At 42.0% G+C, this 72,089-nt stretch overlaps 2 protein-coding genes across 5 annotated transcripts in view; both read left to right on the top strand.

Moving 5' to 3' along the window:
* The first annotated feature begins 21,085 nt into the window (after window positions 1-21,085).
* On the top strand, window positions 21,086-66,714 carry atp2b1a (ATPase plasma membrane Ca2+ transporting 1a). Of its 4 annotated transcripts, none has more exons than XM_047803750.1 (22): window positions 21,086-21,298; window positions 33,801-34,237; window positions 43,377-43,574; window positions 43,734-43,991; window positions 44,224-44,349; window positions 45,909-46,070; window positions 51,725-51,763; window positions 53,788-53,943; window positions 54,110-54,324; window positions 54,528-54,770; window positions 54,883-55,124; window positions 55,323-55,560; window positions 55,660-55,839; window positions 55,925-56,012; window positions 56,120-56,226; window positions 56,324-56,515; window positions 58,219-58,432; window positions 58,731-58,942; window positions 59,022-59,129; window positions 59,688-59,876; window positions 60,262-60,348; window positions 64,014-66,714. In XM_047803750.1, the coding sequence occupies exons 2-22, from the start codon at window positions 34,045-34,047 to the stop codon at window positions 64,347-64,349; spliced, it is 3,783 nt and encodes a 1,260-aa protein (XP_047659706.1). In that variant the 5' UTR covers window positions 21,086-21,298; window positions 33,801-34,044; the 3' UTR covers window positions 64,350-66,714. The 4 variants fall into 4 exon arrangements, with proteins under 4 accessions (XP_047659706.1, XP_027016126.1, XP_027016125.1 ...); XM_027160325.2 differs by lacking the exon at window positions 21,086-21,298 and adding an exon at window positions 23,916-24,070; XM_027160324.2 differs by lacking the exon at window positions 21,086-21,298 and adding an exon at window positions 23,916-24,070 and having other exon boundaries at window positions 60,262-60,427.
* A 3,623-nt stretch (window positions 66,715-70,337) lies between these two features.
* mest overlaps window positions 70,338-72,089 on the top strand; it is a 9,634-nt gene continuing 7,882 nt past the window's right edge. Inside the window, exons 1-2 of the mRNA XM_047803934.1 lie at window positions 70,338-70,489; window positions 71,617-71,825. Of these exons, the coding sequence (XP_047659890.1) occupies window positions 71,669-71,825 (157 nt within the window). The 5' untranslated portion in view covers window positions 70,338-70,489; window positions 71,617-71,668. The remainder of the gene's footprint in view (window positions 70,490-71,616; window positions 71,826-72,089) is intronic.

Raw genomic sequence — 72,089 nt, 5'->3', positions numbered from 1 at the left:
AGGTGTAGGACTACTGATCAGAAGGTCACGAGTTTGAATCTCAGGTCCACCAAGCTGCTACTGCTGGGCCCCTGAGCAAGGCCCTTAACACTCAAATTTAACACACAGTTGCGTTAATTGAAATTTAACAGCATTAAACAGTATTTTTATTTCCTTGGTTGTATTTCACTTTGTGACCTTGGGGTATGCAAACTTTTGCTCTCGACTCTCAGCTAACCTGGGAGAGCGTTTTTTCTTTCAAGATACGATGTAAAAACCAGAAAGAAAGAAATCCAGGTTTGACAGTTGATTGTTCAGAGGAATCAACCTGCTTGTTAACGAATCTTCAAGAATCATTTGAATCACTGACTCGACCCTTCACGCAGTGACGAGGCGTAACTGACGTCTGAGAGAGAGAGAGAGAGAGAGAGAGAGAGAGAGAGAGAGAGGTGGTGCATTAGGCACCTCCGTCCTGCAGAGAAGATGCCACTGCTTCTTCCTCTGACCTTTCCCTTAATCCCTCCTCCATCCTTCTATCGCTCCATCGCTCTTCCTCCACCGTTAGCCACCTCTCGCCGGTCCCCCAGCCGATCTGCTGTGTCACGCTGTTTGAAGTCGGACATCAGAGGCTATGAAAGCACTGTCTCATCCTGCATTGTTCATTTATTCATCCGTTCCTGTTTCATTATGCATTTCATTGCTTGTTTCTCGAACCTGCTGTCCAAACACTTAGCTGTGAAAAACCACACACACACACACACACACACACACACACACACACACACACACACACACACACACACACACACACACACACAGATCTCCTAATTCCTTCGCAAAAGCCTCACAAGTAAATAATAAAACCCCAGTGTGGCTCTTTATTACAGAGTCGAGTCAATATTACCAGTAGTATAAATAAAATTTAGAACCAACTACAAAAACAACATTACATCATACATAATTCATAAAATGGAATCTTAGAAGCCAGTGTCATTAGCATGATCCCGGGTCGCTATTAGCCTCATGAACATTAGCACGTTTGGGTGAAGTGTCTCTTTAAAGCCACCCAGGCATCAGCACCTGTTGAAGCTCGTCCGCTGTTGAGTCCTTGCTTTATTAGCTCTTTCCTTTCCATTAAAACTTGTTCCAAATATTTTGATGCAGTAAATATTTATTTGTGATGTTTCCACCGGATAAAAATCCAGTGGAAGTGTTAGCATACGTTGTTCTCATAAACTACTACAATAGAAATATAATTTTAAAAAAGTCTTTATTTCTATTTTTGCCCTAAAGGATTCATTTTACTTACTACAACTAGAGTTTCTTTATTCAACAAAGATACAAAAAGGAGTTCTCATTTAACGATCTGTTTAGCAAGTCATGTTAATATTTTAAATTAGCTAGCTATGACTGAAGAATTAAAGGTGGGGTCTCCGATTTTTGAAAGCCAATGCTGACATTTGAAATCACCAAAACAAACACGCCCCTAACCCAAATGGGCCCCACCCCTGTATTGATAGCTCCGCCCACACATACATACGTAACCCAGGCAACTAATAGAAAGAAATGTGTCTTTATCACAGCTGAAGGGAAGAACAATATGATTGCAGATAAACAAACAAGCAAAAATGCCACACAAGCATAATCATGTAAAGGACAAAGGCATATATTAGTTCTGTGTAACAAAGCAAAACCAACGTTACTCACCTATCGAGAAGGAAAAAAGCGCCTCGGCGTCTTAAGTAAAGTCGGCCACATATTCACAGGTCGGAGTTTCCCGAGTCAATAACTCCTGAGCTAAACGCTGTTACTACACAAAACACGGTTGTAGCTGCGTCTCTACATTACTACGATAGAAAAGAGGTGTTATTTGTGTAGTAACAGCGTTTAGCTCAGGAGTTATTGACTCGGGAAACTCCAACCTGTGAATATGTGGCCAACTTCCTGCTCCTTCAGTTCTCTCCAGCGCTGGAAAGCTGATCCTATATTAACACGTCCTACTTCTTGCCTTATCGTAAGTCTTTCTTCGCTTTCTTTCTTTGTTTTTATCCTCCATGCCAATGTTAAAATCGCTTCCTGCTACTGAACACTGAACACTCCCTCCGCCCATATTGACAAGCCCCGCCCCTTTCTGCTCATTGGCTACACGTTTGTTTTGATTTTTGTTTATTATTCGGCCCGACTCAGTTTTCTGAAACATTTCTCAAAAATCGAAGACCCTGCCTTTAAGAGCGCTAGAGAATTACGCTGTTACTTGTTCCTTGAATGTTACTTAGCAAGATAGTTAACAGCTGTTCAGAAGATGCGAGTGTTTATTTCGCTAATATAAACACTCAGTCTTTTAGCATGAATGAAAGCATTCAAAACAAAAAAACAAGAAATGCTGAAAAGCTCATTTTAGGTAGCTAAATTTAACCATATATATAGACATTAGGCAAATAGCTAGCTAACTAATCATATTGAACATAATTGTTTGCCTGTACTTGTACGTGTGTAAGGATAATAAAGTTAAATTAAATCTAATCTAATTAAATCTGTCTTTGCAAATTAAACCAGCTTGCTATATATCTAGCATTAATGTAGCTGGCTAGCAAACTATAGGCAAGAATATTATTTGAAATGATTCTGAATACATTTTGGCTAAAAACACACAACAGCAAATAATCTATATTATTGAAAGGTTTACTTACAGGCAACAAACTGTAACTCTCATGCTCACAGTTTCATCTGGATATGCAACGTAGGCTAGTGAGACATTCATTCTCTACGGCTTATCCGAACTTCTTGGGTCACGGGGAGCCTGTGCCTATCTCAGGCGTCATCGGGCATCGAGGCAGGATACACCCTGGACGGAGTGCCAACCCATCACAGGGCACACACACACTCTCATTCACTCACACACTCACACACTACGGACAATTTTCCAGAGATGCCAATCAACCTACCATGCATGTCTTTGGACCGGAGGAAACCGGAGTACCCGGAGGAAACCCCCGAGGCACGGGGAGAACATGTAAACTCCACACACACAAGGCGGAGGAGGGAATCGAACCCCAACCCTGGAGGTGTGAGGCAAACGTGCTAACAACTAAGCCACCGTGCCCCCCCTGGCTAGTGACACAAGTAGTTAGCATTCTGAACAACGGCTAGTCGTCTATATGCGACAGAATGAAAACAGGTTTGATTTAAAGACTAAAGTTAGTTTAAAGTTTCAAGTTGTAAGTTTGCTGCTGTATCGCTGGCAACATATATACATGTTGTTAGCAAGTGTAGCTAGTTAGCATGATTTGGCGTTAGCATGTAGGTCTTAAGGACCGTCTCTTTTCACCCCATGCTCGAGTAGAGACAGTTTCCTCCTTGCTTTCCTTGCTCTTCTTCTTCCTCCTCGTCCTTTTTCGTCTCCATTCCGATATTGACATATCGATTTTCTGAGTTCGGCGAGAGCCCTGAGATAAAACGGTGACCGAACAGAGGAACGCAGATGGAAGGACAAGGAAGGAAAGTGGAGGAGAGAGGAAGAAAAAGATCAAATCTAACATGGGTATTACTTTTCTTTTCTGATATGAAGCCTATATTCGATACAGTTCAATAAATCTGAGTGTACGGATAAAGACCTTGCTGGGTAAATCAATATGTTTTCAGAAGTAACAGTTCTACTTGAGTGGAAATTTTTCGGTACTCTTTCCATCATTCGTCTGACCACATCCTCGGGTTACTCACTAGCCTCATCCATTATTCGTAGGCTTGTCCATAATGGATGAACAGGTACAATGCACACCGCTCCAGAAGCCCCCTTCAGCCCTGCCTACCGACTCGTTCTACCCAAAGAAACACACGGCAGTCCCGCTGTACAGCCCCAGCCACACGTTGCAGAGACAAGAAGTCCCCCTAGTCGTCCAATCGAATGTCTGATGTCTGGCCTCGTGTCTAACACACATGACGTTTAATTTAAAACAACATAATTATTTCCTGTTTGCTTTCTCTGAATTAGTCATAATCAAATCTCAGATTGTTTTCGATATCGTCAGCCGTGTGAGGAAACGCTGTTGTTTTTACGGTCATGCGTGACTGTCGACGATGAACACGGAGCACACGATGGCTGAGACGTTCGTGTTAAATTATACACAGTTTTGAAAAGTTTTCCTGAACTGATATAAAGCAGTCTCTAATGAATTAAAATTGAAAAAAAAAAAAAAACACACCCACTTTTATATTTGGAACCTAATCTGCTCATGGAAAAATTTTCCTGCCAAATTGCTGCTGCCTAATTGTCTGATTATCCGCGTCGTCTACACCAGCCTCCGTCTCATCACTCGAGGGAAACGTGACCATCACTTTCCATCCAGCTGTTCTGTTGGATCCATGTCTTAAAATCTGTTTATTCAGCCGTTGTTTTAAATGTGTCTGTTTTGATGATGATGATGATGATGATGATGATGATGATGGGGTCTTGTATAAACATCGGTGATAAAATAATCACAGATTCATTCTATCAGATATCATTATATCTATCCAGCTGCTCTGTTCAGATCGGTTTCTCCTCATCTTTTAAAATTGTGTGTGTTGAATTCCGTAGATAGTGTGGAAGTGCTGCCTTTTGTTTTATGGATGATGGACCTTTTTTTTTAGCTCAGGAAGATCTTTAAAATGTTGTCTGTTGTCATCTGTATGTAATGTCTAAGCACTCTCCTTTTGTTTTCGATGACAATAGAACAGAATTCTTCACATATTTCGACTTTGGAGGTTAAAGTCAGAGCACAGGGTCAGACATGATACAGCGCTCCTGGGCAGCAAAGGTTAAGGGTCTTGCTCAAGGGCCCAACAATGACAGCTTAGCAGTGGTGAAGCTTGAACCCCAAGCCTCCAATCAACAACCCAAAGCCTTAACCTCTTCAGCTACCACTGCAATGATGATAATGATGGAGGTGATGATGGTGGTGATGATGGTGGTGATGATGGTGGTGATGATGATGATAATGATGGTGATGATGATGGTAATGGTGATAGTGATGATGATGGTAATGGTGATAGTGATGATGATGATGATGATGATGATAATGGTGTTGATGATGATGGTGGTGATGATGATGGTAATGGTGATAGTGATGATGATGATGATAATGATGGTAATGATAATGGTGGTGATGATGATGGTAATGGTGATGATGATGATAATGATGGTGATGATAATGGTGGTGATGATGATGGTGATGATGATGGTAATGGTGATGATGATGATGATGATGATGATGATGATGATGATGATAATGATGGTGATGATGATGGTAATGGTGATAGTGATGATGATGATGATGATGATGATGATGATGATGATGATGATGATGATGATGATGGTAATGATAATGGTGTTGATGATGATGGTGGTGATGATGATGGTAATGGTGATAGTGATGATGATGATGATAATGATGGTGATGATGATGGTGATAATGGTGGTGATGATGATGGTAATGGTGATAGTGATGATGATGATGATGATAATGATGGTAATGATAGTGATGATGATGATAATGATGGTAATGATAATGGTGTTGATGATGATGATGGTGGTGATGATGATGGTGATGATGGTGGTGATGATGATGGTAATGGTGATAGTGATGATGATAATGATGGTGATGATGATGGTGATGATGATTCCTACTTTTTGCACATGTTGAATATAATTATCTATTCTTAAAGAAGACGTGTCATGTGTATCATTTTTGGCTGTTTTCAGACAACAATTCAGCGATGTCCAGTTCTTCATGTTTCCAGACAGTTTTCTGCTCAAATCCGACTCATACGTTCCCTATTGTTTAGGGACTGTGGGACTAAGTGTAAAAGCACAGTGTGTAACGTTATTCTGGGAAAAGTCTTTTGTTTGCTTGTTTATTTGTTTGTATGCTTTAATGGAACACTGATTAAGGAATTTTTCAACAAAAGCAAACAATATAATTCTCTGATGCTTAAACAAGCTTCCAAGCCGCGCACTCGCAGTTCCGGAACGATTCACAATTACCCGACGTGAGTGAGTGAGTGAGTGGTTGAGTGAGTGTGTTTAAAGTATTTAAAAATACACGTCTTGAGTGTTTGTTGCACCGGTTAAAAGTTAAAAGTGTAAACAAAAACCTTTACAGCTGAAAAAGTACCGTGTTGCTGCTCAAAGGTTCTCTGCTGAAGTTGATTAGAATTTTTTTTTTTTAATGAATAGTCTGCTAGTAAAATGAATGGTCCTTCATCTCCTAATATATCCACACTCATTGTTACAAGCAATTGGGAAATGAAGAAGTTTTGACTTCAATTTTTAAGCAGCTGTCTGTGAGTAAAACCAACACCAAGTGGAGAAGAGTCCCACTCTTGTGAAATGTTATCCGTCAGGAGTCCAGTGCCACAAACTAAATACATCCATGCTGTGTTTCTTTTCAGTCAAAACCTTCAGCTGATGATGATGAGCAGCTCCCAAGGCTTCCTCCTAACTCATTATTGTTCCTGTCCTTATTTAGAAAAGATTATTTTCTCAGCCAGGGCTCTGGGGAGTGTAGGTTCTGCCACCTCTTCACAACATTTGACAGATCTGAGGTCCTTGTTTGACAGCAGGAGGCAAACAGTCGTTAGATTCCAGCCTAAGTGCGTCACGGGGACAGACATCGAACCGACCAGATCATACGTTTACATTTACTGTTGCTGCATGTTTTTTCCTACGGTTTGGGACAGTGATGTAGGACGAGGTACACTGTGAAGATGAGCGATGCTAACTTGTGAGATTCGGCTACTGGGATTCATGGTCTAGCTTTTCTCTTTACGACTAATGCTAATGCCTTCACACAATCTCCCACCATCTCTGTACTATGAAGGTGCCAGGAAGCGTTCCTGTTAATGGTTGCCATGGCGATGACGTTTATGGTCGGGTGAGGCGACTACCGTTCGGTCGTTTTCCGCTAAAATAAAAGATTCTGGATGGAGGTTTGTTGCTTGGGCATAAAATATCGTATGAGATGATGTAGAAGAAATGTGTGCTCTCTGTCACAGATCGTTACGTTAAAGGTATTTGGCAGACATTCTCATCAGAGCCACTTATATTTTTATCTCATTGAGAAATTGGGGGTTAAGGGCCTTGCTCAGGGGCCCGGTATTGGCAGCTTGGTGGACCTGGGAATTCTCACAACCCTCCGTTTGGTAATCCAATACCTTAAGCACTAAGCTAGCACTGAGGCTCACATTAGTACTGCTGTCTTCACCCGCACTGGTAGTCACTGTATTATGTCGCTTTCTATTTGCATAAACTTTGTCATGTCACAGACTTAGACACACCCACATCTAGTGTCCAACGCTCACCGTCGCTCATGTAGAGCGAAGTCGCAGCTCTTGTTGAAAATAAATGATTTCTTGGTCACAGTGGCTCGCTGTATATATGTGAAGGTAGCATTATGCTGCCTTTATACACACAGCAGCTAGTGTGCAATCAGTCAGGACGATAACAAGCAGTCCGAGAGCATTTGACTGAGGTTGTCTCGGACTGCTTTGATTGCAGGAAGAAAGCAATTCTGAATCGACTCTGAATCGACTCGATTAAACGGAATGAACCCAACTAAATGAATCACTTTCTCGCTGATTCTGACTAAACAAAACAAAAACGCGATAAGATGAATAGAAAGAATTTTCCTCACATTTTCCTATTTTTTCTTTCAGGTCGTGTGAATCGTTCTGGCATGAACCCGACACCTCCTGACCTTTGTCCCGAATAAACAAAGAGTTTTGGCAATCCCTTCTTTCTTTATCTTCTCTTCCGGCTTAATCCATCACCTGCTATGGAAGAAAAAAAGAAAAACGTATGTTTGAAAAGCTGCACTGATGAAGAGACCTGAGTGTAAAAAAAAGACAACTGCTAAAAATGATCCTCACTCTATTACAGCTCAGGGTACAGGTGAGGAAGAAATCATTTCCAATGCGTACAAATTGTTTGACCTGCTTTAGCTCTCGGGGTGCGTGACGCAATTTCAGCTTTCCCTCGGCCTCGCTAAACATAGAGTCTCCTATCTTTAGGCTTTCACACTTACTGCAGATTTACTTGCTGCTGTAGCACAGTGGAGCATCCAGACAGATACTACACTCTAAATAGTGTTTTTATTAATGGATGTATCTCCAGCAACAGCAACTATGAGCTAATGTATGAGTACAAAGAGCATTTCACCTTGAACGGCATGAACGATATGTGATGGCATGAAAAATAGAAACCGTGTGCCCCTCACGTGTGAAACACGACGTGCGAAAAGGCACTTAAATACTATCACACACCCGCATGACCTGAGGTGTAGCGTCTGGCAGGCTAGCGTACACCTCTTCATAAACACAATTATTTTTGTATTATTTTCCGATTTGTCTTCTGAAGCGTCTGTGCGCTAAATTACTTCAGCAGATTATTTTTCTTCTACACTCACAAATGGTGTTAGAGATGATTTGATCTGAGGGTGCAGCATGATGCTCTGGGCACATTGATGCAGATCAAGTTCATGGCAACAGTGTTTCTTAATTGCACCATGTCTCCATTCTTTAAGACGATGCGGCCTGACACAATGCAAACATAGCTCAGGAACAGGTTGAGGAACATGACAAGGACCTCACGGTGTTGCTTTCAAATTGTCCAGATCTTAAGTCGACCGATCGTCTGTGGGACATACGAGTCTGATCCATGGAAGCTCCGCCTCGCAGCTTACAGGACTAAAAGCGTCTACTGCTAACATCTTGGTCTTGTGGAATCCATACCTTGATGAATCTGAGCTGGTTTTTTGTTGGCACACAATTCAGTATTCGGTGCTTTTAATGTTATCTGATAGCTGATCAGTTAGCTGATATATTGTATATATATATATTGATATATTGATATATCTGTAGCTGATCAGTTAAAGTCAGCAATGATACAGAAAGTTGCTCAAATGGCACCTTGGCATTACTGAGGCTTGAACCTTCAACCTTCTGACTAAAAAAAGTCTATAAAGTTTGCTTGCGGTTTGAGAATCATTTGGTGTGTGATGTGTTCAGCCGTTCGCTCAAGTATCTGACTCATTGGATCAATTTGTTCTAGAAAAATCACCAGTGATCGTGTCTTATGGATAAAATTCTGAATGAACTGTAAGTCGTGCTGGATCGAGTGCTATTCTCTAAACTACTGTAACAATGAATGCGTGCAGAAGCCATCTTGCTTAAATCAAACTAATTTAGCAAAGATCCGTGATTACAGATTCCTAAGACATCTTAATTCCAATGTTTGAAAGCAAAGACGCTTCTTCAGTCCTTATTTTCGTTTCCTCGTTTTTTTTTTTTTAGGTGTAAAGGAAAGTGCTAGTTTTTAAAAGTTGTGGTCGTTGGTCTCCTGGAGCCATTACTAAAGAACCACGTCTTTAAAAAGAAAAAGATCTGGCAACCATCTACACACATGTCGTTTTTATAGTCTGAAATTCGACATAAGCATTTGCCTCACCCGACTCTGAAGACTTTCCCAAAGTAAATGTTGATGTAACTTTTGGACCCCGAGTAAAGCCCGATGCGAATGTTTTCAGCTGTTTTTGTTCTGTTAGCTAGAGGTAGGAAAATGTTGCTCTTGACATGGTTGCGCTTGAACTTCAGTCCACGATTATTTCTCAGTTCACTTTCCATGTCGTCTCTACTTCTTGTATTTTTATGGCTTGTTATATATATGCCCACTTAGTGGTGCACTCCAAGTCATGTAACTATAAGTGCTGTGGTCAGATAAACCCAGACATGTCACATTATGGTCATGAAGATTGGCAGTAAGTCCTGGGTAACAGGCACATCGGTAGATAGATCTGTCTGTTGTGTATGTTAAAGAGTTTCTACTTTAATAGAATTGTCAGTCGGAGGATCGGGGTTAAAGCCCCAGCACTGCCAAACAACAACTATAGGGCCCTTGAGCAAGGCTCTTAACCCTCACTGCTCCAAGGGGTGCTGTATCATGGCTGACTGTATGCTCTGACCCCAACCTCCAAAGTTCATATCTGAAGAAAGACCTTCACTCTGTTGTAATGTACTGTATATGTGACAAAAGTAAAGGCTTCTATTCTACATATTTAACCCCTAGGACATCATTTACCTGTTGATGTTCCGTTGAAATATACCAATCTTAGAGGTTAGCACATTTGCCTCACACCTCCAGGGTTGGGGGTTCGATTCCCGCCTCCGCCTTGTGTGTGTGGAGTTTGCATGTTCTCCCCGTGCCTCGGGGGTTTCCTCCGGGTACTCCGGTTTCCTCCCCTGGTCCAAAGACATGCATGGTAGGTTGATTGGCATCTCTGAAAGAAAATGTCCGTAGTGTGTGAGTGTGTGTGTGAATGAGAGTGTGTGTGTGCCCTGTGATGGGTTGACACTCCGTCCAGGGTGTATCCTGCCTCGATGCCCAATGACGCCTGAGATAGGCACAGGCTCCCCGTGACCCGAGAAGTTCGGATAAGCGGTAGAAAATGAATGAATGAATGAATGAATGTCTATCAGCTTTGTACATCTGGACCCTGATATTTTACTTGACAAAATTCCTATAGCTTCGTCAGATTGGATGAAGTGTCTTCTTGGTGAGCATTAATTTTTTACATCTTGCCAGAGAACTTGAATCAGACTGGACCTTAGTAACATGCTCAGGTATTTGGTTTTTTTTTTTGCGCCAGAGTATTTTTCTAGGATTACACTGTATATGGCTATATCACAGTCCCTGCCTGTTATAAGCAGCCTCACAGCCTGGTGCTACCATCACCATGCTTTACTGTGGGGATCCTGCACTTTGTGCCACGGCTTTTATCCTCACTGCTATTCCTTAACGTCAGGGTTTGGGTTGGCCTGGGAACAGCTTCTCCCACCTGAGATGCAGATTTGTCCATATCTATCAAAGTTATGCTTGGTCTTTTATCTCTTTGAATTAAATCCCCTCTTTCCCCAGTCACTGCCCTATGGTAGATTCCCAGTCGATTAAGAAATACATCATAAAACACAAGTAATGCTTCAGGCATCGCTAGCTTTAACAGAACACGTGAATTTTTTAAATGTGGAAAGGTAAATCTCAACGTGGGCTAATTTACATGGCATATCTCTGATGTTTTGTCTATTGTACTGTCTTCCACCATCTTGAAAATGTTTTCTCATCAGCTCCCGGTAGCCCCACCCCTATTTTGCTAAACACTACTCACACTATTCGCATATAACAGAGCATAAGTATACGATCTGAGATGCATCTTGTATGTTTTAGTGTAGGTTCATGGCATATAATCCCAATTTAGTCCATTTCAGTACTGGGTTTAAACACTACAACACGTGGAAATGTCTAGTGAGTGTTAATGCTTATCCAAGGCACTGTATATTATTTGGTTTGTTAAAAATATCTACAGCAGACTAGTTTCTACATCAGGACTGCTCCTAGTCTTCAGTAGGTTTCTTTCATTTCCACTTGGGATGTGTGCTCTTTAAAAAGTAGGCTAGCCTTTTTAGCCTAACTGTTTTTGAAGATTTTGTTACCTATTTAAAAACAGAGCCTCTGAGGTGACATGGCGGAAATTTTTTAATAAGCAGTGACCACAGATTGTTAACTTGAAACCAGAAATTTGGTATCTCAACATAACAGTTTGTGGCCATGAGATACCTCGGTCTTGGTGTGTAACATGAGCTCATTGTAATATGCTGTGGGAACGTCATATTTAATACATGGCCGCCAGAAATTCCCTAACGTGACGTGGGTTAATGGTGTACCCATGTCGCAACTTCAGTGAAAGTGTAATATTATCAATCTTCCATGCCGCAATGGCTTAACCCAGTTGCTTTCTCTGTCTCTCGGTACTTTTAAATTCAATCGTTTCCACACCCTAAGCACTTTGTAGCTGCGATATGGATTTTCTAAAACTTGGCGTCGGTGTATAAATCCATATTTATATAAGGACGAAAATATTTGAAGACATGCTTTTATTGAGGAAATAACATGGTACTGATGAAGAGGTTGAGTGATGATTGTTGTGTTACTGAGAAACATTACAAAGTAATAATATTACGATGGAAATTTTACAAAAGAAAATGTATACACTTTCCTTTGTTAAAGAACAACCCGCTTTTTTGTCCTTTCATTATTACTAATTATCAATATTGTTCAAATATATTGTTGTCACATATAAAAGGATGGGTTTATTTCCCCTTGGGGCTCTGTATTTAACGTTCCATACTACTCAGTCAGGTCGAATCCCAGCCTTGTGATCTCTTGAGCAAAACCCTTATTCCTCTCTGCCCCAGAGGGGCTGTATCATGTCTGACCCTGTGCTCTGACCCCGACTTCTTAACACTGGAAAGAATTCCAAAGCACAAAGCACTGCACATGATGTTGTCTGTCTGAGTCTGGCTCCTCTTAAGGTCTCTTCCTCCTTTAGTCTCTGGGAGTTTTTGACCACTTGACCGTGCATTAGGGACCTACAGTATATCTACATCCTGCATCTACGTTTCTGTAAAGCGGCTGTGCGACAGAGTCAATTGTTAAAAGTGCTACACAAAATTAACTGAAGCTTAGGATATGGGCAACTACTACAATGGTTCCTCTTCCTCCCTTTCCTCTGAACCCCTATGAGGCATTTGAGACATTGATAATGGAAAGAGAGAAGGCTAAAGTGCATGCTTACTGCTGTAAATTATTTATAGGGCAGGTTTTGTACAACTGCTTATTGTTGCAGAGAATGAAGCTCAGGTATTACCCTTGTCTCCTAAGGCTACTATACATTATATCATTCTATACACTTTATTACTCTATTCTATACACTATACCATTATATACAGCATATGACTATATAATATACACTGTAGAATTCTATATACTATATCACTCAGTGCTAACATTATACCTTTATTTGCACTATACTGCTCTACACTTTACATTATACCTTTGTATAGACTATACCACTCAATGGTATACCACTATACTGCTCTATACTATACATTATAGCATTCTATACACTATATTATTTAATACAATATACCATTACATACACTATACACTATTTTATACTATACAATACTATACTATACTATACTACACTATAATATACTACTTTATACTATACACTATACCATTCTATACATCATAACATTCTATACACTATAACTATATACACAATAAAAAGTTACCTCAGACTTGCTCATAGGGGAATAAATACATACACACTGTGAACAATATACAACTAATAATAATCTAGAATTTTTATTCTGTTAATTCTTATTTCTTTTATTATTCGTTAATTCCTTTATCATTAATTATGTTTATCATTAGTTATCATTAGTTATGTTTCTGCTCTGTGTTTATGTTCTGTAAAGCTGCTTTGAGACAATGTCTATTGTAAAAAGCGCTATACAAATAAACTTGAATTGAATTGAATTGAATTGAACAATACTGTATCATTCTATACTATACTATACTATACTATACTATACTATACTATACTGTACTATACACTGTACCATTCTATACACTATAACATTATATACACAATACTGTATCATTCTATACTATACTATATGCATATACATACATACTGTGCACTATATATATATCTTGAATTTTTTTTAGTATATTAATTCTCTATATTTTTCCTTATGTTTACCTTCCGTTCTATGTTTATGTTCTGTAAAGCTGCTTTGAAACAAAGCCCATTGTAAAAAGCGCTATACAAATAAACTTGAATTGAATTGAACTATACTATACTATACACTGTACCATTCTATACTCTATACTACTCTATACTATACACTATACAATTTTATACTCTATACTACTCTATACTATACACTATACCATTATGTACACTACACCACTCTATACTATACACTATACCATTCTATACATTATACCATTATATCCACTATACTATACCACTCTATACTATACACTACTCCATTCTATACTCTGTACTACTCTATGCTATACACTATACCATTATATACACTACACCACTCTATACTATACACTATACCATTCTATACTCTATACTAATCTAAACTACTACTATTATACTACACACTGAAATACTGTATACTGTATTATACTATACATTATACCATTCTACACATTATATGGCACTTTAATATAATGAACACTTCTACTCTATACATAATGCCATACTATACACCATATTGTTCTATAAACTATACTATAGTTTCGAATATTTTAGAAGCACGGAAAATAAACTTGGTGGTGAAATAAACCAGTTACTATTACCACCTTAATGTTGATCATTTGTATCTGTTTATAGTTGCACTCCACAAAGCCACAAAGCAGCTTGGGTCCTGTTATCACTTACATCCTGACAGTTATAAATAGTTGTTTTCTCACCAGAAGCTGCACTATTTACAGTAATAAAAATGTAAGCATTGTGCTGTCATAAAGGACAGAGCAGCCTTTTTTTGACTAATAATTCCAGGCATACGATGCATAATAAGATTATAATTTATAAAATAGCTAACCCTACCAGCCAAGATTCAGCCAAATATTTTCCAGATATATGCATGATTAGACATAAACACACTTGTGAATGAAAGCAGTAAATAAAGAATAAAGAATGATGCAGAGAGACGAGAGTAAAGAGTAGGAAGAAGACTTCCCAAGGAGACATTGTCATGTGACAGACAGAAATTCACTAGATAAACAGAAATTAGTGGGAGGATCAAGTAGGCTTTTTTTTTATTGTTAGTATTATTATGAAGGGATCCTTTTTATAAAAAAAATCTTTTTTCTCTTCTGTTCATTCATGTCAATGTGTGTGTGTGTGTGTGTGTGTGTGTGTGTGTGTGTGTGTGTGTGGGTGTGGGTGTGTGTGTGAAGATAAAAAAAAAATTAAATTCCTATGAAAATTTTCCAGTACAACAACGTCGCCTGCATGCACAACATGTTCCTGATTCGAACGACTATGTTGTAGTAGACATTCTTACAAGAGGACGCGTCGCATGACCGTTTCATTTTCAGTCAGTGCCTTTAAGAGCAGAGACGCTGTTTCCTAAAGTGTGTTGTACGTGAACACACACCATGTGTAATCAACTGAGATTACAGCTCATGGTGGGAAGACCTTGTGACGTGGTGTAATAGATGATTAATTATTATAGGTGATGTGTGTGTGTGTGTGTGTGTGTGTGTGTGTGTGTGTGTGTGTGTGTGTGTGTGTGTGTGTGTGTGTGTGTGTAAGGGGTGGGTTTCCATTACTGGGCCAAATGTTCTGCCTAGATGAACAACTAAACAGTGAAAAAGTGATCTGTAGTTACAACAGTTACAGCCCATTTAAAACTGTCACCTCTGCCAACCCGTGAACAGTGCATGCTTCACACACACGTTTATAAACACACACACACACACACACACACACACACACACACACACACACACACACACACACACACACACGTATGCATGTATGTATGTACCTATATCTATCTACCTATATATACAGTAGTATAAACGGATGCACCTTTATCATTACAAGCACTGCATTGTTGCATTACTGCAGGGTTAGTGTCTGTTTCTGTTGGACATTTTTGCAGCTGGTTTTTCCAAGGTCTTCTTTTCACACACTGCACGACGAGTTTTCATAAATAGCATGCAGGTACACTGACCTTCACAAAGAGGCGAGTCTACTCCGTCAACACACACTTGGTGAGTGTAAACAGTAACGTCGGGATGGAAAACATAGTGTGGAAACAGAGGATGCTGTTGGGCTGAGTGCCGCGGTCAGGGCAAGAGTCGTCCTTAAACACATATACACACCGACCCACACATGCACGCACACACACATAAGCACACTGGACACTTCAGGTGAAATATTGCTTGTGAGTGGAAACTTGGCCTGCCGAATTCAGTGCTGAGTAAGAGCATGTCTGTGTTTCTGTGTCTCAGTCCTTAAACACAGGCGGTGAAACAGTGAGTGAGCGAAGCTGCTATACTTCTTCTCCTGAGCTGGTCTTGGCGAGCCTTGGCTATAAATTCCAGGAGGAGATGGAAACACAAACATGCCCTTACACAACTCAGGCTAGTGATCTCTCTCTCTCTCTCTCTCTCTCTCTCTCTCTCTCTCTCTCTCTCTCTCTCTCTCTTTTTCTTTTCTTTCTTCTGACTCTTTCTAGCTTTCTACCCCCCCCCACCCATTTTCTCAGTTCCTGTCTCTCAGTTTCTACTGTATCACCCTTCTGTTTTATCAGTCCTAAGGTCTGCCCTGCCCAAACCACAACATAGCAGATGACATTTTGATGTGTCAGAAAAAACAATTTTCATGGTACACATGGATATGACTATACACTATACTACACTATATTGTACACTACACCATTTAATACACTATACTACTATTTAATGTACACTATACAACTTAATACACTATACTACACTATACACTATACTACACTATACTGTACACTACACCATTTAATACACTATACTACTATACACTGTACACTACACCATTCAATACACTATACTACTATACACTGTACACTACACCACTTAATACACTATACTACACTATACTGTACACTATACCATTTAATACACTATACTACTATACACTGTACACTACACCACTTAATACACTATACTACACTATACTGTACACTACACCATTTAATACACTATACTACTATACACTGTACACTACACCACTTAATACACTATACTACACTATACTATACACTACACCATTTAATACACTATACTACACTATACTGTACACTACACCATTTAATACACTATACTACACTACACTGTACACTACACCACTTAATACACTACTGTATACTACACTACACTGTACACTACACCACTTAATACACTACTGTATACTACACTACACTGTACACTACACCACTTAATACACTACTGTATACTACACTACACTGTACACTACACCATTTAATACACTATACTACTATATACTGTACACTATACTATTTATTACACTATACTACACTATACTGTACACTACACCATTTAATACACTATACTACTATATACTGTACACTACACCATTTAATACACTATACTACTATATACTGTACACTACACCACTTAATACACTATACTACTATATACTGTACACTATACTATTTATTACACTATACTGTACACTACACCATTTAATACACTATACTACTATATACTGTACACTACACCATTTAATACACTACACTACTATATACTGTACACTACACCACTTAATACACTACTGTATACTACACTACACTGTACACTACACCATTTAATACACTACTGTATACTACACTACACTGTACACTACACCATTTAATACACTACTGTATACTACACTACACTGTACACTACACCACTTAATACACTACTGTATACTACACTACACTGTACACTACACCACTTAATACACTACTGTATACTACACTACACTGTACACTACACCACTTAATACACTACTGTATACTACACTACACTGTACACTACACCACTTAATACACTACTGTATACTACACTACACTGTACACTACACCATTTAATACACTACTGTATACTACACTACACTGTACACTACACCATTTAATACACTATACTACACTATACTGAAGACACAGTAATGTAATGACTTTCTGTGAGGGATTTTATTTTCAAAAATCAGCTCAGAATATCGGTAGGTTTGCTTGAAAACCTGACAGAGTAATACTGTATAATTTTAATTAAAAAAGAATGCTCTATATAAAGTATACACCATACTCCTGTCTCTCACTTCCTCCTTGTCTCTCTTTAACCCCCACCACTTCTCTCTCTCTCTGTCTCTCTGTCTCTTGCTCTCTCTCGCTCTCTCTCTGTCTCTGTCTCTGTCTCTCTCTCTCTCTCTTTCTTTCTGTGTCTCTCTCTCTTTCTGTTTTTGACACTTACACGAATAAAGGAAGTTCTGTGCTGCTGACATGCTGAGCTAGTGGAAAACTAGCCGAGTGACCAGAGGAAGCAATAATCTAGTGCGTCCTGTCTGATATGGCCCCTTTACTCTTTTGCGTAAACTTGTGTAACTGCGTTTCGTGAGTGTTTCCTCCTCCTTGTCGCTTACTCAGTAATAATCTCATTTCATGTGATCGATACACACACACACACACACACACCTTGGCACGATTCTTAGCGAAGCTGACCAAAGAGAAGACAATGTGTCCTCTGATTGTGGGGTCACATGCTGCCGAAATGTGAAACCAGCGCTATTCTTGTCACTCCTTCAGACGTCGCCCACCCAAAATCGTTCGCTAAATAAACAGCGTTATCTTTCGATCATGCAAAGACTTCACAGAGGCCGTGGCTTACAGTAAAGACCACATCAAGAATATTTCATTTTGGTATCTGAGATGAAGTTTTTAATTCCCGGAATTATCAGATACACTGACTAGCATTCTCTGCTAATCACATTAGCACATTAAAGACATCATGATTTACTGATAATTTTTATGGAACTAATTATTTACTTTCGATCTATAGTTCAGGTAAAGCTTCTTTCGACTTGACCTTGTCAGTCAACATCACAGTATCACTGACAACAAACGAGAGAAAGCTCTTCCTTTCATCTTCTGATGATCTATGATGCTACTTCCTGTTGAAGTTCATCTTTACAATGTTTGGAATATTCCATAGAGGTGAATGCGTTATTCGGGTTACAGGGCAGAGACGAATGAACCAAAATGTACTTATTATTATTTTTTTTTTAATAGCCTAAACTGGATGACGTGTGGAAAAGGTGGAATTATTTTTAACAGTATTTTAATACTGATTTTAACGATTGGTAAAGCGGACTGGGACGGGCGACAACTCTGCCAGACATTTCTGCTAGTCTGCTATTTTCAATCACTAGAAACAAATGAATGTTGTGTCTGTGAGTCTGATCTAAAGTGAGTCAGTCGTCCGGTGTGTTTGTGTTTTTCCCCTCTGTTGATAATCTTACACTGAGTTTTAGTGTTGAAGATACATTTGAGCTGCTTTTAGATGAACGAACACTCGGAGTGTCTCGGAGAACAGAAATGGGTTCGATATCAACATTTACTCTGAAGATACAAACATTTGTGTAGAATAAAACCAAACCTGGAACATTTCTATGAATATATCACCTTTAGTATTCGAGATAAAAACAGAAATCCTTCTGAAACATGACAAACTCTCAAAAAAGTCCTGAGTGTTTACTTTTATACGAGCTTCACGTTAACACCACTGTGGCGTACGACGATCTACGCGGACACGAGAAAATCGAACAGGAGGAAACTTTATTTTTTAGCCTCTGGTAAATGATAAATGAAGTGACACATTCTCATAACGTCAGTGAGACACACATACAATCACACTCTTGGTTTTTGCTGTATGGGTGTGTGGCCATTTTCATGGTGTTATAAAGAAGTGAAAAATAAAACCCTACCATAATGCAGAAGGTTCTCTGTGAAGAAAAACAATTATTCAGCTCATTGTGACAGCAACAAAAAAAGAAGGATGTTTGAGGTGTGTAAGGGTTTAAGTCTTTTCTTATCGCAATGAGATTCGTCGTAACTACAAGACAAACCGCAGCATTATTCTTAGAATCATTGGACTGTATGTTTAAGCTCATCTTGCTAGTCAAGATACTGGTTTTATTCGAATCCTTTCTTTGTAAACATGATAAGAATCTCCATGGACTTTGCCTTTTACTTAATCTACTTCAAATGAGATTTAGGACCAAAGGCCAGCGCCGGTGTGAACCATACAGCGCTACGCCTCTAGCTTATACTGCGTCTAATCCATTTATCAATGAAGAAATGTCAGTGTGTGGTCCTGTGCATGTGTTCACTGTATAAAAGCACTCAACACCTACAGTAAGGAGTAATCCTGTCCCGTGAGACGTAGGATCATCGCATTTAGCATGCGACGTGGTCCATAAAATTGGAAACAAAAAAAAATTAAATGAAAATAAAATAAGAAGCCTGTGGTGTGAGCTGTTATATTAAAATAAGAAACGCACACGTTACAATGATTGATGTCCAGTGACACTTAATATTAAAGGTCCTTGTTAATCTATGCAATATATATATATATACACACACACACACACACACACACACACACACATATATATATATATATTTTGCATAGATTAACAAGGACCTTTAATATTAAGTGTCATATCAAGTGTGTATATATATATATATATATATATTTTTTTTTTTTTGCATAGATTAACAGTGACTCAGTGTGGGTTTTCTTTCCCTTCCAGAGGTCGAACACACCAAGCGTGGGCATAATCGAGCGTTCTCTTCTGAAGTGCTCGTGATTCCAGCTGTCATATTACGTCTGTTTCAAATCCCAGAGAGACTCGATGTTGAATCAGATTGGTTTGTGGTAAACTCTAACACCCGGGAAAATGTCAGAGAACCAGCCCTGTAATGCACTAATGCAGTAATGCAGTGATTCTGGTTTTGAGAGACAGACGACTCCGAGAGAATTCTCTGTTTATACTGTGTAAAGTGAGAAGCTTTTTATTTAGAGTGATTCAGTGTTTCCTTGCAAAAAAAAAGACAGCTCTGTACAAAAAGGTTCTTCTTTCTCTGTTTGTGTGTGTGTGTGTGTGTGTGTGTGTGTGTGTGTGTGTGTGTGTGTGTGTGTGTGTGTGTGTGTGTGTGTGTGTGTGGCTTTTGCCTCTAGGCACTAGCGTAATCTTAAGGGCTCAGTATGAACTCCTGACTAGGCAACTTCCTTATCTCATCTTATCTTACAGATGTTAAAGGCTGTCAATTGCTCTAACCCATTTGGCTTCAGTGACCTTTGAGAACACACAACTCCACCTTAACAAATACTTACTGTAACACACCATGTTTTTTCACACATTACGTGTCGGACTTTACATCCCATGTTGTGGAACGTCCGTGAGACAAGTTACTTCCTGTTCTCACTTACGTTATAGCAGCTAGAGAAGCTTACACGACAAAAACCCACAAAGATTTTCCTGTGCTGGAAAAACTCCTGACCAATCAGAATGAAGCAATTCAACAGCACTTTGGTATATGTAATTGTCTATATATATTTATTTGTGTCTGTCTGTGTGTGTGAGATCGAAGGTCTGGAATTCGGCTCCATGTGTATGAATTTCGTCATGTAGTTAATCCCAGCATACAGAAGACTGGTAGTAATGAATGTGACGAGACAGTGTACGAGACAGAAATCCCATGTGCTGCGTTAGTAACGTTACAGTGCTCCTGTGAACAGGGTTCATTTAAGTACAGGATGATGCTGAAAAGCTGAACACTGGAGATTTGGCTGTGGATCTACATAATGAACCGAGTAAGTATGTTGGTTTGGTTTGTTAATTGGGGCTGTGTGTGTGTGTGTGTGTGTGTGTGTGTGTGTGTGTGTGTGTGTGTGTGTGTGTGTGTGTGTGTGTGTGTGTGTGTGTGTGTGTGTGTGTGTGTAGGAGTGTATATAGTGCAGTTCTGTGCAGTCCTGGCTCTCTGCTTTGCAGGAACATCTGCTTGAGCTCTACAAGCTTCAAATAAAAAGCACAGAAGTGGAAAGTGGCACAAATAAAAATAGACCCTGTGTCCTCTTTGCTCCAGAGGTTGTTGGAAACCGAGTTGGCGGCTACTCGTGGCTAAGAGAGACCTACTTCAGACATTTAGTCGAGTGCGATGATAAGAAAGATGTTCAATAGCAACCGAAACGTGTGCCGATTTCCTCCTGTGTTTTGTTTCTTCTACATTTGAGGAAGATTGTTTAAATGATTAATTCCCATTTATGGAAGGAGACTCCAGTGTCAGTGCGTTCTAACAGTCAGACGTTTGAGGAGTTTACGCCTGTTTAAGGTTAAAAGTGAGTAAGATCTTGATGAGTTAGATCTGACAAGCGCATGCTAGGCTTTGTAGTCATCGACTTGAGAGTCTGTGAGCAGACGGGAAAATCCCCATTTGCATTTTCACTTTCAGCTGCGTGCCACCGCACCTACACTCTCAGTCCTATTACCAACACATGCCCTGCACACACACAATACGCTTTTAGTGCTTCCCAGACTATAGGGACTTTTCTCAAAAATATGACTTAAATATCTCATGACTTTATTTTTTAGTAATGAGTTCATTTTTGGTGTTCGTTTGATCAGATAACTGCAGACTGCAACTGTAACTGATTTGTTTCCCTGCATGACATGTCAAACAATTTGGAAAGATGTCATTCTCAGGACAAATCCCAGACCTTGAGCAAAGCCTTAACTGCTCAGTTGGGGATAAGTGCATCCACCTTGAATTATTCATTCATTCATTCATTCATTCATTTTCTACCGCTTGTCCGAACTACCTCGGGTCACGGGGAGCCTGTGCCTATCTCAGGCGTCATCAGGCATCGAGGCAGGATACACCCTGGACGGAGTGCCAACCCATCACAGGGCACACACACTCTCATTCACTCACACACTCACAAACTATAGACAATTTTTTCCAGAGATGCCAATCAACCTACCATGCATGTCTATGGACCGGGGGAGGAAACCGGAGTACCCGGAGGAAACCCCCGAGGCACGGGAAGAACATGCAAACTCCACACACACAAGGCGGAGGCGGGAATCGAACCCCCAACCCTGGAGGTGTGTGGCAAACGTGCTAACCACTAAACCACCGTGCCCCCATATGTGTGCCCCCCCACTTTGAATTAAGTGCAAATGAACAACCTACTTAAATACCCCTCTTTTGGTGCACTCTTTCCAATGATGGACCAATTATGAGTATCCCAGAGCCACCAGATGTGAATCTGGAATACACCCTGAATGGAACACCATGTATACAAATTCACATTTACAGTACACCTCAGGGCAACTGACTGTAGCCAGTTCACCCAGCAGCTGGCAGGATATGCGTATATGCATATTTTCTCTTGTTTGAATTTAACATTTGTGCTGTAACTGGTGCTTTTAAAAGGATTCAAAACTCAAATCATTTCAACTTCATGTTGGTTCTTCCCCAGATTGTTATTATCTAGAATGTCCTTGCATGTTATGACTGTAAAATTTCCTTTATGAAACCCTGTTCCAGACATGACAATGCTCCTGTGCACAAAGTACACTACTCCATGAAGACATGGTGTGGAGGTTAGGGTTGGACTGGAAGGTCTCGTGTGTCCTGTACTGAGCCCTGACTCTGACTCTGAGTTTATTATAATGGTGAAGCTGGAATAACTATGGAATGAGATGTTTATGAAGCATAATGAAGTTATAAATGATTTCTGTGCATAAGTTTAGTGTGTTTAAAATGAATGACATTTTTTAAATATGACACATTTTGAATACATTTTGCACAAAATATTTAATGTAGTTGAAAAAACAGTTGCACTGTAAAGTGTACAAATGTGTGTGTGTGTGAGTGTGTGTGTGAGTGTGTGTGTGTGTGTGTGTGTGTGTGTGTGTGTGTGTGTGTGTGTGTGTGTGTGTGTGTGTGTGTGTGAATGCGTGTATGGTGTGTGTGTTAAGGTCCTGCGTGCTGCTGTACAGCGCCATCGAATCAAGATAGAAAATCTCTACGTCATGGAAAGAGTGACGTCGGCTTTAATTAGCCGCTGGGGAAGACTGGTCCCAGACTGTGGGCGGGGCTTAAAGAGCCGGACCTGGTGCTGACTTGTGCACGAGCTTTATTTGTTTATTTATTTATTCATTGTCAGATCCATAACGTGCACCACAAACGCTCCTTTCTATTAAATTCGTATTCTGCATTCACACACGGAGGGGTTTAAAGCCGGTAATGCAAAATAACACACACACACACACACACACACACACACACACACACACACACACACACACACACACACATATATATATATATAAATATATATATATAAAAGACAGATCTGTATTCCAGAGACCAGGCGATGACGTCACGGTTTCCAGCGGCGACAGATATGTCGGTTAAGCCAATAGGGGGTTCGCATTAATATCGCTCAGCGCCGTCCTTCTGACGTGGGTCACGTGTCCCAGAGCGACGCACGGTAGTGGGCGGGGCTTCACCTCAGATTGAAGGAGGGTGGTAGTGCGGCTGGAGTGCGGCTCACGGAGACTCGCGCGAGCGCCGCTTGGTGAGTGTCTTATATAAATATACACGTTTTATATGCTTTATAATTCTCTTTTTTTAAGCATTGCCTTGAAGAATATTTCTTCCTGCAGTTCACTTCAATTTCCAGCACGCACTTGAAGCCGAGCTGCGGTTTAAGGGCTGTTTGTTTGTTTTTTGTTTTTTTTTTACACACAGACATTTACCTCAGGAACTGTTTTAGCATTTTCTTTAACGTTAGCTAGCCAAATTGGCTAACACTCGGAACTAGCTCGTGGTAACGACAAGTGAATGGACCGGTCCGGTTAGAGAGCAAGAAAAAAAAAGTAAAAACAAGAAGAGAAAGAAGGATAAACGATTATTGGGTGTTTTTTTTATTGAAGTTAGCTAGTTAGCACGGGCGTCAGAATGACAGCGGTCCGTTGGAGAGTTTACCGTTAAGTCGTTGGGATTTAAATATTTAAAAAAAACATTCTAATTCGAAGAGAGGAATAACGATTCGAATGCACGCGCGTGTCACGGGCGGCTTGATGACAGGTCAGACGAGAGACATAAAGAGCTCGAGCTCGTTTGTTTTGTTGTGGCTATATAACATATAAATATAACACACACGTATATATATACATATATATATATTTATTCATTTATATATATAATATATATATATAATACATACACACACACAGTGACCTGGACTGGATATATTCGGCGAGGCGAGGCACTTTTTCTCTATTAGACAGATGGATAACGGGTCCTTGCTGCTTGCTATAACGCTTGTCATTTAAAAAAAGGAATGAAATAGATAATTAAAGAGCAAAGCACGAGTGTGGAGATGTGTAGATTTGAAGCAGAAAGCAAACCGGAGACAAAGCTTTTCTTGATGGCAGGTCTGATCATTACAGGAGAATTTAGTCTAAACTCGGATGATGACAGGATGTCTGTTTAATGTTGTGCACCGTTCATACAGAAAGGTGTTAGCTTGCTTGCTAGCTGGATGTCATTTGCTGTTTTTTGGGTCTGGCTCCTTCTGCTTAGGCGTTTTTTGGAGGAAGAAAAGAAAAGATGATGAATAGATCTGATCTTATGCTGGATGAAAGATTATGCAGATAGCGTTTGGGTATTTGGAAGAAGTCCTAGCAGTAATGCAGCATGTGTTATGTTGGCTGTCATGTTATTCCTCCTGATTTCATACTGTGTGTGTGTGTGTGTGTGTGTGAGATCCCTCGTGTGGTGGATTTGTACAAGGTTTAAGGGAGTCGGTGTGTGGAAATGTAGCACATATTTGGTTGTATTAAACATTCTGCTACGTTTTATACTGAATCTCGGCTGTAGTGTGTCCTTATCTGCTCTTATATTATATTATATTACATTATATTATTATATACTGTGTACATGTAGAGTAGAAAGTCTCACATAAGTGTCCACCCTTTTGATTCCTACATTATTCATTATCAGTTCAGCTGTCGGATTTTGGAATATTCATGCCCTAGTGATATTTTAGTCTCTCTGAGTATTATTTATATGCTACGTGCGTGTGAGAATGAGACTCGTCATCAAACACACCTGTTAACGCACCTGATCTGACTGTCCGCCATTGGGTTTTGTGCAGAACCCTCATGTGCTGCCTCCATGGGTTCGGCTGTAGGTCAGCTTATTGTCACCTCCTACATTTCTAGAGAGAAGAGAGAGAGAGAGAAGAGGGAAGAGAGAAGAGCGGAGAGACGAGAGAGAGAGCGAGAGAGAGAGAGAGACGAGAAGAGAGAGAGAGAGCGAGAGAGAAGAGGAGAGAAGAGAGAGAAGCAGTAGACTGAGAAGAGGAGAGGGAGAGAGAGGAGAGAGAGAGACGAGAGAGAGAGCGAGAGAGAGAGAAGGGGACGAGAGAGAGAGAGAGAGAGAGAGAGAAGGAGGGAGAGAGAGAGAGAAAGAAGGAGAGAGAGAAGAGAGAGAGAAAGAGGAGAGGAGAGAGAGAGGGGAGAGAGGAGAGGGAAGGAGAGAGAGGGAGAGAGGAGAGGGAAGGAGAGAGAGGGAGAGAGGAGAGGGAAGGAGAGAGGGAGAGAGGAGAGGGAGAGAGGAGAGGGGGGAGGGAGGGAGGGAGGGAGGAGGGGAGGGAGGGAGGGAGGGAGGGAGGAGAGAAAGAGAGAGAGAAGAGTGATAATATATAGGAATAGGAGAGACTAAGGGGATAAGATAGATAGACTTTCTCTTGACTCTCTCTTTATTCCCTCTATCGTATATCCTCTTTCCTTCCCTCTCTCTGTCTCTCTCCTCTTTCCTTCTCTCTCTCTGTCTCTCTCCTCTTTCCGTCTCTCTCCTCTTTCCTTCTCTCTCTCTCTCTCTCTCTCTCTCTCTCTCTCTCTCTCTCTCTCTCTCTCTCTCTCTCTCTCTCTCTCTGTCTCTTCTCCTCTCTGCTATTGACCCTGGAGCTGAATCTCTTGATGTTAGGCTACTTGATGAAATTGTGCTGTTTTCATAAGCGTAGGTGTGCATTTAAGTTATGAAATAAATTCCATGAGAAACCAAGGTCTTTAGCTTTTTACATTTCTGTCATCACCTTACAAATGAGCCGGACTAGATAACCTGACCCTGTCTTACACAGTTATATAGATCCAGCTGGTTTGTCAGAGGAAACAAACATTAGTCTTTTTAACTTCAAAACAGTTGTTTCCAGAGGGATATTTTTCCTCTCGCTGATGGCTCACACAAACAGCGACGGCACAGCAACAGAGAAGCGAGGAAGTGCTGCACTCCCTGCCATGGCATGTCGATCAATAGGCCGTACAAAGTACAAATGAGGAGTCCACAGACGTAGTGAAATTCAAGTATCAGGGAACGAGAGGATCAGAGCACCGAGGGCCACTGAGTCACCGTACCCGAGGGCAGGGGTTCAAAACTGAAACGCCACTGGTCAAAGTTCAAGTAGAAAAAACACTTAACAGTGAATAGACACTGCTTTTTCACAAAAGAGCATGTTCATTTTTAATCCTTGTAGATTTCAGTTCGACGTTAGGGAGCGAGACGGAAAGTCGAAAGGCTTCGGCTGGAAAATAGGAGGATCATTGCTCAACTCATCAGCGTTTGTTACGGTGCATCATCAAGTATATTATCACTTAAGGGATTTATTCCATAAGCTCCGTGTTGCTGTAAAGTGAAGTACATGCTAACTTTCACACTGGCAGTACAATTCAGCTGGACCAGCGTAGCCACAAAGCCGTGAAATGCGCCTCCGTGTGTCCTTTTGCATACACGTCTCAAATCGTTTACGAATGAAGGATAATTTATAGGTTTAAGGCCTGATGACACATGATGGATAAAGGTGCAGCTTTAGCTTTAAAACCTTTTATTCGCATCAAATAACAAATAATAATTATATGTACATGTTCTGATGCATGTCGTCTATCAAACAAATGCCATTAAATATCATCATATAATTCTGTCTTTATTTTTAATATTTAAATAAATGTTTTTAGTCAAAGAGGTCATAGTACAGGGTGAATGTAGATGAGTAGAGGAAGTGACATCACACTACACCACACACGATTAGATGGCCTGTTGGTGCTTCCAAGTGTACGTGAGCAGTGTTAATACACTGTCGAACATCAAGATCTTCTAGGTTGGTGTGTAGGATATCTCACACATACACACGCCTATTGTGTAGTATAATATCCAGAAGCACCAAGTGACCGGCGTTACTCTGAGGTGCGAGAATTGTCCAAATGAATTGTTGTTCAAAGTGGAACCGAAAGGAACAGTACAGCAGCACGTTACTGTTACACCGGCATTGTAGTTAAAGACACAAGCCCTGACATTTAAACCCACAGTGTCTCCAGACGTTAGCAGCGGTGTTGCAGCCTGTACAGTGTGACAACCGTGGTAAAGCCTTTACACAATCCTTTACACAAGTCCAATTGCACTCCTGACCTACAGTGTACTGAGTGTTTAAAGAGGCAGTGTCAAAAATGCCACGTTCTTTAATTAACACCAAAACGATGAGGTGAGCACAATTAACTAACGACTGTAATATGACTGAAAATAATAATGAAACCTGAAACAGTTGATTCGCAGGAGCTTAAAATAAACACAGTGAGCAAAACGTCTAGCTAACACAATAGTTCAACTACAACAAAACATAATGGTATTCAAAGTTCTTTGTGAAAAATAAATGAGCCTGTGAACCAAAATGTCCACTTTCAGATGAGCAGAGTTCAGAGCAGCGCTTCTTTAATGGCTAATCTAGCAATCTAAAGTATTTAATACAGAAAAGATTGAGCTAGCAGCTTCAAGCTACCAGTAAATCATCACACTTCACATCAGCCAGAGTTCTCACTATTTAGAAGATGGGACTCGGTAAACCTAATCCCACACAGACAAAACAACCACTTGTTCAAAAGAAATATTTTATCTGACCTGCAACTAAAAAGCCGTTCGGCCTTGAAAAAGAACAGCAGGTTTTCACAGAACTGTTTTTTTTTAATGCAATATGTTTAAATATATATCTGCAGCGAGTTCAATGTGCCGAAGGCCAAGTGGTGTCCCGTGGTTTCATTCCATTTCAGTTATAAGAACTTTTAGCCGGGCTGCGTTTTTATCTCCGTAGCTCAGTAGCGTATTTCATGTAGCAACCTAATGCTATCAAAGTTCTCCCAACACTTACTGCTTACTTATCACAGACTTGTCTTCACTCTTTTACACGCAAGCCAATACTTTATCTCAAAGCTCATGCGCAGAAACTGCAACGTTCAATCTCTCTAATCAGCCAATCTCTCTAATCAGCCACTCTCACTATCGCGTCTCTCTGCATTTAGGACTTTATTTTCTCAAAGAGAAAGTAATAGACGTATGTGAGGGGAAAAATGAAGATGCAGCAAATCCAATTCCCAGTTAAGATTTTCAGGCCACTTAAAGCTGAAGTTCTATTGTCTCTCTCTCTGTCTGTCTCTCTCTCTGTCTGTCTCTCTCTCTGTCTGTCTCTCTCTCTGTCTGTCTCTCTCTCTGTCTGTCTCTCTCTCTGTCTGTCTCTCTCTCTGTCTGTCTCTGTCTGGCTCTCTCTCTCTGTCTCTCTCTGTCTCTCTGTGTCTCTCTCTGTCTCTCTGTGTCTCTGTCTCTCTCTGTCTGTCTGTCTCTCTGTCTCTGTCTCTCTGTCTCTGTCTCTCCCTGTCTGTCTCTTTCTCTCTGTCTGTCTTTCTTTTTTTCTCCGATGGAAATGTAAGAGGTTAAGATTTTTCATGGTTGGATGATGATGATGATGATGATGATGATAAACTGTTCCCTGTAATATCAGGTCTTCCTTTCATCAAGTGTTGTAATTTTTCCAATCAGTTTATCACATCTTCATGATGAAAGTAACAGGAGAACACTTTTTTTCTTTGTCTTTTGTGCTGCCTTAATTTGACTTTTAATCCATATATAGCAAAAAATATACTATATATACTGCCTAAAATTTCCCCCGTTGTGTTTTTTCTTTTTTTCTTTTCTTTCAGTAAGCACTTGTTGCTGTGCACAACGGTGTGTCAAATAACATTGTGCTCTCTGCTTGCCTTTATTGACAGGACAAAGGTGAAAATGCTCCTTGATTTATAAGGGAAAGAGCTGAAATGATTTAGCTTGCAGCTAAAGCATGGCTCGAGGAACCGTGTGGGAGCTCTGATCTAGAGTATGTTTGGGAATTCTGAAAGAATTAACATTCGATCTGTTGAACAGAAACCGAGTAAATGACCAAAAACATATACACAGTGAACACACTTGTAAGGAGAAGGATTCAGTGCTTAAAACCTACAGTGAAATAAATTAGGTTGAGTTTTGGTGCGTTATAATTGACCCGATTTGTCACCGGCGTTGATTCCATGGGCACTTTGTCTTTTTTCTTTTTTTTTTTCTTTTTTCTTTTTTTTTTATACAGAAATTGTCCATGTAGACTTGCTTTGGCAAACATCTCCGTCTAATGAGTAATTATTTTTATTTGTTAAGAGGGTGCTTTTAGCCTCAAAGCATTATCTACTTGCACTTGCTTTGTAGTTAAATAGAAGGTTAAGTAGCTGGGGCTGTTCAGATAAAGCTGCTGACCCGTAACTTGTCCTCGGTTCGTGTGTATTTTGTCTGTCGTGGGCGTGGCACAAGCACTACCGCTGTCACCCGTGGGCATGTGCCATCCATATGTCCAGCTCTGACGAGTGTCATGGCCGAAATGCAGCCTGCTGAACATGATTGAACAAGATATCATTTATTTGTGTTTAATTGATTGCATTAAAGTAAAAATACTGATGTATTAATTTCCAGACCTATTCATACTAGTTATTAACAGCTCAAGCTTTGTTTATCTCCATAACGGTTCTATAAACTATCTGAAATCTAATGATAGGTTGGATATAACAGGAACAACTGAAAAGCACAGATTCCATCCGAGGAATCACTCGAGTCAAAATTGTTTGTCGATTTGTCATTTTAATGCGTCATAACTAATTTGACTATAGTTTGAATGTGTCAAAAATGTATAGTTTCCTGTCACTTTGTCTCTTGCTGGTATGATCACAGCTTTAATGTAAAAGGCTGGGGAAGATTTAGGTTTATACTCCGGCGTAATACGAGCCACAGCTTATATGCATCGGAACACCAAGATCACATGATTAAACTGGTTGAGTTTGCTCGGTTTGGATGAAACCTTCGAGGGTACATCATGGGGTACCTGTCTTTCACTTAGAAACCTGGATCTAGCATAAGGCTCATAAATCCTCCCTGGCAAGGAAAGGTACAATTTAGTACACGTTTCTACTTTTAATTTAGCTTGTTAATGACTTTGTAGCTCCAGTGCATTACAACCTGTGTGTGACGGCGGAGTGTTTAACACACAGGTTGGTTTTTGCTGTGTATCTTAATGAACTAATGCTTCATGGATCCCTTCAGATCAGAATCTTTTAACCTTTGCAGTTCTTTCCTCATCCATTCAATCAGTACAAACTCTAGACCGATGATGTCATTTATGTAAATTCGGACATTTTTTTGTGTCGTCACTGTGCCTACTCGATTTATCGGCCTTTTCGTGTCACACACAGAAAGCAGCGAAGTGTGCACACACATGTGTAAATATGTGTCGCGCGAACAACACTCACTCCAAGGGGTTTCTGTACCGTACAGTGCGATTAAAACCAACACCTCGGCTTTATTCCCCTCAGATAGACGTGTCATGACCCACTTCAGCTGCAGCCGCTCTGGGGATGAGAACAGGAACGAGGAGGGGTCGGCTGGGTGATTTCTAAAAATACATCACTGCCTGTGACTCCAGTGTGGAGGGATCCCTGGAATTGCTGTCCTTGACTTGCAAACACAGAGCACACACACACACATTGGGGGTCCAGTTGCCAAGCTAGGATGCATGGGGTTGGGTGGGGGTGGGGTTTGGGGTTCTGTAGGTTTATATGCTCCAGTGCTTTTTTTAGGGTGAAACGAAAATCAGTCAGAGAAGAAAAAGAGATTATAGAGTACATATTATAGCATCTTGACACTACAAAGCGTTTTGTGTGTGTTTGGTAAGGATGGCCAGTCCAGTGATGAAAGAGTTAAGACAGTGTGTGCCATTGCTCAGCCGTGTACCATCCCAGCTGTTCTTTAGCCATCCAGTCACAATGATTTTCTGCTGTTGTGACATGTGACCTGCTTTGCAACCCGAAACTGTTAACGTGAAGCAAATGTTGGCGCCGCGCTCACTTTGGCCAAGCTCGACCTCTTGTTCGAGCTTCTGTCCACTACGGGCGGATCCAATAGAGCAGGAGCTTGTGCTTTGACGCTTTTCATTCAGACAAAGGTTCAACCAGGACATTGTTTTTTTTTTGTTGTTTGAAAATTAGTAACGCTGTGGTGGTGTCATTTCCTGCTATAAACAAGTTAGCTGGCTCATTTGATTATGACAAGACCGGTACACAGACAGGAAGCTTAACCGGTTGCTCGACGGATGCGCTCCTCTTCTGACACACGAGGAAGTGTGATTCTTTTGCGCTGGACCCGAGAGCTCCCGAGAGAACGTCTTTCGAAAAGATTTATTTATCCATAAAAATTATTCAAAGCTGCAGTGTAGTCTGAAAAACTGAAGTAAAACTACACTACAGTGTCCCTGAGATACTGTGAGATATTTCTACATGTAAGACATATGTCCAGTATAATGAAGACCGGAATACAGACATGATAAAGGAAGTGCTTAAAAGCTTTGGGAAGGATGGAGTAAGAAACCGATCATGGTTGAGGAGTTTGTATGCTTACCCCATAGCTCATGAAGTCATAGCCAGCTAACGAACAAGGCAGGATGTCTCTGTAACCTCTCTGTATTTTTGTATTTCACACTTCTTCTCATCTAATGTTTGTCTTTCTATCCTCTGGTCCGGTCTTTAGCTACCTAACTTGTGCAAGACTCCTCTGACCTGTTGGAGATTAAATATAACACTCAGAAAACATTCTTTAATGAGGCAATGAACAAGAGATGTTCGGTCGATCGATCAACGTTTCAGACCAAATGCTACATCATCAAACAGTAATCTATCCAAATCCCCAACATCAGCTCCAATGCTCCAATGAAAAAAGACATGCTGACATTTTATAATTTCTTATGCAGCTGAGCAATAATATCACTTTGGAGACAATTTTGCATAGTAAATGCTCTCGCACAGGTTTCTCTCTCACAGCAAGTAGCCAAGGGATTATGCTAAGGAAAGGCGTCGGTTTAATCTCATTAACCCTTTTTCACTCATTCTACAGCAAGCATATTAAACTAGCTTAAACTGCTAACCAAGCTTTCAGCATTAACGGGTATGTATCTATGGGGTGGAAGGGTTGGGGGGTATTTGTATGGCACAACATGCAAGCAGAGAGCCACTAAATCGTCCCCTTTTAACCAGAGCATCTCTCTCTCTCTAGTCGTTACTATAGAAACAGTAACATATTAGTATGCATGTTAGAGCGCGTTTATATAAACCCGACGTTTACATTAAAGAACTGCTGTCTCAGACATGCCTTCTAACCAATCAAATTTGGTAAATCATGGTGTGGTAGCAAACTATTTATTTATTTATTTTAACCACGTGGCTATATAAATGTCCAGTTCACTAGCATGAATTACCCAGTACTACTGTGTATGAGTATGAAGCAACATTCCCTCCATTCTCTCGCAATTTCCTTTCCATCAAGTACAAGTGGTTTTTTTACGGTAAACCAAATGCTTAAGTTGCTGCTCTTTTTGCATTTCCTGTTGTGTATGTGGGTGGTGTATTTATTTATTTGTTTATATGTTAAAATGTAAAAAAAAAATAAAAATAAGAATTATTACTTCCTCTAAAGATCAAAGATTTTTCCATTGAAATTGCCATGTAAAATCAGTAGAAATAGTGTAGAGTGGTGGTCGGTTTTAGCACAAGTTGACCGACAAACCCCCCCCCCCCCATCCCCACCCTCTCGACCTCATACAAGATGAATGGAAAAGCCCCAACTCGCTAGGTTATCAGGTTATAGGAGCTGTGATGTTTTTCCTCCTGTGTGAAAGTATGCAGTGTGTCATGTTGAACCTGAGCCAGTGACCCGGTGTTCCTACATTGTATTTATTTTTAGGTGTAATGGAATCTTGCTGAACTTTAGGTGTTCAGTGTTTCATTTCATAACAACCTTGCGTAGTTCTGTACACTGTCCAGTTGCAATACTAACCTCCTCTCCCTCTCTCCCTCTCTCTCTCTCTCTCTCTCTCTCTCTCTTTCTCTCTCTCTCTCTCTCTCTCTCTCCAGATTTGTATGGATTGTGTTCTGCGACTCTCCTGTCAGCATGAACGAATGAGCTTACACAAGAAGTTGAGGGAAATGGCTTTTGAATTGACCCAGTCCTGCCATATACAGTCAGTCCTCCTCCTCCTCCTCCTGCTTCGTTGAAGGACGTCAGTTGTTTATGGGAACTACTGGCATCAGTCTCCTGAGGATTTAGCTTTCCTTTGGGACGCCTAAACAAAACCACCCCCCCTCCCCCCACAGCGACATGGCTAACAACTCGTACAGCGGGGTAAAGAACTCCATAGCGGAGCCCAATCACGATGGGGAATTCGGCTGCTCGCTCAAAGACCTGCGCTCACTCATGGAACTGCGGGGGGCCGAGGGATTACAAAAAATCCAGGATACTTACGGGGACGTTAACGGACTCTGCAACAGACTGAAAACTTCACCCGTAGATGGTACATCAGATATTCTTCCTTACTTTCTGTTAATTATGAGTATGCAAAAAGTATGTGGTTTATTGAGTCTGCATGCGGTAAGTGAAGCCTTCATTCATGGCATAGGACAACATGGAAAGGACAACATGGAAAGAACAACTTGGACATTCATCATCTTATGCAGTCACAACAATGCCAGTTTTTTTTTCCCCCTCTCTTTTTCTTTAATTTTTATTTATTCATTTTTAAAGTGTCACACTTTCTGCTACAGAGAGGAATAGAATAGAAATACCACAGAAAATAATCCATAAGTTGTGAATTTACATCCTCGGACACGCCTCGTGGCGTTTCAGAATTCCACGACGCCGCTTCCGTTGTCTCCACCCACTCGGCATACCTGTCGAGAAAGCGAAACTGCTCGCGTCCGCTCGCCTGCATGCAGCACTTTATCCCCTTATCATGCACATTGCGCTTAATCACAGGCATGACCTCCACTGAACTGTGAGCCAAACGAGGGATTTTCAGTTTGATCCTAGATTAAAAGAAAAAAAAAATCATCATCCATCACATCCACAGCTGCTTGATCCTCCTCCACAGCCGTCTGTGTGTGTGTGTGTGTGTGTACACGAGAGGTTTAGAGTTCCCGTTCAGTCAGTTTTAATGAACTAATGACTTGACCGTGGCACTTTGGTGGTTTTCATATTTAAGATAATTAGAACGTAATGTAACCTGCAAACTGCTGACTCTCACACAACCTCCGGCATTCCTCTGTAGTAACAGTATTAACAGAAATATGTCATATCTCGTAATTAGACATCATACACACATTACTTTATGTTCCTTTAATATGCCACACCTCCCTCCTCCCGGTTGCATACAAATTAGAAGGAAAACACCAAATCCATTTTGTTTAAACTAGGGCTGGGCGATATGGCTGAAAACTGTATCACGATATCAGTGTTTCATATCAGTCGATATCGATAATTATTGATATTTTTTATGACCCATTTAAAATAAGGACCAGGAGAAAAATATATTACCTTTAAACATTTTTATTATTTATCCTCTGATCAGAATCCCCTCAGTTATTAAATATCAACAACCAGGAAACCTCAAATAATTACAATGTAAACATAAGTCTAAAGTCACAATGAACACTTAACTATTATCTCTTAACATTTCAGGTGCAAAATGAAAGAAAATGTAAGAAATGCTTAATAAGGTGTAATAAAATAGTGCAACAACGATATGGCGCAGCCAAACATGATACTGTTACATGATTGGCTGTTAGCGTGTCACTCCCTACGTTACTAGGTTACCAGAGAGCGAGTGCCTTTTGTTAATGGAACCAAGCTTGCTTCGCAACCTCTGCTTTCTTCCGACGAAGAATAAAAAATAGCAAACGTTTTATCGAACACTCACTCTCACTCACTCACTCATTTTCTACCACTTATCCGAACTTCTCGGGTCACGAACACATTTTTTTTAATTTATATCGATAACGTGTCTATCGCGATACATATCGTAATCGTTTTATCACCCAGCCCTAGTTTAAACCAAATCATAGTTGTTTTTAGAACATTTTCAGAACATCCTTCAATATCTCTGTGCAGTGTTTCGTTTTTGTCATAAGAAAAATAATTTCTACACAGCTTTTCATCACGACACACCACTCCATGTTTCGAAGACCCCGTCTATATCAGCTATCTGACATCGTATACTCCTGTTTCCTGCCTCACAGGAAGTGACGAATTCCAGACTCGGGCCACTTGGGGAAATGTTTATTTTTAGGATGTTGGTTCCTTGACCTCATACTGGAAAGGAAATAATATTGAAATCACTGCTATGATTTAAAATGTATTTGCTCCCATTATTTATTTATTTATTTATTTATTTATTTATTTATTCACTTACTTACTTAAAATAGTCTTGCATTAAAAAGGCAGTCAATAGGAATTAGGATTCTGGTTAGAAGTTTTGATTAGTTGTTTATCTTGGCATTAAAGGTGCAATAGTGGAGTAAGATGTGGGTTTAGCAAAAGTGTATGCAGTCATTTGAAAACTGACCAATCTTTTAAATGCTTGTTTGTTGGGATGCGCTTCATCTCCGTAGTCACTGTAGATCCTATGGGCGGTGCTTCATCACAATCTTAGGAAGTGTGCAATTAAATTCATTTTGTCATCAGTGGATTATGAGCATGGCTTCATGTTCCACCATCATAAACTCTTTAAATGCCACAGCATCAGATCTTTTTATGTATACAGAATATACAGGAATGTGTGCGTTTTGCATTTGAGTGTCAACTAAGTAGCTGTGTTTTTGTGCAGTGTTTGTGTGTGTAGCATGCACCAAAGCAAAGGTGCAAACACTGCAGTCAGATCCACTGCAGCGTCCCACGCCACTCTGTCTCCCTCGCCCAAGAGCATACTTCTTCTGAGAATATATCCTCAGTGCACTTCTCTCGTTACCTAAAGGTTCCTTTAATTACACAACACAGTCCATGACAACATGTTACGCTTGTGATTTAAAGTCCCAGTGAACAGCTGAAATCCTGAACGCTCGAACCTAATAACCCGTAACGTCTCGACTCTTTGTCACGTTAGCGCTACGGCCGCACGAGAGCCGAACTAAAACAGTGTCGTTATAGTTACGCTAATATCCTTTTGTTTAAAAACAAAACAAAACACCAAAAAATCAAGTGGTAAGCAATTACACCTCAGCCAAATAAGACTGTTTTACAGCAGGGTTGCCATGGTAACCTCTTTCTTACCCATCTCATGCTGATTTCCTCCCCCCCCTTTCTGTCTTTTTATCTACCCAACACACCTCTCTTATTTTTGTCCCCAACACGAGTCACGTGTTATTCCCCAACTCGCGTGGGACACGATGATCGCACGTCATTGGTGGAAATCCTCAGCCTAAGCAGAAAGCGGACTCAGAATGACTCTTTTTTTTTTTTTTTTTTTCCGCATCGCTATCCGTTTCCAAATCGTATGTCACAGGATTAGAGTCGATTTACATTTTAGACGATTACTCAGGCCCATCCCCCAGCCCTAGTTAAAGCTCTGTCCACATAATCGCGCTTATTTCAAAACGCTCGGCTTCCGTCGCAGTTCAGCATTCTTTCGTCTCCGTTTATACCTTTCCGTCTTTCACGTATTCCTAAACAAGACGTTCGCCCAACCCGGCGCCGGTGTGACTGATCGTCTACAACAATGCTCGTAAAGATCTTCTCATTTGCACATGATTATTTTAACTTGCAAATGTGAGCAAATCGCTGGCACTGTACAACTCCCGTTCGTGCCCCGGGCTCCTGCGGTGTGAAGTGTCCTCATGAATAGACCAATCTAAACATAGACTTTGAGTCAGTAGACGTCTGCGCTGGTTTCTGCACACTACAGTAGTACGCTGAAGAAGGACTCAACTCCAATAGATTACACACATGAATCAAATCAGGGAAGGGATTAAAAAAAAATGTTCATGCTAGAACATTAAGAGATTTCAAAAGCACGTATGCCATGGACCGATCGATCAAATAATAACACGCCATTGCGAGACAGATGTCAGAGCTTTCCATATCTAAGCTAATGGACAAGAGCAAGCAGAAGAGAGACAGGCATTTTTTTTTTTTTACCTTCAGTTCACTTCAAAGTTTTATCAGCAGGCCATCGGATGTTTAAACAGCCTGTACAAGCAGACGAGAGAGAGGAGTCGAACGCTTTCATTCGATTCATGTTACATTATTTATTTATTTATTTTTTATTATTATTTTTATTTTATTCTCAGATTTATAAACAATGCAACACACCGTTTCGGAGTCTGTATAAAAATGATCATTTATTTTAATTCAACAAATTAATATTTTATGGTCAGAATGACTACGAGATGCGTGATGACCGATTTAAACCGCTAGTCACATCTGTGAGGTCACTACACATCTGTAGGTGATCCATCACCGGTGTAATATCTGATGTGCTCTACGTCTACACGACGTCAGCGAGAATCGTTCTAATATTCAAATACATTTTAAACCAAACGATCATACACGGTTACATCATTTGCTGCAAGTTGAACGTTCGATAGGTTTTGATCCGAACGCTCCGAGCACATTTATTTCTGTGCTGTTGTCGACCGATATCATTAATAATATCCAGATATATTTATACATCACTTTCTCTTAAGGTTACATTTTTATTTCAGTATCAGAAACTATGCCAAGTGCTTCATTCTGTAGTGTTCAGCTGCAAATCGTAAGTTTATACGATTTTACACGGTTTACACTTTATAGCAGTGTGTTCACTTCCGGAATCTGATTGGTCGGTGCGTTCACTTCTGGAATCTGATTGGTCGGTGCGTTCACTTCTGGAATCTGATTGGTCGGAGCGTTCACTTCCGGAATCTGATTGGTCGGTGCGTTCACTTCTGGAATCTGATTGGTCGGAGCGTTCACTTCCGGAATCTGATCGGTCAGCTGGTCTGAAGGAAGCTGTGACATGAATGACAGACGGTTTTAATTTCCCGTCGTATAATCGAAGACTAGTAATGAACGGTTTGTAAAAAATTGTTGTTGTAGATTCACTAGTTGATTTGGTGGTGTATTTGGGAGACACTTTAACATTTACCGAAGGAGTCGTGGTTTTTGTAAAGAAAGTCTTCAGCTCAGGAGAGTTCGTGCTCACTGTTTTTGTTTTTGGGGTAAAATGACAATGCAAGAGAAAGAGATGGTGAGCGAGAGAGAGAGAGGGGGGTGGGGATAAGATGTACCTTTATTCGTCCAGAATTGGGGAAATTTCTCTGTTACAGCAACAAAGAGAAAGAAATGCAAATATATAAAGAAAAGACATAAAAGGAGAAAGAATGGAGGAGATAGTGAGACAGCGAGAAGATGCTGAGAAGAAGGGAGATTTGTGGGGTGGGGGCTGGAGGGGGGCTCTATATAACAGCGATGTGAGTGAGAACAGGAACTAACACTAATATTGATTCATTAACTATGAAGCGTTAAAACGCACAATGTGCCATTCATTACACATGGTAATTGTTGACAAGTGAGTAAAGTTGTAAGTAAACGATGTAAGTGGAACGAAAACGACGCGCTTCAGCCCCCAACTCACCCCCGACGGTTAAGCGTAGATTAACGAACCGTTCTGACGCGTTTCTATTTCGCAACTCTCCCTTTCACTGCCACGTGCATGTATTTATACATAATCATATTTATAGTCATAATAATAAACAGATTAATAAATGCTGTTTGTCCAAGAAAACATGTAAACACTGTCAAAGTTTTCTGTATGGAAATGTTTACTGAAGGGGTTTCTGGTGTCGGTACCAGTCCACTTTAGGAGTTTCTCTGAACCTGTGCCCTGTTGTGATGAGCACTTTATGTCGAGTCTATCGAAATGACAGTCACGTGACAGGAGGTGGGAACGGAGGTTACTGTTTATTCTGCTCAGGATATTAGAATTGTCTCATGGATCTCAGGATTGTAGAAAGGGAATAGATCGGCGGATGAAGCGTCGCGTCTGTGAGCAGAAGTGCAGTTGTGCAGCGCTGCAGAATGAAGCCGGACTGAATCTATTTGCAGGAGCAGTCAGCGATTTGAATTCCTTGCAGTCAGGGTTGTCTGTCACCTTGCTTTTTAAACCATAATTACAGCCTGTTTCCAATGTGGTCACGTCACCCTAGCGGGAATTAAAGCATCCTCTTGAGTGCGCTGTGAAAGGGGTGTATGCAGATGTGATTAAATGGCATGGAAACGCACATGTTGATGGGCCTGCGAGAGAGGGAAGCTGTAATGTTTTTGTCTTTCTCTTTGCTGGACTTTAATCTCGCCTTGTCGCTGATGCAAAAACGTGGACACAAAGGTTGTATTGTGGAGACACGGACCGTGCCTTTTGCTGGTCTCATCTCGTCTCATGGGATGTGATTATAGACGCCGTTGTGTGTACTGCGACAAAAAACAGGGGAAAAAGGATCTTTTAATGAGCTAGTAATGAGATTAGAGTATAAAAAAATCCTTCCACACATCTATCCCTTCCTTCTTTACCTCCGTCCTTCCTTCCTGCCTTCCTTTCCTACCTCTCTTCCTTCCACACCCTCCTTTTTTTTCCTTGCCTCCATCTCTTCCTGCCTCCCCCTCTCGCCCTGTCACTCCTTCCTTCCGTGACTCCTGGTCCCCCCCCCCCCCTCGCTTCCATCCTTCTTTCTCCATCCTCTTTTCCTCTCGTCCTTCTCATACTTTTTTTTTTCCCTCTCCCTGCTTCCATCCCTCACGTTCCGTCCCTACGTCACGTTAATAAAGTATTCAGAGCACCAGCACAGATATAAGTGTTTCATTTCCTTTATATTAGACGACATTCTTGCGTTACGTTTGCGATCTTGGCTAAAAGTCACTAAGTGATTAGGCGACGTTTGATCATGAGCTCAGGAAATTTATCTAACCATCGCACATAAGAGGTGACTGTGTGTGCTGTGCATGTATTCTGAATGGTTTATAAAAAGGTCACGTGTGATTTGTGCAAGCTAATCAACGACTAGTAAAGGCTGGTGTGTGTAGTGCAGCGAGCGCAGAGCTTGTGCTCCTTACAGCTTTGTAGACAGGCCGCCAAAAACAAAGAATATACAGTACATACCACAAATAATCTTTTATTGTGAACTACAATCACAAGTAGAGCAAGTTTTTTTTTTTTTTTCCCTCCCCCTTAAACTAAAGGAGATGCTTCTTGTCCATCAGGTGACTACAAAAAAAAAATGCAAAACAAACAGCCCAGATGTCTAATCAGCTTGTTCTCGTGTTTGTCTGAGCTCCCGACTCGTCAAGACACTTCACGTCGTGTCATGTCACAGCGACTCGCTCACCTTGTCCGAGCACATAATTCCTGCCGGAGTCACGTCACTTCATTTCACACACTCACTCGCTCACTCAGAACAACACCACTGTGGAATTTTTTTGTCATTTGCCGTGTGGTGGAATGAAAGACGGTGTCTGAATAAGTAATGAGGGTGCAAGTTTCAGTTTTTTCAGTAATGACGCATATCATCATCAACATGACAATGGACTGTGCTGATTCCTCTGCCAATTCTGTCTCTCTCTCTCTCACACACACACACACACACACACACACGGAGAGATAATGCTCAGCACCAGTGACTCTGCATTTGTGTGAATATCACACAAATCTCCACCTGTCAACGTTTTTCTGTACACACAGAAAGTGAGGATGCCGTTACTTTTTCATCATTTTGCGTATAATATGTACAGTATTTTCCGCACTATAAAGCGCACCGGATTATAAGGCGCAGTCTCAATTACGGGGTCTATTTCTGTACTTAACCCATACATAAGGCGCACCGTATTATAAGGCGCATGCTAAAACATACGGTCCACAAAAAAAGGTAACGGAAGCAAAACAGTGAGTTCAGTTGAACTTTATTCTACTATTTAACAACACACACATTATTTTTTAATCAATCTTCTCCCACAAATCCATCAAAGTCCTCATCTACTGTGTCTTCTTAACTTGGCGCAGTACATTTTCTTGCTTCCTCCACTTCCGAACCATAGATTCATTGGTGTTGATGCTGCTCTATTCCCATTTACAACCGTGTAACTGATAGCCTGTAGCTTGAATTGTGCCTCGTAAGCATCTGATTTTTATTGGCGGATGGCAAACCAACTTAAGGTGCATTTACCGCCACCTACTGGACTGGAGTGTGGAGCGCATAATGGTTAGGAAGAAACAAATGTTTTGCAACATACCGGTAGTTATACTGTACCTACCGGAGGCGTGGTGAAGGTAAGCATACATACTGTACGTATTACGTAATGTCCTCTGATTGGTTTATCGCTGCCAGCGTACGTAGTGTATGTATTACGTCCCTGTGTCAGCGGGAAATGGTCCGACAGTCAATCAAGCAGAGCGCTTACCAAAGTTGCACAACAACATTTTTACAGATTTTTGAACTCTGTGCACACACAAGGCGCACCGGATTATTAGGCGCACGGCGGATTTTTGAGAAAATTTAAGGCTCTTAGGTGCGCCCTATAGTGCGGGAAATACTGTATATAATTTGATTAGATTTTTTTTTAAACAATGGTGTTGGGCACTCTGCATACAGTCTACATCATCTGAGATTCAACCACATACAGAAACAATGCAGAGCGAGACGAGACGACGACCACGTTAAACGGTTACCTACTCGAAGGCGTGGAGGTTGTGCGTTACGTTAAAGCCTCCGTTAGGTACGTTAGCTCCCGTCGATACGGATAACGGGTTTGTTAAGCGTACAGAATAGGATATATGGGATAGTTACAGCTTTAAATCTCCTCTCTCTCTCTCTCTCTCTCTCTCCCCTCTGTGTCCTCTATACAGGCAGTGATGTAAGTCAACAGCGACTTTTGTTTTGCTGCTGATAAAAGTCTGTTTGTACTGCAGACAAGTTGTATGTACTAAAGACGTCGAATTTCCATTCTCAGCCATTTACCGACCGCAGCCACACTTTCTCAATGACTTGTATTCACTCCTCCGTTTGTTTATTTATTTATTTTGCTCCGGTTCTGACAGCACCGTAGTCACATCCTACACGGTTCATTCCTGACGCAGTCAAATACGTTCATTTACTTTTTAAATGACCAAATTTGCATCATGCATCCAAAGCAGTTTAGTGTGAATTGTAAAATAAAATAAAAAAATAAATAAGTAGTAGAGATGGTTCGTGCCTGTGGAGCGTGTTTGTAGCTGGTACAGTTAGCTCATGCTGCTAATCTGCAAAAGTAACTGAAGCCTGTTTTCACATGTTAGTGTACAGTATAATGTTGCAGGGCGTGTGTTGGGTTTCTCAGCGCTCGTGCGAGAGCACTATGCAAATCGAAGCAGCCGAGGCATGAATTCTGTGTTCAACAGAAACGCTTGGATTAAAGGGAAATTTGCCTAAATGAGAGTCTCGCAGCTAAAACTGGCTCTCAAGCGACAGCTGGAATGTAGGTCATCGATGCGATGCAGTGCCGCCAGATGTTGATCAAATGTAACCTTGATCTCTGCTTTGTTAGTTCTTATGATGGTGGTTTTTTTATACTGAATCAGCACATCTGTATTCACATAGTTAGACATGTTTAATGCTTGTAATGAAATCTGACATTTCTGTTCTCTTTTTTCCCCCCAGGTTTAAGTGGGAACCTTGCTGATATCGAAAGCAGAAAATCAGTGTTTGGACAGAACTTTATACCTCCGAAAAAGCCAAAAACTTTTCTTCAGTTAGTATGGGAAGCGTTACAAGACGTAACGTTGATCATTCTAGAAGTGGCAGCCATAATTTCATTAGGCCTTTCTTTTTATAGACCTCCGGAAACAAACGATCACAGTAAGCACCGCTTTTAAATTCTCACGATACCTTTTGCAAAGTTTTTTTTTTTTTTATCTGATATTGTGTGGTAAGCTTTTTTTTTTTTTTTTTTTTTTTTTTTTTGTTGTTGTTGTTGTTTTTCTTTTGTTAAAAGTGTCATGTGTTTTGTGCGTGTAGAATGCGGGGAAGGATCGGGAGGAGTGGAAGACGAGGGCGAGTCCGAGGCAGGATGGATCGAAGGAGCAGCCATCCTCCTTTCTGTAATCTGCGTGGTGCTAGTGACTGCCTTTAACGACTGGAGTAAAGAGAAGCAGTTCCGTGGCTTACAGAGCCGCATTGAACAAGAGCAGAAGTTTACAGTGGTGCGCGCCGGGCAAGTCATTCAGATCCCCGTGGCAGAGATCGTAGTCGGGGATGTCGCACAAATCAAATACGGTAAGCTTGCGCTTTAAATGGCCGTGACGCAGAACGCGATTTAACATGACGTGCTCTCGACTGGCCCGCTGCAGCCTTCCCTCCTGAGCTCGTGTATCTAGAAGAGGGCAGGTTGGTTTTCACCTCCCTCTTCAGGAAGCACACGTTCGCTTTCACCTTCTGCAGGGCATGCGAGAGCCGGCTGCGGAAATGATATGACCTCCTTCTTCTCATTGTTCTTGTCGTCTTGCAGGTGACCTCTTACCCGCCGACGGCGTTCTCATCCAAGGGAACGATCTTAAAATCGACGAGAGCTCTCTGACAGGAGAATCGGACCACGTGAAGAAGCTGATAGATAAGGATCCAATGCTGCTGTCAGGTACGAAGCCGTGACCGACCGTCCGTCAGGGCGATTAATGATTAATCATTTAATACAGTCAAATACTATTTAACAATTATTATTTAATAGCGAGTAAATGAGCACAAATTTGATCTCGAGCACAGTGAGGTGTTGTACAGTTTTATTTGAACACATTTTCTCAGAGTATTTAAATGAGTCAGATCATCAGCCTATTTAATATTCACTCACACCACAACTGGAGAGACTGCCGTGGCTTGACGCTTTACGTAATCAGGGATCTGTCCGTCATCTCAGGCTCCTGTGCATGTGGACCGCTAACTATTCAGTCCCCAAACCACACCGTTACAAAATCCCGAGGTTGAGGTGGCCGTTGCGCTTCTCTAGTGTTACTTGGTCGAGCATGTCGTCATCATCAGGGGAAAAGCTTTATTTTGTCACTGTAGACATGAGCATACTCTAATCCCTGGTGCTGAGTGTTCTCTAGAAGTGAACGTGTGCTGTAAGCAGCGGTCATCAGAGGAAAGGGAAGATTATCTCATTTAACGTTTATCTCATTAACACACATTTTTAATCCTGACCGATGACTAGTGAAAAGACCGTATAAATACTTTATAAAGTTATTTTGACGGTAGTTTAATTTGTTTCCTGCGCATAGAAATCGCAGAAGGTTTGTTACAGAATAGGCTTTAACGGTTCAAGATATCTCAGAGAAGTGTGAATAATGTAATGTCACTGTTCCAACATCAACTCACCCAGCCCTAATACTGTATCTAGAGGAAGATCAAAACATTTAGGCAATAATGCACGATTTATTTGCAAATTAAACTGAAATGAGAGTCGCGTCTGAAAGTGTGATTATTTTCAGTCTTTTGAATCCTGTTCAAAATCTCGCCATTTCGGACCTTCTTTAAAACTATTATTTTTAATTATTATTATTATTATTTAATCGTGTATTATGCTGATCGTTGAGCGTTCTGTAATCCAGTGGACGCTATTCGATCCAGTGATGGATAGAAGCTGGATATTTGTGTGTTTTTATGTGTTTGGATTTTGTACCGATACACAAAAGCCCTTCAAATTCCTCTTCCTGTTTATAGAAGTACCTCAGGTCGAATGAGCAATTTTTCCATTTTAAAGTATCAAGTACTTTTTTCCATCAGGCAGTTAAAGTTATGAAATATAAATGATGCTGATTAGCTGGGTCGGCTATATGGGGAAATGCTGCGGTATCGCATGCGAACGAAGGTCCGTGTACACTCTATAATCACCCTGCGCTTCTTTTGCTCCGTGAAAGGAAGCTCGAGAGCAAGGTGGTGTTTTTATTTAGGCCTTTCTTCGGTGTTGTAATACGAAGCAGCAGCGGCCTTAATCCCACTTTGCTTAATTGTCAAAGGAAGCTCTCGGTGCTTTATAAATAGCCGCTTCTTTGGGTCGTTTGGTCCGAAAGACAGCCCATATTTAGATAGCACTTACGCAGAAATTAAACACTGCATGTTTGTTTGTGTGTGCGAACCGTTGTGTTTATTGTACTTGCAACCAAACGGCATGCCCTCACCCGTGCGTCCTCTTGTGTACAGGTACCCATGTCATGGAGGGCTCTGGAAAAATGGTCGTCACCGCCATCGGAGTCAACTCCCAGACCGGAATCATCTTCACGCTGCTCGGGGCAGGAGAGGAGGAAGACGACGACGAAAAAGAAGAGAAGAAGAAAGAAAAAGAGAGGAAGAAGGACAAAAAAAGTATGTCTGTACTGTCATTTGGTGTCCTTCCAGCCTCTCTGGCAGTCTGACCTGTTTTAAAATAGATCAGCCACGTTAGTCTGTGGCCTTTCCACGTGTAGAGGCAGCAGCGCCGTTGTTATCCAAAGAAAAACTGTTATCTAATTCGGGCGTGTCCGCTCGTGTAAGGGTGAAAATGCACTATCTCTATTGCACAAATGCGCGCGCACACTACTAACAGGACTGCACTAATGCCTGACTTACTGTGGGTTAGAGTAATGTATGCTTTATTTCCTGCTCAGTCAGGTTCACTCGCCATAGACAAACACCGCGGCGCAGAGTCTCTGGCCATTTAAGGCCGTATCCACGAAGCGCTAGACACAGGGGTTGCCAGATCAAATGCTACTGATCGATTTGAATACAATTTGCATACGAAAAGCAAAACAAAAGAACTTCTCATTCGAGTATTTAAGCCAAGGCGAATTCTTTTTAACACTAGATATCACAAGCAGACACACTTTTGTACGAGTTACATTTATTTATACAAACGAGGCTTAATAAAGTCGCATACTCAATAAAATCGAGTCTGTAGGTTTTGTTAGAATAAACAAAATCAAGACATTCTGTTATTCCATCATCAAGAAACAAAGTTTAATCAGGAAAACGTCCTTCATTCTTTTCCACAATCTTTAGTATAAAAGAGAAACATTTGAGGAAAAAAAAGAAATAGTTTTGAGACAAAATTTGCACCTTTACTTTTATTGGTGGTGATTTTTTTTTGTTTGTTTGTCTGTAAAAGAAACGGACATGTAAGATGAGGATGTAGGACATGGTGTGATCGTGGAGCTGGTTTCAGATTGACGTCAATGATGACAAAATGACCTTGAACATCTTTCAATGTGTCCAGTGTTTCTTCTCTTCATATTACAGTAAACCGAATAGTGTAGAGTTGAGTAAAATTGTCTTCATTGTAATGCTGTAATAATTTTAGTTGTTTCGCTATATTGAAGATCTTTTCACCCAATAGTTCTGCTTTAGGTGGTCTAGTTTACTCAGACCTCGTTCTGCTTTCGGTCACGTGACCTTTCACCGATACAACGTCCTTTACATCACCTGATAAATAGTTCCTGTTCATTACAACTGCTATTATTTTATTTTATTTATTTATTTATTTATTTATTTTGATGCTTGAAATATTAGAAGTATTTGTTGTGTAATATTATGGGATGTTTTGTACAGAAATAGAAAGGTCTAGAAAGCTTCATTAGTTGTTGTGTTTTGTTGTTTTGCTACTGCCGTTCAGCAAGGACCAAATGGAGCTGAAATATTTGTTTGTTTGTTTGTTTGTTTATTTATTGGCGATCTGTTTTTCGTATCCCCAATTTAGCATATGGCAAGGATTTGTGCTCCATTAGCCAAAAGCATTTGTAATGAATTTCAGCAGCCTCCTGTGCTTGTTTTAGCCGTTCCAATGAAAGCCCCTAAACCTTTCAGCAGCTCAGCACTCACTAAACCCCAGGCCATGTTTTTATTCAGCAAGCAGCTCAGATCACAACTGCATGCACAAACACACACACACACACACACACAGGTGACACACACACACACACACACACAGGTGACACACACACACACACACACAGGTGACACACACACACACACACAGGTGACACACACACACACAGGTGACACACACACACACACACACAGGTGACACACACACACACACACACAGGTGACACACACACACACACACACAGGTGACACACACACACACACACAGGTGACACACACACACACACACACAGGTGACACACACACACACACACAGGTGACACACACACACACACAGGTGACACACACACACACACACAGGTGACACACACACACACACACACACACAGGTGACACACACACACACACACACACACAGGTGACACACACACACACACAGGTGACACACACACACAGGTGACACACACACACACACAGGTGACACACACACACAGGTGACACACACACACACACAGGTGACACACACACACACACAGGTGACACACACACACACACACAGGTGACACACACACACACACAGGTGACACACACACACACACACAGGTGACACACACACACACACAGGTGACACACACACACACACAGGTGACACACACACACACACACAGGTGACACACACACACACACCTGACACACACACACACACACACGTCACACACACACACACTCACCATACACACACACACACACACAGTTGACACACACACACACACACAGGTGACACACACACACACACACACAGGTGACACACACACACACACACAGGTGACACACACACACACACACAGGTGACACACACACACACACAGGTGACACACACACACACACAGGTGACACACACACACAGGTGACACACACACACACACAGGTGACACACACACACACACAGGTGACACACACACACAGGTGACACACACACACACACAGGTGACACACACACACACACAGGTGACACACACACACACAGGTGACACACACACACACACAGGTGACTCACACACACACACAGGTGACACACACACACACACAGGTGACACACACACACACACAGGTGACACACACACACACACACAGGTGACACACACACACACACACAGGTGACACACACACACACACAGGTGACACACACACACACACAGGGGACACACACACACACACACAGGTGACACACACACACACACACAGGTGACACACACACACACACACAGGTGACACACACACACACACACACACACAGGTGACACACACACACACACACACACACAGGTGACACACACACACACACACACAGGTGACACACACACACACACACAGGAGACACACACACACACACACACACAGGTGACACACACACACACACACACACAGGTGACACACACACACAGGTGACACACACACACACAGGTGACACACACACACACACAGGTGAGACACACACACAGGTGAGACACACACACAGGTGAGACACACACACAGGTGAGACACACACAGGTGAGACACACACACAGGTGACACACACACACAGGTGACACACACACACAGGTGACACACACACACACACAGGTGAGACACACACACACAGGTGAGACACACACACACAGGTGAGACACACACACACACACAGGTGACACACACACACACACACAGGTGACACACACACACACACAGGTGACACACACACACACACACACACACACAGGTGACACACACACACACACACACACAGGTGACACACACACACACACAGGTGACACACACACACAGGTGACACACACACACACACACACAGGTGACACACACACACAGGTGACACACACACACAGGTGACACACACACACACAGGTGACACACACACACACACAGGTGACACACACACACACACACAGGTGACACACACACACACACACAGGTGACACACACACACACACACAGGTGACACACACACACACACACAGGTGACACACACCTGTGTGTGTCACACAGGTGTGACACACACACACACAGGTGTGATACACACACACACACAGGTGTGATACACACACACACACAGGTGTGACACACACACACACACACAGGTGTGACACACACACACACACACAGGTGTGACACACACACACACACACAGGTGTGACACACACACACACACACAGGTGTGACACACACACACACAGGTGACACACACACACACACACAGGTGACACACACACACACACACACACACAGGTGACACACACACACACACACACAGGTGACACACACACACACACACACACACACAGGTGACACACACACACCACAGGTGACACACAGGTGACACACACACACCACAGGTGACACACAGGTGACACACACACACCACAGGTGACACACAGGTGACACACACACACCACAGGTGACACACAGGTGACACACACACCACAGGTGACACACAGGTGACACACACACACCACAGGTGACACACAGGTGACACACACACACCACAGGTGACACACACACACACACACACACACACACACAGGTGACACACACACACACACACACACACAGGTGACACACACACACACACACACACACACACACACACAGGTGACACACACACACACACACACACAGGTGACACACACACACACACACACACACACATGACACACACACACACACACACACACAACTGACACACACACACACACACACACACAGGTGACACACACACACACACACACACACAGGTGACACACACACACACACACACACACACACACACCGCTGAGGTGACACACACACACACACACACACCGCTGAGGTGACACACACACACACACACACACCGCTGAGGTGACACACACACACACACACACCGCTGAGGTGACACACACACACACCGCTGAGGTGACACACACACACACACACACACCGCTGAGGTGACACACACACACACACACAAGAGGAGACACACACGAGACACACACACACACACACACACAGGTGACACACACACACACAGGTGACACACACACACCACAGGTGACACACAGGTGACACACACACACCACAGGTGACACACAGGTGACACACACACACCACAGGTGACACACAGGTGACACACACACACACCACAGGTGTCACACAGGTGACACACACACACACCACAGGTGGCTGACAGGTGACTCACACACACACACCACAGGTGACACACAGGTGACACACACACACACCACAGGTGACACACAGGTGACACACACACACCACAGGTGACACACAGGTGACACACACACACCACAGGTGACACACAGGTGACACACACACACCACAGGTGACACACAGGTGACACACACACACCACAGGTGACACACAGGTGACACACACACACCACAGGTGACACACAGGTGACACACACACACCACAGGTGACACACACACACCACAGGTGACACACAGGTGACACACACACACACCACAGGTGACACACAGGTGACACACACACACCACAGGTGACACACACACACCACAGGTGACACACAGGTGACACACACACACCACAGGTGGCACACAGGTGACACACACACACACCACAGGTGGCACACAGGTGACACACACACATACCACAGGTGACACACACACACACCACAGGTGGCACACAGGTGACACACACACACACCACAGGTGGCACACAGGTGACACACACACACACACACCACAGGTGGCACACAGGTGACACACACACACACACACCACAGGTGGCACACAGGTGACACACACACACACACACCACAGGTGACACACAGGTGACACACACACACACACACACACACACACACACACACCACAGGTGACACACACACACACACGGGTGTGTCTGTGGCCTGGCCAAAGATTGTCATTCTGCATTAAGACCTTACGCAACATCTGGGTTTTTTTTTTTATTATTTTTTTTTACCTGGATAAAATTCTAAGTGCTGCCGCTCACCCTATTAGATCAAAGAGAGCATTTGCATAATTGGAAATACGTTTAAATGGATGCGGAAGAATAATGTGGAGCACAGCGTGGGACCGGTGAATACGTTTCAGAGCATTTCTGACGTGTGCTCTTTCTCTCCGTAGACAAAAAGCAAGATGGCTCTGTGGAGAACAGAAAGAAAGGTGAGTAACCCTATTGACTTAACTGCATAATGAGCCACATATTGGCTTAGCTGGCAATCTCAGAGGTGCTGCGGCTTGCATTAAAGCCGTCGCCTTAACCCATTACTTATATCGGATAGTCATTAAAGCTGCGAGTGTACGAGAGCGCGTGTGTGCGTAGCTTTGTGAGGCACAGTATGTACCCAGTTTAGCTTTATTGCTATGATGCAATCAGATGTCTTTGACAGACAAGTTAGACTGAAACAAGGATAACAGTATAACAGGATTTAGGCATGATCATTAAGTGATGATCATCTGACGAACACTGAAGTATCCTGATACGTCAACATCCCTCAGCAGACCACAGAGAGGACAGACAACAGCACCGACGTCACGGCTTTCAGTCGTTCTCCAGCAAGCGTCTAAAGTCAGATCACCGACAGGAAACTTTCTTCACTCGCTTTGTTGGGAAAAGCTTTTTTCCTGTCGTTTTTTAAGATATCGCTGTCATTTGAATAAAGAACCACATTTCTATTGAAGCAGGCTTGTTGGATCATAGATAATGGATAATGAATTTAAGAGACCTTCTGCACAGAAAGATTTGTGCAGCAAAGGAAAAAAACTGTCCTCATTTACAAAGATCCCAATAAGCAGCCATGAGGATGAGGTTCCCTCTCGGGTTTTCTTCGTCATATTGTCTCGGGGAGATCCACCTCCCAATAGGATTTTTTTTTTCCGTGCCTCTCCGTGTAAACTATCGAGAATCCCAGGAGATCTACATTTTCTGAAACATTCAAATCGGCCCATCTGGCTCCAATAACGATGCCACGGTTAAAGCTACAGGCTTTTTGTTTTTTACTCACTGTGACGTTTGATGTGAAAGTTAACCGAAGCTCATGACTTGTATGTTCATGATTCTATACATTGTGCTACTGCCACATGACATGGACACTCAGGTATTCCTAATGAAGTGGCCAGTGTGTGTAATGGGCTTTAAAGAGCCTTCAGCGTTTATTAAAGTGCGAACGTTTACTGTTGAGAAACTCCGTCACAGGGGAGTGTCTCGTTCGAGCCAACCGTGTCTGGTGCCTGTTCTGATAACAGGATGTCTGTTATGTGTTATTTAGTCTGGCTTTGATATTGAAGCAGCACTGCGGTGTTTACTGAAGCAAAGGCTTCACAGCGACTCTCTCCTCTGCACACTTGCCGGGAACGAGGTCTAATACCACAGTGGAATACTCAGCGGTTCCAGCACAGCACAGAACAAGCAGGATGCACACATTTCACTGTGTCTCTTCTAACTGCAGCCTGTACTTGAACCGTGGTGCAATAAACACGTCACACAGGGGTTACAGATATCCCTCTGGTTTATATTGGGGTCTGTGAGTGTGTTTGTGCTGTTACACACACACACACACACACACTCACAGGGACATGCTGATATTTAACATGCTCATTTCATCACAGCAGAGAGGAGTGTGGGTTTGCGTGATACACCACCGATAATACTTTGAGCCTGTATTAAAGCCTGGGTCCCTCAGACAGATCGTCGTCGGACGCGTGCGGTTACCGTGATGAACCCCACCACCTTTTTACCTTTAAATTCATAGCAAAGATTGTTGCATTTCTGTTCACTATTTAGAAAGAAATGTTTCATCCTAGCGATGTGCCCTAGTTTCCATGCGCCTTTTGTGCACACATGAACACGGCCTGTTTGCTCACAGGGAGCAAAGAGAGACCCTACAGTCATTCTCTCCCACTGAGAACGAGACCCATTATATCCTGTGCTCCGAGACTCACAAAGCTTGTTGCACAGCTGGACCCGAACCCAAGCCCTTTGTTGCCACACAAATGAAAAATGTAGCTGTTAAACACAAGAGATCGAAGGGTACACTGAAGTACAGAACATGATGTTTGGAGATGAAGAAAAAAATCGAGTTTATCACCAGGCTCAGGGCAATAAACTCACTGTTGTTGTTATTATTATATTGTCTCTCAGATGCACAAATCTCTCTCTCATTCTCCTTTTTTTGTGTCGTGTTCAGCTAAAGCCCAGGATGGAGCTGCAATGGAAATGCAACCCCTGAACAGTGACGAAGGGGCAGATGCCGAGGAGAAGCGCAAAGCCAACTTGCCAAAAAAAGAGAAATCTGTTCTCCAAGGGAAGCTGACTAAACTAGCAGTCCAAATCGGCAAAGCAGGTCAGCAACATTTTAGTTCTCGTCCTAATTGTCAAATTTCACTCGTACTCCTCTTCTGCGCCCCCCTCGCCAACCCCAATGAATATAACCCTGTTGTGTTCAGCTTGGCTTGGAACTTTTGGGTGTGACGCTGGTCTAAGGGTGTGCTTTTCTTATCTCTGTGCAGGTCTGGTGATGTCTGCCATCACTGTCCTTATCCTGGTGGTGCTGTTTATAGTGAACACCTTTTGGGTGCAAGGCCTTCCATGGGAGAAGAGCTGCACACCCATATACATCCAGTATTTCGTCAAGTTTTTCATCATCGGCGTGACCGTCCTGGTGGTGGCCGTCCCCGAGGGTCTGCCTCTTGCCGTCACTATTTCGCTGGCTTACTCTGTCAAAGTATGTCCCGCTCGGCAGCTATATTACTGACCACCATGTCGGACAACACACATCATCTCACTGTATATTTCACCGTAGCTTTTACATTTACACAGCCTGTTTATATATATATATATATAAAAAACAGATGTTATCAGGGTAGAATTTCTCTTACTTAATCTTGTCCTCGCCCTGCCCCATCCCACCCCCCTTTTTTTCCCCAGAAAATGATGAAGGACAACAATTTGGTAAGGCATTTAGATGCCTGTGAGACCATGGGCAATGCTACTGCCATCTGTTCAGATAAAACAGGCACTCTAACCATGAACAGGATGACCGTGGTGCAGGTTTACATCGCAGAACAGCACTACAGGAAGGTCCCTGAGCCGGAGGTAATCCCTGCCAGCACCGTGGACCTGCTCGTTCTGGGCATCAGTGTCAACAGCGCTTACACCACCAAGATCATGGTGAGTGCACCTGCATCCATTGTGCGAGTCATTGCTTTAGTTCAGCTGGGTTTGATTAAATAAAAAAAAAAAATGAATGAATGATATTTTGCTTTTCGTCTCTTCCTCACAGCCTCCTGAGAAGGAGGGAGGTCTGGCCCGTCAGGTGGGCAACAAAACCGAATGTGCCTTGCTCGGCTTTGTGTTGGACCTGAAAAAAGACTACCAAGCAATCCGCAACGAGATCCCCGAGGAGAAACTCTATAAAGTTTACACTTTCAACTCTGTCAGGAAATCCATGAGCACCGTGCTGAAGAACGCTGACGGAAGCTTCCGGATGTTCAGCAAAGGAGCCTCGGAAATTCTACTCAAGAAGTAGGCGTCAGATGCTCGCTTGCTTTTTTTTTTTTTTTTTCTTTCACTGCTCCATTTCCCCCCTCCTTTCCCCTTCTGGCTTATCCAAATCTAGCGTCCAGGCTACCTATGCGTCTCTCCAGAGGAAATACCCAGATGGTGCTTCTCATGCTGCTCAATCATAATCGTTTCTCCCTGTACTCCTTGTTCCCTGTTTAGATGTTTTAAGATCCTTACAGCGAATGGTGAGACCAGGGTGTTCCGGCCCAGAGACAGAGATGACATGGTGAAGAAAGTGATTGAGCCCATGGCCTCTGAAGGCCTGAGGACGATATGCCTGGCCTACAGAGACTTCCCCGCCTCCGAAGGGGAACCCGACTGGGAAAACGAGGCCGAGATACTCTCCAGACTCACCTGTGTGTGCGTGGTGGGCATCGAGGACCCCGTCAGACCGGAAGTATGACACTTGTGTTTGGTTTATAAATCATTAGGAAATTTGAGCGAATAAATTTAACACTACGTGAAGTGCAGCATCTGAACCGCTTCTCTCGATCAGGTCCCGGACGCTATTAGAAAGTGCCAGCGTGCCGGGATTACGGTGCGCATGGTGACCGGGGACAACATCAACACAGCCCGTGCCATAGCAACTAAATGTGGCATCCTGCAGCCTGGAGATGAGTTTCTCTGCCTGGAAGGTAAAGAGTTCAACCGGCGGATACGCAACGAGAAAGGAGAGGTGAGATCAAAGCTCTTTCTGCCACAGAGCGCACACACGTACAGATTTTAAGAATACTAGAAGTCCTGAAAGGCTTGTTTTATAGATTGAACAGGAGCGAATTGATAAAATATGGCCGAAACTCCGAGTCCTGGCGAGATCCTCTCCGACAGACAAGCATACGTTAGTTAAAGGTATTCTGTTGGGTTTTTCCCTCCCCCCCCACACACACATTGTTTTATGAACAAGGATAAACATTCTGTTGTGCAGAAGTGTTTACTTTCTAAGGTTTCATTTCCAGGCATCATCGACAGCACTGCCTTAGAACAGAGACAAGTGGTAGCAGTAACAGGAGACGGTACGAACGACGGCCCTGCGTTGAAGAAGGCTGACGTCGGATTTGCTATGGTACAGACCCTCGTGCATAAAACGGACCGATACGTTTAAGGCAGATACCTGCATGTATAGACTGCATACAGACTTGTGTTTTTGTTGGTGTTCTCAGGGCATCGCAGGCACAGACGTAGCTAAAGAGGCTTCTGACATCATTCTCACCGACGACAACTTCTCCAGCATCGTCAGGGCGGTCATGTGGGGCCGCAACGTCTACGACAGCATCTCCAAATTCCTGCAGTTCCAGCTCACCGTCAACGTAGTGGCTGTGATCGTGGCCTTCACCGGAGCTTGTATCACACAGGTAATGCAGTGTCTGCTGTACGCTTCTGAACAGCATGAAACACAGCATCATGTCAGACAGACTAAACAGGCCGAGGGCTTAAGGAGGTCCGTTAGAATTATCTGGGCAACTCTAAACGAAGGTTATTAGTGCGAGACAGAAGCAGAGGATTACGACCCACTTGGGACGAACTGATTTAAAACTGGAGCAGACCGATAAGCTGTAAACCGGCGATAGTCAACTTCTTGGTTCTTTGTGTTGCCATGAAACGGCAAATCCTTTTAAAACGCAACTTAAATATGTTTTAGTGAAACAGGATCGAGCTAGAAGATGCTTTATACCACAGGCAGGTATCCAGTCGTGTCTGTGTGTGTGTGTGTGTGTGTGTCTGTCTGTGTGTGTCTGTCTGTGTGTGTCTGTCTGTGTGTGTCTGTCTGTGTGTGTCTGTCTGTGTGTGTCTGTCTGTGTGTGTCTGTCTGTGTGTGTGTGTCTGTCTGTGTGTGTGTGTCTGTGTGTGTGTCTGTCTGTCTGTGTGTGTGTCTGTCTGTCTGTGTGTGTGTCTGTCTGTCTGTGTGTGTGTCTGTCTGTCTGTGTGTGTGTCTGTCTGTCTGTGTGTGTGTCTGTCTGTCTGTCTGTCTGTGTGTCTGTCTGTCTGTCTGTGTGTGTGTGTCTGTCTGTGTGTGTGTGTGTCTGTCTGTCTGTGTGTGTGTGTCTGTCTGTGTGTGTGTGTGTCTGTCTGTGTGTGTGTGTGTCTGTCTGTGTGTGTGTGTGTCTGTCTGTGTGTGTGTGTGTGTGTCTGTCTGTGTGTGTGTGTCTGTCTGTCTGTCTGTGTGTGTGTCTGTCTGTGTGTGTGTGTGTGTGTCTGTGTGTGTGTGTGTGTGTGTGTCTGTCTGTGTGTGTGTGTGTGTCTGTCTGTGTCTGTCTGTGTGTGTGTGTGTGTCCGTGTCCGTGTACCAAGATGGCTCCTGCATGGTTGGAATGAAAACCTCACTCACACCAGACTTTTCTGTATAAACTGTACATTATTTTAGCTCCAAACACTGAATATAATTTTATTCAAATAAATGTGCTTTTCTATGACACGTCCATTTCTTTAAATAAAAAAAAGTCCTGTTTTCAGTTCACATTTTGTTGTCAGAGCAGGTGAGAAGCTGTTAGTTTTACACCTCATGCTTAGTTACAGACGTTTGTTGTAATTCCTGATTCTAGATTTTCCACCTGGTACCTAGCAGTTTCTTTCTCACAGGAGTTATCGCTCTTATTATCAGACAGTAAGTCGCTCTGGAGCTGACCGAGCGTCTGCTGTCTCAGACTGTAGACTAACTTACATTTGTGTCCATTGCTGCGAGTGTTGCTTGTTGTCTAATATGAAGACGCTAAAGTTTTATGAACCAAATTTTTTTTTGTCAGTCCTGGAAAATGCTGAAGAGTAACGTGTATGGCTGATACGTGCTCACGTGCGTCCCGGTTATCGTTTGTACCGGATGAACCGAGTGTTTTGAATGTTTTACACCTCTTTTTATTTACAGAAGTTAACATACAGAACAATAACAATTTAGCTAATAAGGAAATTATAGCACAAGCAAGCAAAAAAATCCCTCAATTCATAGAAAACATTATGACCGCTTTAATGAAAGTCTCAGAACAGTATGTTTTATTCCCATAACTGTTTAGCGAGAAGGAACTTACTGAGTTCTGCATCTTATGCATTTCCCCCCCCTCAGGATTCCCCACTGAAAGCAGTACAGATGTTGTGGGTAAATCTGATCATGGACACCTTTGCCTCACTGGCTCTGGCGACGGAGCCTCCCACGGAGTCTCTGCTGCTGAGGAAGCCGTACGGCCGGAACAAACCGTTAATCTCCAGAACCATGATGAAGAACATCCTGGGCCATGCCGTTTACCAGCTCACCGTCATCTTCACTCTGCTGTTTGCAGGTGCTAACCACAAAAGCACTATTAGTTCTCATGAAATCATGACCGCTACCAGCTTGGGAAGGAGAAATGTACTGCACTTCCTCAAAGACGTGTCACGCAACCTTTTTCAAACCGTAGTTCAATCGAGAACGTGTCTCTGAGGACACACACCACGGGAATTGAACTACGCTGGAAGTATCCCGTGCTGTGTGTGACGTGACAGTTTTTGCTTAAAGATTGAGTGTGCAGTAATGTTGTGATTGCTTTTCTGCCCATGTGACTACATACTGCTCGACATTGACCTCATCCTTTTTATCAGGTGAAAGGCTGTTCGACATAGACAGTGGCCGTAACACCCCTCTCCACGCGCCGCCTTCCGAACACTACACCATCGTCTTCAACACCTTTGTGTTGATGCAGCTCTTCAACGAAATCAATGCTCGCAAGATCCACGGCGAAAGGAACGTCTTCGACGGTATCTTCAACAACCTTATCTTCTGCTCCATTGTCTTCGGGACGTTCATCATCCAGGTGGGTACTAATCGGAATGCAAGGGACAAAAAAAAATCAATCCGCCGAACGTTCACTAACGCAAACCTTTTCTTTCCAGATTGTCATTGTTCAGTTTGGAGGGAAGCCCTTTAGCTGTGTGGGTCTCAACATCGAGCAGTGGCTCTGGTGCGTTTTCTTAGGCTGTGGCTGTCTGCTCTGGGGTCAGGTAAGACTGCAGTTATTTAAATAGAACTGTTTAGAAAGAACATCAGGCGGACATGATGGTTTCAGACGTTTATCTGTAGAGCAGGTGGATTAGCTACGTTTAAGTTCTAGACAGTTCAACGCTGCCCTCTTGTGGTCAAAGTCTGGATTTAAATCAGTTGAAAATCAAAAGTGGTGACGGACAAATAAATACAGGTCAATAAAGAGTTGTTCTGGTGTCAGAGCCAGAAATCCAGCTGTTGTCTTCTGTTTTGTTGTTTGTTTATGGAAGCCTTTTGAGTCAGAGCAGCTGTTTGTGTTTCACAGAAATAATCATTTCACATATACAGAAGGGAACACAACACCGTTATTCTAGACTACGCTACGGAAGATAGCCGATCATGTTCATAGAACCAGAATCCTTCTGTATTTTAATGACTTAAGGCGAAAATCATTACTGACAGACCTTTTAACTGAGAGGTTATCAGAGAAATTTTTGTTTTTGTTTGTCTTTTATTGATTTTATTTTCTTTTTTTCCTTTTTCTTATTCATCGAACCTGCTTCTCCGCCCTCGTGCAGTTGATCTCCTCGATCCCGACCAGTCGCCTGAAGTTCCTGAAGACGGCCGGTCACGGAACTCAGAAGGAAGAGATCCCAGACGAGGAGCTAGAGGACATGGAGGACCACGACGAGATCGACCACGCCGAGCGCGAGCTCCGCAGGGGGCAAATCCTCTGGTTCCGAGGCCTCAACAGGATCCAGACTCAGGTAACTTCACCTTGACTCTCTCCTTCATGCCCAATGTCGAGGAACTTCAGGTCAGGATCCCAGTTCTGTTCTTTTTCACACTTAAATATCATTTCTTACAGTTAGCTTCACAGTACGTCTTGTGCAGTGTAATTTCTGGTCAGATATTGATTCTGATTTAATGTACTGATCAGGGTAAAGTCAGGGAGGCTAATGCTGGGGTTAACTTCCATACAGTGCCTTTTCTCTCCATGCTGCTACCTGTCTTCTCTTTATATGGGTGCCCTTCTTTTTCTGTCCCCCTCCCCTCTTCTCATATTCTCTCTTTCTTTCTCTTTCTCTCTCTTTCTCTCTCTCCTGTATGCGTTCTTTGGGCCCTCCTGTCACACTTTCTGATTCCTTGCAGATGGATGTAGTGAGTGCGTTCCAGAGCGGCACTTCCTTTCAGGGGGCCCTCAGGCGTCACCCCTCGAGCACCAGCCAACAGCACGATGTAACCAATGTTTCTAGCCCTACACATGTAGCGTTTTCTACTGCCACCGCCTCCAACAAAGCTTCTGCCACTGTGGGGTGTGAGTGCGTGTTTCTTAGTGCATGACAATTAACATTTCCTCCTTCACTCGCCTAACGTTCTACATTCTACATAATGTCTCTCTGTATGGAAAGAAAAATAGAAGAAATTGAACCGGTTAGTTTTTAAAACCAAACCAAACAAGCCCTAGAGGTCCGCTACATCGCTTCTGAATCTGAGTGCTGACTTATTTTTATGGAGATATATCTGTGTGTACTGTTCTGAGGCCAGTGAGGCTGAGGTCTCTCTGTCGTCATTCTGTTTGATGGCTTTGGCTGGGTTTTTTTTTTTTTCCCCTTCAAATAAACACTGTGTTAACATTCTAACAGATCAACATCGTGTGTGTTGTGTCTGCAGCGCCTGCTGTGCCTCGGTCCCTCTGCTGGGCCCTGTGACTGCTATAGTCCTCTGTGTGTAAATATTTTGAGTATATGCCCATGGACACACAGACAACGAGCTCAGTCACAGCACTGCTAAAACAATTGGCCTTGCTTAGAGGCTGTGTGGGATTGTTTTGAACTCCAGAAATGACTTGCGCAATAATTCCTGTGAAATGAGCATTTTGGGGTTTTTTTCCCTGTCTCTGAGGGCAGTCTAGGTTTCCACAGGTTCATCTGGTGCTGGAGCTGAACACTTTCCTTAACCTGTTAGTAACGGAGACACAGGGGAACAGAGCACAGTGTCTGTTTCTTCCTCTGTGGATCACAGCTCTCTCTTTCGTTTTTCTTTCTTTACTGTCTTTCTTTACTGGTTTTTCTCAGTTGTCCAGTTTGTAGCATTTTGTCACAGCTATTAGTGTTACCTTTATTACACACACACACACTTATAAAAGAGTAGTCATGTTTCATGCCTGGCTTCCACAGACAGTATGACTTAAAGGTGGGGTGTACGTTGTTTGAGAAACACTTCAGAAAACCGAGAAGGGCCGCCAAACAAAACAAAACTAACATGTAACCAATGAGCAGAAAGGGGCGTGTCTTGTCAATATGGGCGGAGAGAGTGTTCAGTGCGCGTGTGTGACATTAGCAGGAAGCGGTTTTAACATTGACATGGAGGATAAAAACAAAGAAAGAAAGAGAAGGAAGGCTTACGATAAGGCAAGAAGTAGGACTAACAGAATACGGCTTTCTATCTATTAAAGTTCCGAATATTAAATCGATCAATACACTTAAGTCTTTGTGCCTGAAACACGCGCACGCGCTCCAAGTCTTCTGTTTCCATGTTATCGGCAGCGACGTTACGACCTCTGCCTCTAACGTTAGCTCTGCCTCTAACATCTTCCGCGTGAAACGGAGCTAAACCTTTCACGGTACAACACAAAGTACTACAACAACACTTCTGTATTACCATAGTATTACTCATTGTGTTCATTTACTGATAAAAATACCCCCTCGGCCAGCTGCCCCAGCAGGTTCCGCCGTAATACTTTGGGTTATACTTGTCTGGTGTATGTGTGGGGCGGAGCTATCAATACAGGGGTGGGACCCATTTGGGTTAGGGGTGTGTTTGTTTTGGTGATTTCAAATGTCAACATTGGATTTCAAACAACGCAGACCCCACCTTTAAGTTTCACGAGCCTGATAAAATCACCACCTGCATCTCGTATTCTATTTTCTTCTTGAAACGAATATGAAACATGCGAAGCATTTCTTAGTCTTTGTCATGCTCAGCGATTTGTGTATATATACTTCCATCATCTCCTGCATCACGTGTCGTTTATACTTCAGGCACCGTTCTTCATTCTGTAGTAGCGGGAGTCTCCATAGCACCAGCCGCAGTACCGAAGCATTTGTATACTTGTATGGAGCCAATCCACACACCACCACAGACCGTATCACAACACAGAAGCTCTCAGACGTCACAGACCTCGTCTCGTTACGTTCACCGAGGGGTTTCCTCCCCCTCCACGTTAGCGTTACTAACTCACTCTCACTATAGAATGCCGCCGGTTTCACGTTGTCCGCTAATTATATTGCTTTGACCGTTTCTGAATGTTCCACCTGTTTACTTTAGTGTGATTGCTTTGTGTTACTGTCTTTACTCAGCTTTTTCCAGGTCTTCAGGATCTCCCCTCTCTCTCTCTCTCTCTCTCTCTCTCTCTCTCTCTCTCTCTAACATTGACACGTTAACGCTGCGTGTTTCTCAGGTACACAGGATGGACGCGGTGAACTGGCGCATCCAGGACGATTCCTATTAATCAAGACATTTTAATGTGTAAAGTTTCTTTTATAGGCAAACAGTCCCTTATTTGACTCCAAAGCGATGCCAAAAAATGCCATGTTCCTCCTTTAGATTATGTGACATGTGTCATGGGCTATACTCAAAGGTTTACTTCTGTTAAACAAAAGGTAACACTGCTGTGCATGGGTCCAGTTTCTCCTGTCTCGCGTTTGTGTACTTTACGTGTTGTACAGCTTAGACCTGCTTTTGGCTGCTCAAAGTTTCTGTATCAAAACATTATCAGTGATCAATGATCAACCCCCTGCCCCCCACCCCCACCCCATCCTGCTCACTCAAGCATGTACAATTAACTCTCATGTACAGCTGTCTTTAGTTTACTGTGTCTCTCTCTCTCTGTCTCTCGATTTCTCTCTCGCTCTGTCTCTCTCTCTGTCTGTGTGTCTCTCTTTCTCTCTCTCTCTTTCTCGGTCTCTCTGTCTCTTTCTCTCTCTCTCGATTTCTCTCTCTCTCTCTCACTTGCATTTTGAATAACTGGGCACTGGCTCTACGAGTTTTCTCACACCACTAAGAGGAGATGCTGTGATGGTTGTTCTGACGTGAGAGCAGAAAGAAAGAGATGGTTTGTCTCTCTGAGTGGAGCTTAGCTTGCAGTAACAGCCTGTGTGTGTGTGTGTGTCCTCAGACTTTGTCATCAAACGGAAGCTGGGTTTACACTGTACGGTCCTGGACTAACTGGGCCTGTTAGGAAATCATTTGTAGTTTAGTGGCATTTTGACTAAAGAGACAGTGAGACAGATCTGGCAGCATGAGGAAAGTGTCTCACTGCTGTGACACGCACAAAGGACAGGTACAGGTGTAGGATTATTAAGTGAAGTGAAACATTTTTTTTTTCTTTTGCTCTACAATGTGGACTTGCTTTAGACTAACGAATAAAGCATCAGCATCACGTACCGGACTCTTGCACAGTGAGATACAGATCTAACATCATGTGAGGACTGAAAAAGAAAGTATAGTAAAAGTCGTATCGTGCTTTTCTTAATCTCACTCTGAAGAGTGTTTATTCGCCCAGATCGAGCTCTCGACCCGCAGGTCTTTCCTTTCAGGACCTTCAGTGTATGATTTGACTTAAAGAATACGCTTCATCACAAAATGTGCTGAGTGTGTGGGATGTTGTGATGTAGTGATAGTGTTCGGAGCCCACAGTGTAACACTGGCTTCATTTGGCACTAATTACAGCGAGTTTATCCGGCCTTGGTTTAACCTGGATTTAAAATGCAAAGTGTGAGTGTGTCTTTGTGATTTGTGTCTGACCGTGTGGTTTGCACCACTCCTCTATAAAGTGTATGAGACTTACTCTGTGTGTGTGTGTGTGTGTGTGTGTGTCCGTACCTTCTGTTTCCTTCCAGATCCGAGTAGTGAATGCATTCCGCAGCTCCCTGTCCCCCTATGAGGGGTTGGAGAAGCCTGAGTCACGCAGCTCGATCCACAACTTTATGACCCACCCGGAGTTCCGGATAGAGGACTCAGAGCCCCACATCCCCCTCATCGACGACACGGATGCCGAGGACGACGCCCCTACGAAGAGAAACGCCACCCCCACCCCACCTCCACCTCCCTCCCCATCGCCCAACCAGAACAATAACGCCGTGGACAGCGGCGTCCACCTCTTCTTAGACAACAGCAAACCGGCCACACCCTCGGCCCCAGCGAGCCCCATGCACAGCGTGGAGACGTCCCTCTGATTGGCTCCGCCCCTCCCTTTCTCCACACTCTGAGCCACGCCCACCTGCCGTCTCTACAGACACCCGTGCGCGCTCAGCGGACTCACGGGCACAGAGCCGTGTGTGATCTGGGAGCTTGGCTTGAGCTTGACTGAAACAAGAGCGGCGAGCGTTCACCAGAATGTAGGGTGTGGTTGTGATTTACCTTTTTTTTTTTTTTTTTTTTTTCTTTCCCCTTTTGTTTTTTCTTTCGTTGTTGTTGACCTTATTTTATTCTCTACATCCTCTCAGAGACGGAAGGACTCTATTTCCACCTCTGCTTATAATAAATCTTTGTCCTCTTTGTGAAAACGGAGGGCTTGTTAAGAGATTGAAAGTGACCTGTATTTATTATTATTATTATTATTATTATTATTATTATACTGACAAGACGATTTGTCTCTCCATGGCTTGCAGATGATTTAGCTGTAAGATTTCTTTTATTCCTGAATGGTGGTGTACATTTCTTTCTTTGGCCCTAAATCACCCAGGTTCATTTCTGCTCTATTTGGCTATACATATTTTGAATTATTTATGTTTTTTTTTGTTTGTTTGTTTTTGTTTTTTTTGTTGTTGTTGAAAAGGCAGGTCTGTTTACAAAGTTTGTAGATACTTTTTTTTCTTTCTCTTTCTCGGTGAAGGAGCTTCCTGATGCAGAAAAAAGGGGACGAATAAAACAAACAAACAAAAAAAAAAGAGAGAGAGAATAATATTTCAGATACTGCTGTATTTTCAGGAAAAAAAGGGTGTTTCTATGGAAACCAAACTATTTTTGCCTGCAGGTTTTATTTGTTATATATTTGTGGATATGTAGAGATCTTCTAGCCAAATAGATAACACTAAGGCTTGTATAGACGTGAAGACAACGGATGCGTCGAGGTCCAGAAGCTATAGCACGAGCGAGGACACGGACACGGGCGAGGACCTCTGTCAGGACATTTCCTTAGGCATTTACTACTGCGTTTCTTCAGTTTTAAAGCTACTTTATCGTGCTTAGGGACTACATTGTGCTCCCAGTTCATCCTTATTGAAGCGAGAGAGTCGCTGTAATGGTTTAAACGCTAGGTTTCGATGACATCGGCTCGATCAGAAACGAAAGGTTAAAGCGAGAGAGACAAATCACCGACATTCATCACGTTTGTAATTGTTATGTAGGACGTCCACTGGTGACATTTCTGTCCCTGCCAATATGTGATATCGAGGCTCAGGTTCTCAGGCTAGGGGGGGAGAATAAATAAATAAATAAAATGAATCGGATGCAAAAGGATGTGAAACATGCATCATTGAGTGAAGTTTTTTTTTTTTTTTTAATATTTAAAATTTGCATTTAACAAAAGATCACGTGTCCAATTTTTTTTTTTTTTCACACAACACAACAGATCGTATTCTTTCTACATCTCGTTCCATCTATATTCTAGTCATTCAGACTGCTGCGTTTGACTCGGCTGTGGATTGATTATATTTGTCACCTGAAATACTGGAACTTGCTAAATGCGGGGAAGAAATAAAAAAGTGGATTTTTAAGGGGAAAAAACAACACTCGGACATTAAGGGGTCTCTGCACAGGGTACGTTTATTTCAACTCCCTATGGAAATTTTGATACAGACCATATAAATAGATTTGCTTTGTATTTTTATGGGACTTAAAGATCTTTTGACCTGCTGAAGCAGACTCGAAGGAATTTTACACAGAAACACGTGTGCAGTAACTCGCTTTTCGAACACGGCTAGCGAAGCGATTCGGTTCTGCTAGGAATCTTTCTCAGGGTGGCGAATAGTACGAACCAGGCTTTAAGAAAACACCTACAGTCAAATAATGACGCTTTTTTTACGTTTTAGATGAGCTCTTTGTTTATTTTTTGTTTGTTTTGTTGTTGTTGTTGTTTTTTTTGGCCAGGTTTGGGCTTTTTCTCCTGCGGGTCTGTTAAAGAAAAAGGAGAAAATCCACAGAAGAATAAGATGCCCTCAGCACATTATTCAGCACATCCACACTAAGTTTTTCCCCCTAATTTATTCTTTTTTTTTGTTGTTGTTCCTTGTGTTTAACGAATAAAAAAAAAGCAGCTTAAGTTCGCTATTTAGTGACGAAATTGTGGAAAGATTTAAAATAAATAAATCCATGACTTTATTCTGTAGCTTCTTCCTGTAACAGGGATGAATGTTTTTTTTCCATCTGTTTTATGGATTTGTTATTATTATTATTTTTTAACTTAACATTTGGAAATAAATAAAAGTACTTCATGTCTGTTTATCTGGAGAAATGTAAATGGTTATTGTGATTTCAATTTACATTTGAAACTTGTTGAGTAACATGTATGGTTTTTAAGAATTAAAAGCGAAAACTGGATATTTAGCCTAAGCTGAAGGCCATGTTTTCCTTCGTATAGAGTGCAAAGCGTCGGAAACGTGTCTCGTTAAGAGATTAAACACACGATGTTCGAGGTAAATAATAAATGACGAGGCAATAGTGCTCTTATGGTTCCTATAGCTGGTATTAACTAGTTAGCTTTTATTATTATTATTGTTATTATTATTGTGTGTGTGTGTGGTTTTCCTCACTGTATGGACTTTACATTACTGCGTGTACACACACTGCTTTTCAAGTCATTGGAAGTCAGTAAATTTTCTCATGAATGTGCTTTTTATTTTATTTTTTATTTATTTTTTTGTTTGTTTCTCACACGTCCCTCCCATCCTGCATCCTGATCGGTCAGGAGATTTAAAAAAAAAAAAAAAAAAAACAATCTCTGGACTCCACTAAAAACTTTCCAGCCCGTTCTGAAAACGATGAGACGATCTGCTTTTTACAAAAAAAATGAGCTTTCACTCATCACCCCTGCCGTTCCTTTGTAAATAAATGTACGCTCCACTGAACCCAGTTAAGAAAATCATCAGATTTATGACCTGGCTACATTTTTGATCCTATTTCTGAGATGATCTCAGATCTTTCCATTTCTATTCAAACTGGTAAGTTAAGTACTCCCCACCTCCGCCTTGTGTGTGTGTGTGTGTGTGTGTGTGGAGTTTGCATGTTCTCCCCGTGCCTCGGGGGTTTCCTCCGGGTACTCCGGTTTCCTCCCCCGGTCCAAAGACATACATGGTAGGTTGATTGGCATCTCTGGAAAATTGTCCGTAGTGTGTGTGTGTGTGTGTGTGAGAGTGAATGAAAGTGTGTGTGTGCCCTGCGATGTGTTGGCACTCCGTCCAGGGTGTATCCTGCCTCGATGCCCGATGACGCCTGAGATAGGCACAGGCTCCCCGTGACCCGAGAAGTTCGGATAGGCGGTAGAAAATGAATGAATGAATGAATGTTAAATACTTAGTTGATTGTACGCTTGCCTTTCTATACAATTTAGTGTGTATCTCAAACATCATACAGGAAATTTCAGAATTAAAAAAAGAAGAAAAGAATTGAGAAGAAATAAACAGAGTACAAGATCTCTTACTGAAATGTCGATGGAGCTCAGCTGGATCCCATCCCATTCCTAATAGATTAAGTGTAAACATACCTGTGGGCCGTGTGTACGTCTGGTCGGCTCGATGCCTCGATGTCCTCAAAGAGCTCGACCTGGCTTTAACTTTTCAGCTGATGGAGAGAAAGTTTTTCCTCTTTAGTAAGAGCTCTTTCCATCCTGTCACCGGTGCTCATGTCACACGCAGTCTGTAGCAGATGTTTAGATCTTTTCTCTCTCCACGCATCAGCACTTCTGTCACTCACACACACACACACACACACACACACACACCGAGACAGCCTGCTGCTTTATTATTTTTACCTGCTGAAGAGATGAACCTGGCATGATTTATTGTACAGGGTGTGATTATGATTATAAAATACACACCATACAGTTTAGAGAACATTTCTTTTATTTCTTTCCTTTAGACAAAAACACCACAGCTTGAAGGTGTCCAGAAATTAATTATAAAAATAATATTCGTTTATACAGCAGCTCTTGTAAATACCTTATTCTGATTGGTCAGAGGATGTTAATTCGTTTAAAGTCCAGTGGGCGGAGTTACCAGATTCAGTCACTCTGATGGCCTAAAACTTTACACAGCTAAACGTGTTAACATCTAACATCTCGCTACATGTCCAAAGACATAAGAGCTGGAGAACTTTCAATAGATACTGAAAATAAGAGTTATTTATATCATTATTATTACTATCACAAGAATGAAGTAGTCATTCTGTCATTTAGTAATCTGTCATATAGTTAACATCTGGGACCCCCAACATCTTTTACACATTTCACATATCATCACATTAAAGTAAATTAAATGTTCATTCTTTTATACGTCAAAGTAAAACGTAAATACGCTTAAAACTAATAATAAACCAATTAAAAGTCATCTGTTTGTATCAATAATACAGTCATTTTAAGCATAGCTTAGAACCTCATCATCAGGTTCCAGTAAAAAGGAAAGGGGCGGAAAGTTTCCGGTAAATTCCCGTGAACTTAATCTGGGGAATTTTGGAAATATTCCAAATTGGAAACTTTACTGGAATTTATGGAAATTTACAGGAATTTATGGGAATATACAAGAATTTATTTGGAAATATAGGGAAATGTATATAAACTATATCATATACAAACATAAATAAACATTTTGTTTGGTCATAACACTCCCTTTACTGCTTATTAAGAGTTAGTAAGGTAGTTATTAAGTTTAGAATGTAGAATAAGGTAATGCAGAATAAGGCATTAGTATGTGCTTAATAAGTGCTAATAAATAGCCAATAATCTATTAATATTCATGCTAATATCAACTAGTTAAATGACCCTAAAGTGTTACTGTGCATGTCATGGAAGAACACAAGTACCTGCAGGGGGTTTGGCCTTAATGGCCCTCCAGTAAGCGGTGTGCTGTGTGCAAGTGACCGAGGAATGCAGGGTACAAATTCAACTTAAATTGCATTAAACCTTGTTGTTTTAAACAAAATTATGCTGCAAGGTTTTTTTTTTAACTACATTTAAGTTCCTTGTTATAGGCAACTCTTATACCCATATATTCCCGTTAATTCCCATATATTCCCGTTAATTCCCATATATTCCCGTTAAATCCCATATATTCCCGTTAAATCCCATATATTCCCGTTAATTCCCATGGAAAGTTTTCAGCCTTGAAAATTCCCGGAATTTTGCAACCCTAGACAAAATTAAATCAACTTTCGAAAGAGAAAAGTTTGAAGATTTTGCCGTTTGTTTGTTTATTAATGGCTCGTTTTCCCAAAGTAGGGTTTTGAACACGACATGTTGTGACGTAGAAAGTCTAGTTTTTGTGTTATCGCAGATTCGACAGGTAAAAAGTACAAAAAAGTGCTACATCTACAGATGGAGAAGAAGATGTGTGCTTTTAAATTAGGTAAGCTTTTATTTCTCTCTCTCTCTCTCTCTCTCTCTCTCTCTCTCTCTCTCTCTCTCTATATATATATATATATATAGATATATATATATATATATATATATATATATATATATATATATATATATAATATACCTCTTCCTATCTCCCCCCTTCCTTCATGTAATTATTAAATTGTATAATAAACAACTTTGGAATCGAGTCAATCCCAGAAAGAATCGACTCCTTGTTTGTAAAGTTTATTTGGTTATCTACTATATATCTGAACTGATTTTTTTTGGTCAGATTTATCTTCTCAGATGTTAACTGACTAATAGTAGCTTGTTGTATTCAGTAGACAATCGTGGTTCCTCTGAAATGTTTTGGACACAGGTTAGATTATCCTCACCTGCATATTTCTCTTTACACATTTGAATAGTTTATCAAATTAGATTATTATTATTATTATTATTAAATGTATTATTATTATTAGTAGTAGTATATCTTTTTAATATATATTTAACATGTTGAATAGATTCTTTCATGTCCTAACAGATTAGAGCCGTAACAGGTGACGTGTGTGGTGATTTAGACACGTGTTATGTGCACGTTCATGTGTAATGACGCTTCCGCTCCACCAGGCGGCGCCGGAAAGCGCTTTGTGTTCAATAACAGCGATCCCTTCAGAGTCAAATCACAGCTACACGGAAGGAAAGAAGAAAGTAGCTCATGCAGCTGATATGAAGAAGCTCGGGGTCAAAAGCCACCAGACTTCACCTGTATGTATACATCACTATATATATATATATAGGGAGAGAGGGAGAGAGAGAGAGACAGACAGACAGAGAGAGAGAGAGAGAGAGAGAGAGAGAGAGAGAGAGAGAGAAGGAAAGAGAGAGAGAGAGAGAGAAAAGGAAAGAGAGAGAGAAAAGGTAAGAGAGAGAAAGAGGAGAGAGAGAGAGAGAGAGAGAGAGAGAGAGAGAAAAGGTAAGAGAGAGAAAGAGGAGAGAGAGAGAGAGAGATTGTTGCACAGGTTATTTACAGGCTCCAGAATGAGCAGCTTTTATTTGTATTAATTTAAATGACATTGTAAGTAAAAGTAAATGAATGAAAGCTCCATTTATGGCCTGTGATTCACATTAAAGTGCAGAAATACAACAGAAAGCTGATCATTAACGTGTCAGCTGTTTGATGTGTAGAAGAAAACTTGATCTAATCTTTATTATTGTAAAATCCTACAGAATTGTTGTTACTCATCTCAGACTTGACATTTTGCTGTAAAATAACAAACTTAACATTTAACTGATAAAACCTTTAATCCTGGAACTATGTACTTAACAGTAAATGTTCATTTCGCCCTCTGGATCAAGCCACGCTGCTAAAAGCTGCTTATGTTAATCCTGGCACTCGGGCTGAAACCCAAACGATGCCTTGCTCCCTTTACAACTTCACTACTTCGGCTGTTGCCCGGAGAAGCGTCGAGCGTAAACGCCCCTGTGGAAGTGGTTGCTATAGAGACGATAATCTGTTGTTACGGCGAATTTACGTTGTAGCTTCGTCATGTCAGGGATTATACGGTGACCCTGTCATTGGTATATAACAGTAGGCTATTATTATGTAAGAGTTATATGTGAGCGTCCTCCGTAGGTGAGTCTATGCAAGTCGTTGCTATAGTAACAGTGATGTATTTCGCACTACTGTAACCGTACCGTCGATTATATACAGTGAGCTTTCCCTTAGTGTAAAGCTGTATTTTATTAAAAAAAAAAGTTATGTCAGCGTCGACCGGAGACTTTTGTGTAAGTGGTTGCTATAGAAACGATAATGGAATACACGTGACTGTCAGGTCTGCAGTTACAAGGTGTTACTGACCACCTTCAGGTGACCCGACCTCGTGTGTGTGCAGTGTGTGTTTTGGTGTTCAGGCAGGAGCTGAGTGTGTGTCTACCTGCGCAGTGATGAGGGAGTGGTGGCAGCGTGCGGTTCTGCTGTTCTTCCTCCCTCTCCTCGCCGTCTACCTGCACGTCCCGCAGCCGTCGCTGTCACCCACCCTGAACGCCTGGCGCTCCTCCGGACGCTTCTTCAGCTTCAGGGGAAACAAAATCTTTTACAGAGGTGAGTTCGGCTCGTACCGAAGATCAGCATCGTGCTCTTCTGTTTCACCAAACTTCATCACAGACGTCTTTTCTCCTGCGTCGTGTCGTCTCGTCTGTGTAGTGTTTGTGTTTATCGCAGACGTGAATTTCAACACGTTTTTCTGCACTGAGCCCTGAAATGAAAACCTGCTCACACTTTTATGGAAGTCTAAAACTGTTTTGAGGCATCTAAACTTTGGGGAAATTGTGATATTGTAAAATGTTCTTTAGGCTTGGAGGAAGA

This window comes from Tachysurus fulvidraco, chromosome 19 (assembly GCF_022655615.1).
Source record: "Tachysurus fulvidraco isolate hzauxx_2018 chromosome 19, HZAU_PFXX_2.0, whole genome shotgun sequence".
NCBI classification, from domain to species: Eukaryota; Metazoa; Chordata; class Actinopteri; order Siluriformes; family Bagridae; genus Tachysurus; species Tachysurus fulvidraco.
This window is presented reverse-complemented; position numbering and strand designations above follow the sequence as displayed.

Coding starts and splice junctions, on each gene's coding strand:
- atp2b1a (XM_047803750.1), top strand. CDS start 34,045: ATGGCTAACAACTCGTACAGCGGGGTAAAGAACTCCATAGCGGAGCCC. Junction 46,071..51,724: donor GAGGAAGAAGGACAAAAAAA/GTATGTCTGTAC, acceptor TTCTCTCCGTAG/ACAAAAAGCAAGATGGCTCT. Junction 56,013..56,119: donor CAAGCATACGTTAGTTAAAG/GTATTCTGTTGG, acceptor TTTCATTTCCAG/GCATCATCGACAGCACTGCC.